This window comes from Mercenaria mercenaria, chromosome 14 (assembly GCF_021730395.1).
Source record: "Mercenaria mercenaria strain notata chromosome 14, MADL_Memer_1, whole genome shotgun sequence".
In the NCBI taxonomy this organism is placed as follows: Eukaryota; Metazoa; Mollusca; class Bivalvia; order Venerida; family Veneridae; genus Mercenaria; species Mercenaria mercenaria.
Window position 1 is genome coordinate 16,411,479 of NC_069374.1, and position 52,626 is coordinate 16,464,104.

At 36.6% G+C, this 52,626-nt stretch overlaps 3 protein-coding genes across 7 annotated transcripts; 1 reads left to right on the top strand and 2 right to left on the bottom strand.

Moving 5' to 3' along the window:
- Window positions 1–8,315: 8,315 nt before the first annotated feature.
- LOC128548111 (uncharacterized) lies at window positions 8,316–18,804 on the bottom strand. Its single transcript, XM_053522506.1, has 3 exons — window positions 18,738–18,804; window positions 17,765–17,946; window positions 8,316–8,564 (listed from the first exon to the last, which is right to left on the bottom strand). The coding sequence occupies exons 1-3, from the start codon at window positions 18,802–18,804 to the stop codon at window positions 8,316–8,318; spliced, it is 498 nt and encodes a 165-aa protein (XP_053378481.1).
- Window positions 18,805–27,565: 8,761 nt separating this feature from the next.
- Window positions 27,566–38,484, bottom strand: LOC128548378 (RB-associated KRAB zinc finger protein-like). Of its 5 annotated transcripts, XR_008366990.1 has the most exons (6): window positions 38,298–38,484; window positions 37,725–38,169; window positions 37,069–37,145; window positions 36,211–36,345; window positions 35,625–35,694; window positions 27,566–28,780 (listed from the first exon to the last, which is right to left on the bottom strand). XR_008366990.1 is itself a non-coding variant. In XM_053522983.1 (5 exons), exons 3-5 carry the CDS (start codon window positions 36,256–36,258, stop codon window positions 27,743–27,745), a joined length of 396 nt encoding a protein of 131 aa, XP_053378958.1. In that variant the 5' UTR covers window positions 36,259–36,345; window positions 37,069–37,145; window positions 37,725–38,411; the 3' UTR covers window positions 27,566–27,742. The 5 variants fall into 5 exon arrangements, 1 of the variants encoding a protein (XP_053378958.1); XR_008366989.1 differs by having other exon boundaries at window positions 37,725–38,484; XR_008366992.1 differs by having other exon boundaries at window positions 36,248–36,345; window positions 37,725–38,411.
- A 90-nt stretch (window positions 38,485–38,574) lies between these two features.
- LOC123543996 (uncharacterized) lies at window positions 38,575–40,101 on the top strand. Its single transcript, XM_053522982.1, has 2 exons — window positions 38,575–38,877; window positions 39,029–40,101. The coding sequence occupies exons 1-2, from the start codon at window positions 38,575–38,577 to the stop codon at window positions 39,512–39,514; spliced, it is 789 nt and encodes a 262-aa protein (XP_053378957.1). The 3' UTR covers window positions 39,515–40,101.
- Window positions 40,102–52,626: the final 12,525 nt, after the last annotated feature.

A 52,626-nucleotide genomic window follows, 5' to 3' on the forward strand; every position in this document is an offset into this window, starting at 1 on the left:
TCCTCTTTTTCCTTTTTTTCTTTCCCCTTTTCCTGTTTTTTTTCCTCCTTTTCCCCCTTTTCTTTTTCTTCCTCCTTTTTCCTTTTCATTTCTTTTTCTATTTTAAAACCTCCTTTTTTTTTTTCCCTCTCCAACCCCTTTTTCAGTTCGTTCCTTCTTTTCTTGATAATTTTTTTTTCCTTTTTATCTTTTTTTTTTTCAAAATTCATCTAACTCGTACATTTTCACTTTTTTTAAAATAACTTTTCCGGGAAACCTCTAAAACCTATCACACTTAACTCTAATTTTTCTCAAACCCCCCATTTTTTTCCCTCACAATTTTTCCCACTGTCAAAAATATCACTGTGCGGCACTATTTTTCACTCAAAGTCCTAGTTCTTTTTTTTTCCCTTCGGTAAAAAGGGTCTTTTCCCTTCCTTGCTTTTTATCTTCTAAACCCAAATTTATACCCCACTTTTTTTCCCCCTTCTAAAAAATTTTCCCCCAAACTCTCTCTTGCTCTTTTCCCCTTTAAAAAAACCAGCTTTTGATTAAACATATAAAAATGATTTTCTTCGTCTGCATTTTGGGGGTTTATCATTTCCCTAAAAAACTTCTTACTTTAATGTGCATTTAAAATTATCCCAAATGCGGCTCTTTCAGAGGGCCATAAAAAAGGGTTTTCTGGGGGGGAAAAAGTACAGATTTTCGCACACGCCCCATTGAAACTAAAAATAGCCCAAAAGGATACTTTTTTAAACTTTTAAAGCAACTTTCATTTTTTTTTTTTTTATTTATTTAAAAATTTTATCTTTTTTCCCCAAAATTCAAGTTTGCATGACCATATCAATACTAAAGCAAAATTACAATATTTCTGTGTACCAATTTTAACATACCAGAGGGAAATTTTTTTTAAAAAACCAACTGGGCCCAATTTTCCCAGTATAATTTTTCCCTTTTTAAACATGTGAAAATTTTTTGGCTTTGAGTTAGTTTTTATTTGAACCCGGGTTATAGACATCATTTACTTTGGAAATTTAAATTTTACAGGACCAACCCGTTTCAAAATTAGGACTTAAACCTCTTTTTTCGTTTTTTGGAAACATAATACCAAACTGCGTCACTTTTTTGAAATTTTTGAAATCAACTTACATCAAAATTTTGATTTCAAGTTTCGGGGAAATTTTTCCATATTTTTCCTCGCAACTAATGTACTTGTTTTTAACCTTTTTTTCTATTTTGAGCCCAAAAAGGGTTTTTGTTTTGATCAATTGCTTTTCACCCTGTTTCAGGGTCCCAAAAAACAAGCCCAAGGTAACCTCATTCTCTCCCAAATTTTAACATGGCTGGTGTAAACCCCTGTTGATGTTCAACCGAAGCCCGGGTTGGCAAGCTAACTAAATAAAAATTTGTTCATCCCAGTCTTCTGTTTTGGGCGCGACATATGGGGTGAGCATTTAAAATTTATAGTGGAGTTTGTTTTCTCCCAAAAACCGTTCCCTTGGGATGAAAACTGGAAGAACGCGTTTTTCTTTTCCCCAAATTTTAATTTACTTTTTTCACAAAATTTTTTGACTCAAATTTTTTCCCCTTGGTCTGAAAGACAAATCAAAGGGGCCGCCCCATTTATTTATGTACTAAACAACTAATACAGGGGGCCACTTTTGTGGGTTCAAAATTTTGAAAAAACGTAACTTTCTGTCCATTTATAAAAAAAACCCCCTACCACCACAGAAATCAATTTCCCTTTTTGTTAGTTTTGTAAAGGGGCCCCAAAAAAATCAAAACCCAATTCTCTCATTTGGGGCTCCTCCATTATAAGTTTTAAAAGGGCGTTTTTGGTTTTTCGGAGTAAAACCCCCAATTTATTACATACACCAAATGAAACGAACCACACTCAACATCTCGTCTAAAAGAAAACCAAAAAAACCTCCTCTTATTTTTGCAGGGGTTTTTTTTTTAACCCCTAAATGTGCCCCATTTTTTCCCGGGCATTTTAAACAACTGCAATCCCAGATCTCGTGAGATTTTCGGGACAACAAATAATAATTTACATGAGTTTCCATCTTTAAATTTTCCCCTTTTTCTGTAAAAAAAACATTGTTTTTAATAACTAAAGAACCCAAACCTTCCCCCAGTAATATTTAAACTCTGTATAAAATTTTAAAAATTCCCCAGTCGGGCTTGACACCTTTTTCAAAAATATTTTTAATTCGCCCAAAAAGATTGAGACATTATTCTAAATTTTCTGCAACGTTAACATCCTCTCCCAGTAAATTGCCCCACTGAACATTTGGGGTTGTGCTATCGTTAAAAACCCGTGCTAGGGGGTTTTCTCAGTATCTTTATCTTTGCTTAGATTTGGGGAAATTTTACAAAACCCTTTTTAAAAACTTTAATCTTTTACCCCAATTTGCAAAATTTTGTCCCTTGTGCTTTCCCAAAAAACCTTAAAAAAATTTTATCTTTAAAAATTTTTTGACAAAACTTTTTTTCTTTTCGGCATAACAAATTTTTTTACCTAAAACCTTTTTTAACCATACCAAGCTTGTATTTTGGGCACAGTCTAAATTAAAACCATAATCCCCGGTTTGATTATCTTAAAACCTTTTTTTCAGTAAAAATCATAATTCCAAAATGTTTGTATGTTTGAAATGTACCCAAATTTGAGAAAAATTTGTTTCAATAAACCGAGTTCCACCATATCACCAAAAATTTCTACTATAATTACCAGTATTTAGGGACCCCAAAAACCAACGGGGGAACGTATAAATTTTAACAAAGAAGAGTAAAAAATGACCTTTACTATATCAGTTTTATGAAGTTGTCCCCTTTAGACGTCCCAGTGCATTAGAACAGAAATGCGGGTTTAACTTTTTTAAACTCAACTTTTGCACATTTAAATTACAATTTTCATTCATAGCAGGGCCTCCTAAAATAAACCCTTGATTTGAATGCAATCTACCAGAACGATGTTAATTGTAAAATCAGGCCTAGAAAACTAAGCCACCTGCTAATTTCCTCCCCTTTTTAAAAAAAGATGAAAACCTTTTCAGACTGGAATGTCAAAACCGAAGACTATTTTTCGACCAAAAATGTAGGGGTTTGGGGGAAAAATGTTTTATTGGGGTTGATTACTGCAAACATTTCTGTCGGGTTAACACAAAAAGGGCCGTTTTTTTTGGTGAAGCATTTGCTAAAATAGCCAATAAACCCTTTTCCCTTTCCATTTACAACTTTTGACCTTCCCACCCCCCCGGGCCCCCAAAGAAGGCCCCGAAATCCCGAAAAAAAGTTTCATTTTCCGAAGGAAATGTTAAAGGGGGGCATTATTTAAATGTTTTTACCTTTTAAAACCCTTCTCGCATTCCCTGTCCAAACAATTTTTAAAACATTTTCTGCAAACCCTCAAAAAGGGTTTTGCAATAGTAGCAAAGGAAAAAAAAATTTTCCGGGTAATTTGGCAAGAAAAATAAAAACTCCTGGCTTCCTTAGCATTCCGGGGGTTTGGCCCAATTTTTTATTGTTTCTTTCTTTTTTGGGCCCATTACCCACCCCAAATTTCCCACTTATTGTGTGACCTAGAAAAGTGAACCCCTTTTGAAACAAAAAAACACTTTTTTGGAAAAAGTTTCAAATTAAATATTTTAACCCCTTTAAATACCAGTTTTTAAAATTTTTCAATTGTTTTGAGAAATTTTTAGAGTGACAAATGAATAAACAAAAAATTTTTCACTATGTCCCCAATAGACCAAAAAGGAAATTTACTGCATAAGGGGGGTAAAAGGGTTTTTTGGGGGGTTACAAAGACCCCAAAAACAAGAGTTTCCCTTTCCATTCTCACCACCTGGAATTGAAAATCTGTTTTTTGGGCCCACTTCTCTTAATATCCAATGGCCCGTTAAAAACCCCAATTCATGCTAACCCAAAACCCCCACTTGGGAAACCCGCCAAAGGGTTCTAAAGCTGTATCTATTTGTGGTAAAAACTTGGAATCGCGGAACCCTGGGGGATTTTTCAAAAAACCGGGAAAAAACCCCAAACAAAATGTAGATTTGTCGGCTTTTGAAATCATTACAATGGGGGCTATTCCATGGGGTTTGGGACAATTTTTTAATAAAAACTTTCATCTCCATTTTTTTTTAAATTTTTTCCTCCGCAGCCTTACGCTTTGCAAAGGAATGCGATTGGGTAAATTTTAAAAAGGTTTTTCATTACCAGTATCAATTGTGGTTTTTACAACTGTGGAATGGGCCAATATCCCCTGGAACCTTTTCAAAACACATTTTTTGATGTTAACAAGAATGATTTTAGCTCCTTTCCCTTTTTAAATTTTTAAACAAGATTTTAGAAAAATTTTTTCAAAAAAATCTGTTAAATTTCAGGCCTTTTTTTATCATTTTTTTGGACATTTTCTGAATGAACAGAACCCAAAAGACTGTGGGTTCAACCCACTTCCCAAAAATTCTAATATACCGGGTTTTGGGGATTTTGTAAAAACTTGATTGGGTTTTTTTTGAAAAATTGGGCCCAAACTTATTGAACTGGCCCACTTTTTGGGGCAACTAACCCCCTTTGAACCAAAAAAACCTGTTTTCCAACAAAACACAAGAACCTTTAACTAAACAAGTTCTAGAACCCTTTTCCCAAGATCAAGAATTTTTTCTTGTACCATAAAACCCCCCCCCCCAAAATTTGGGTTTAATAAAAAAATATTTTCAGAAACAGCCCAAATTTTCAGCCAAAATTTTACCTGATTCATGTTTTTAAATAAAAGGAATTTTGGTTTACCTTTTTCCATCATACAATTTTTTTCTAATTTTCAAATCACCCAATGTGTGCCCCCATAAAATTTTATTCCAAAAAGGGTAGCCTCCCCGGGAAATATATGATATAAAATCTCATTTGAAATATAACACCAAACCCCAAAAAAATTTTCCCTAATTGCTTTTTTCCCAGAAAAAGGTTTTCTTTCTCCAGTTACTGTTTCATAGCTTGCTTTTTAAACAGGAAAAATTTTTGGCTTTGTACCTTTTTTTTTATTCCCTCCAAGATGGTTTTCTACTTTTTTTATAGAAACATTACACCAAAAATACACAAACAAAAAACAAGATTTTTATTTAAATTGCATCACAAAGATATCCATTTTGTTTTCCTAAACTTTTCTAAATTGAAGGGGTTTTGGACCCAAAAATTCTGTTTTTGGGCTGGATGCGGCCCCCAGCCCGACCTTTTTCCGTTTCCCGAAATCTATTACCTTTGGGGTTCTTGTCATTATCATTTAAATTTAAATTTTTGTTCGGGCCCCTTTTTATTGTTAAAACTTTTTTTTGTTTATAAAACCTATTATTATTGAACCATTTTCCCATAAATTTGACCCAATTCCCCGGCCTTTTAAATTGCCCTGGGCTGATATTTTGTAAGGTAAACCCTATTATCTGTTAGTATTAATACCAAAAAATTGACATTCTGTTGTTTTGGGAACCCTTTTTCTGGGAAACTAATTGCTCTACCCCTCGGTTTAAAAAATCTATTTTTCCTGAATTTTTCTAACCCCTGGTTTTTTTGTAGACTATTTTTCCCCCGTTTTAAGGGATTTACCGGTTAAATTTTGGGACCCTCTTTATCCCAACTTTTGTGTCTTTTAACCCGGGCGGCAATTTTCGGCTTCAAAAATAAATTTTTTGGGCAGCATTCTCTAAGGGGGGTTTCCCCTTTTAAACAAAATCTTTCAAAACATCAATGAAACATCTTTGCGCCAAAAATTTTTTTAGTTTAAAAAATTTGGGATCTGGGGGTTTTGCCCGTCGGGTCAGTTTTTTAAAGCGTTGGTAGCTCTGGAAAAGATCAGATTTTTCCCCTTGATAAAATTTTAATTTTGGGCCTAAAATTTTTAGCCTTATTTTTAGTACCAAAACTTGCCCTCAGGACCTCAACTAGACTTCATAATCCCTTTTTCTGAAAATTTTGACATTTTACTTTAAAAGTGACCCAGCATTTCCCTTCCCAATGCCCGCCAAAATAGAGATTTTTCGAATTTTCCAGTTATTTACTCTGAAACTATGTTTAAAATGTGGGCAAATATTTGGAAAAAATTTGGACCCCTCATACAATGGGGGTTTTATTTTAAGATTTTTTACTTATTCCCCCCGAAAACTGGATTGTACATTTTGATTGGTTTTCATTTTGTATGTTGGAGTTTAGGGGATTGAATAATTTTGGGCTTGGGCCTTTTAAAACAGTTTTTCAACCATTTTAATCAATATTTGAAATTAAAAAAAAACTTTTGGGTCTGGGTGTGTCCTTTCAGAAATTTAAACCCTTTACCCTATGCAAAAACGACCAAAATTTATTCCATTTTATCCTGAAATTTTATCATGTAAAATGTTTTTAAAATACTAGTATGGAAACTCATTTTTTTTGTCATAGAAATTAATTTATTCCCCAACAATGAGTTATTTGGAAAATATCTTGATAAAAAGTACTTGTTCCAAACCCCCCTTAGCATACTATCATTTTTCCCGGTTTTTTTTTGAAATTTACAGTGTTTTTTTCCCTTTTTTAAATTTAATAAACACTGCAAAAATACACAATCAAGTAAATTTTTAAACAATTTTGCAATCTGGGTATTTTTTTCTAAATTTTTAGGTTTCCACACAAGGGGGTGAGTTCAACTAAATAATGAAACCCTTTTCAAAAAATTTTTCGAATAAAAAATAAAAATTGCAAAATCTTTTTTTTTTAACCCAAATTTTTATTTTTCCCGTAAATTTTTTTTTTTTTCTTTCCAACAAGACTTTTCCCGAAAATTCACAACAATTTCCCCTTTTTAATCACATTTTTTTTAAATCTTTTTCCCTTTTTTAAACAAAAATAATTAACCCACTTTTGACACCAAAATGGGTTGGGGGGATCGAGGGCCAACCCGTAAAAAAAAAAGCAAAAAAAAGGTTAAAAAAAATTTTTTTTCACAATCAACCTGGTGTAAAAATATGTTTTAAAATTTATTTATAACAACAACCCAAAATTTTTAAATGTAAACCCTTTATTTATTAAAACCTGTTTAAAAATTTTGATATCCATGCTCAAAAATCTTCTTTTTTTTTATTTTTTTCTTTATCTTTTTCTTAATTTCTACTTTACCATTTAGATCAATATCCAGGCTCCCCCAAATGAAAGGCCATTTAAAATTTGGCCATTTTTGAATTTTTTTTTGCATTGTGATGTCCCTTTAGAATCAGGTTTTCCCCAAAAAAAGGGTCGTCCCCCTAGGAAATTTTGGGGAAACCAAAAAAAGCGGCCCTTCAAAACGTTTTGCAGGAAACAAAAAAATAAAAAATTTAAACAGATAATACATTTAAAAGATTAAATATAATTATGGATATTACTCAAAAAGGGACCCTTTCTTTAAAGTTATTATCAATAATGGGGACTATTATTTTTCGAGAAGTATTACTTTTGACTGAAAAAGGGGCATTTTCATAAAAATAGGGGGGGAAAAAGCAAAATCATTTAAAACCCCCACCTTTCAAGAAATTTTCCCAATTCTTCAAAAAAAAAATTTCAGGAAAAAATTTTACTTTTTAAAATAATTTTTTAAAAGAAAAAAAATCTACTTTTCATTTTTAAAAATATTTAAACATGTAATCTTAAAAACAATTATTTACTTTAAAAGAAAAAAGTCTTTTTTTAGATAAACAAACATTTAATACATTTTAAAAATAATGTTTTTTTTTTTTTTCCCTTTCACTACAAGTGCAAAATTTTTTTCCTTCAATATTTGGAAATAATTAAAGTGTCCCTAAAGCGAAGTGTATAAATACACAAAGTACTTTTACCAATTTTAAAATAAATAAATGTTTAAAAAAATCCCATTAAAATGTTAAGGGTTTTGTTAAACCTTTTGGGCCCTCTTGGAATCCAACAAAATGGGTTTTTGTATTAGTTATCACATAGTTTTCCTTTAAAAATTGTTTTCCCATTTTATATTTCTTGATAATTGTTATAATTTCATATTCATATCCTCATTTTCTAGAAATTCTTTGTCAATCTTTTCACATACTAGTTTTCTCTATTGTTCTTTCTGTTTTCTTCATTTCCTGAACTTTCTCAATGTCTGTCATCTCTTATCCTTTGTATTCAATTTCTCTGTACAAGTTCTTAAGTACCTTCACTTTATCAGTTTCTTATGTTCATCTTTCTTTTTTTTGTATCTTCTTCTGTTTTTTCCTCCTTTCCTTACTTTCTTTGTCTTTTCATTCTTATTTTTGGGTTTCCCCCCTTTTTTGTTTTTCCTTCTTTTTCTTGCTTTCTTTCGCATTTTTGTCCTTTTTCTCTCACTTCCTAATTTCTTCCTGATTTTTCTGTCTCTCTTTCTCATCTTTTTCCTTCCTTTCATTTTCCTCATTCTTTGATTTCTGATTTTCTCTTTCCTTTTTATTTTTCTCTTCATTTATTTGTTTCTCCTCTTTTTCCTTCTCTTTCTCTTGTCTCACCTTCTCTTCTTTTTCCTCATGCGCCTTCCTTTCTTTTTCCTTTCTGTCTTTCTCCTCTTTCCTTTTCCTCTTTTTCCTTCTTTTCTTTCTCTAGCTTATCTTTTCTTTCTTTTTCCTCTCTGTCCTTTTCTTTTTCCTTCTTTTCTTTCTCTAGCTTATCTTTTCTTTCTTTTTCCTCTTCTCCTTCTTTTCTTGCTCTTCCTTTCTTTTCCTCTTTTCCTTCTTTTCTTTTTCTTCCTTTCTTCTTCCTCTCTTTCCTTCTTTTCTTTTTCTTCCTTTTTTTCCTCATTTTCCTTTTCTTTCTCTTCTGTTTTTTTCCCTCCTTTTCCTTCTTTTTTTTTCTTCCTTCTGTTTCCTTTCATTATCTTCTCTATCTTTAAAACCTCCTTTGTTTTTCCCTCCCCAAACCCCTTCTTTTCATTCGTTCCTTTCTTTTCTTGATCAATTTTTCTTTTCTGTTCATCTTTCTTCTTTTCATATTCATCAACTCGTACTTTTTCACTTCTTTAATAACTTTCTTCCGGGGAAACTCTCAAACCTATCATCACTTAACTCTAACTTTTTCTCTAACTCCATTTCTTCCTCACTACTTTCTTCACTGTCACTACTATCACTGCTGCTGCTACAAACTTTCACTCAAAGTCCTAGTTCTTTCTTTCTCCTCTCTGGTAGAATTGGTCTTGTTCCCTTCCTTGCTGTTATTCTTCTCATTCAAATTTATACACCACTTCTTTTCTGCCCGTTCTAAAAATTTTCCCAAATCTCTCTCTGCTCTGTTGCCCTTTTTCACCAGTCATTTGATTAAACAATAAAAATCAGTTTTCTTCGCTCTGCATTGATGCGGGTTATCATTTCCCTAAATATCTCTTACATAATGTGCATTTAAAACTTATCCCAGAATGCTGCTCTTTCAGATGGGCCATACAAGGTTTTTCTGGCGGGGAAGTACAGATCTTCGCACACGCCGCATTGAACTGCAAATAGACAAAAGGATACCATTTTTACTGTAAAGCAACATTCATTTTTTTTATTTATTTATTTAATAATTTATCATTTTTTTTACCAAAATTCAAATTTGCAGACCATATCAATACTAAAGCAAAATATAAAAATATTTCTGTGTACCAATTTAACAACCCGACTGGATTTTTCTTAAAACCAACTAGGTCTAATTTTCCCAGTAAATCTTTCAGTTTACATGATGAACAATCTTTGGCTTTGAGTTAGCTTTTATTTGAATCCCGGTATAGTACATCATTTTCTTGGTAATTATCTTACATGGACCCAACCCAAGGTTTCTGAAACTAGGACTTAAACCTCGGTTTTCGTGTTGGACAGTAATACCAAACTGCGTCACCATCTTTGTAAATTTGAACTCAACTTCACTTCATAATTTGATTTTATACTGTTTCGAGCAATTTCCATATTTTTCCTCGCTAACTCATGTACTTGTTGTAACCTGTTTTCTAATTTTGAGACATAACTGGATTTGTTTTGATCAATTGCTTATCATCTGTTTCAGGAGTACCAAAATCAAGTCAATGGAACCTCAGTTCTCTACCAATAGTAACATGGGTGGGGTGAACCCTGTGAGCTTCAACCGAAGACGGTATGCAAGCATAACAAATCAACATGTTCATCCCAGTCTTTCGATTTGCCGCGACATTATGGGGTGAGCATTTGAATTATAGTGGATTATGTTTTCTACAAAACCGTTCCCTTGCGGATGAAAACGGAAGAACGCGTCTTTTTTTAACACCCAATAATTTACACATTTCTACAAACAGTTTTGACTCAAATGTTTTCCCTTGGTCTGTATGAAAAAATCAATGGGCAGCCCCATTTACTTAGTACTGATCAATAATACAGTTGCCACTGTTGTAGCTTCTAAATTTCCAAAAATGTAACATTCTGTCCATCTAGTAAACAAATCCCCTACCACCATCATGTATCTTTTTCCTTTGCTAGTTTTTGTAAATGGACCCATAAAATCTAAAACAATTCTCTCTTTGGGGCTCTAAAATTATAAGTTTTAATGGCGCTTTGGATTTTCTGAGTGAACCTCTACGACTATTTTCAAACATCACATGTACGAATCCACACTTCAGCATCTCGTCTCAAAGCAAACCCAAAAACCCTCCTCTCTTATTTTTTGCTAGGTTTTCCTTAACCCTAAAGTGCACCATTTTACCGCTGTTTAAAACTTGCAATACCAGATCTCTGTGAGACTTCGGGACAAAAATAATACTTACATGGTTTCCATCATCACTTTCCCATTTCTGTACAACACATTGTTTTTGATAACTAAAGAATCTAACCTTGCCCGTAATATTTAAACTCTGTATCAAATTTAGAAAACTCCTGCCAGTCAGGGCTTGACACCGTTTCAAAAACTATATTTTTTATTCGTCCAAGATTTGGAGATAGTATATGAATTTCGCAACGGTAACATCCTCTCCGGAAATGCACATATTAACTACTGAGGGTGTTGCTATCGTTAGAACTCGTGCTAGGTGTATCTCAGTATCAATCAATTGCTTAGATTTGAGGAATTTACAGAAATTTCAAAAATTATCTTTTATCCACCTATTGACAAGAACTTGGACCTTGTGAATTCACGAACTTATCAAAAATATCTTCCAATCTGTTGACAAGAACTCTTTCTGTTCGTGCATAAACTATGTTTTACCTCAACCTTTGTTTAAACCTACAAGATTGTATTTGGTTAACAGTCTAAATTACAGCATCAATACCCCCGGTTTGATTATCTTAAACTCTTTGGTCAGTACCAGTATCATAATTCAGTATGTTTGTAGGTTTGAAATGTAGCCAATTCTGAGAAAAATATGCTAATAACTCAGAGTTTCCCCATATCACCAAAAATATTCTATATCCATACCAGGTATTTACGAACCAAACAACTGTAGTAAGTAAACTGTATCAACATACAAAGAAAGAGTAACAAATGAGCAATTTTAAAACTATCATCAGTTTGATAGAAGTTGTCTCCTTTAGACTGTACCTACAGTGACATTCGATACAGAATTGCTGTTAATCTCTTTTCTTGACTCAATGTGCTACAGTATTTAATTTTCATCATAGATGCCCTAGATTTTAAAAGGCATCTGCATTTGAATGCAATATACCCAGACGATGATTCAATTTTAAAATCAGATGTGCTAGAAAACTAAGCCACCATGCTAATTGTCCTTTACATTTTAAAAAGATAGCAACCTTCAGAATGGAATGTCAGAATGAATGCTATTTTTCCGACCAAAATGTAGTGGAGAAAATGTGTTATTGAGTTGATTACTGCTAACAGTTCTCGTCTGGTAACACTGCGAAAAAAGAGTTAATATACGGGATGTAGGATCCCGTAATTACCGGATAAGGGAAGAAAACTGGAAAACTAAACCGGGCGTGTAGGGGCTTGTATATTTAAAGGTCCGTATACTAATAATAATAGGATTTCCGTATACTAGAAATACGGACAAAATCTTAGTATACCTAACAATTTTTTTTTTTTTTTTCCCCCCCGTTTTAGATTATGCAATACGCGGAAATTCTAAAAAGGGTTATTATGATCTATATCGCCACCGTACATTCCCGTATATGTCTGTGTACGGGGAGAATACATAAATCCGTTATATACGAAAAATACGGGACGTATATTCGTACTATGTTCATATCAACCCAGTATATTTCCAGTATATTCTGGAAACGTGATATATATGTTTGATATTCGAAAATCCAGGGTAATTCCCTTAGTATTCTTGTATACAACTTCGTATATTCCCGTATATGCCGGAATCGGGATTTTAATAATTTGTATATTTCGAAAATCGGGGACGTATATGCCCGTATAGTTTCATAGATAGCCCCGTATATTTTCCCGTATATCTGGATTATACGGGATATGTATAGTTTGTATATTTCGAAAAAAACAGGGATAAATTTCCCGTATATTCTTAGAACACTCCGTCGTGATTTCCCGTATATGCCGAAAATACGGGACTTTAAATAATTTGATATTCGAAAATACGTACGTATATGTCCCGTCGTATATGCTTGGTGTACAAACTCCCGTATATTTCCGTATATGCCGGAAAATCCGGGGATTAAAAATTTGTATATTTTAAAAATCCGGTACTTTATTTCCAGTATATTCTTGTATACAACTCAGTATATTTCCCGATATCTGGATGTACGGGGGTATACGATATTTGTATATTTTGAAAATACAGGGAGTTAAATTCCCGTATATTTTCGTTATACAACTCAGTAATTTCCCGTATATGCCGGAATACGGGGGTTTAAATAATTTTTATTTCGAAAATACGGGACGTATAGGCCGTATATGCTGGATACAAATCCGTATATTTCCCGTATATGCGGAAATACGGGGGTGAAATAATTTATAATTTCAAAATACGGGATGCAATCAATTAGTGTAGTGAAAATTATTACTTTCCGGCCATTTAAAAGGTCAAACGATTTTGATGTTTTCGAACGTGTTACGTGTATGTAGGAAGAATGCCAATCTGAAGACAGAAATGTTAATATAATATGACATTGAAAATGAAAAAAGGAATTCACGGACTCAAAACAGGTTAGAAATTTAAAATCAAACAATAAATGAATCATCATTTCATCTTAGCGCGTTCCCGAATTATTTAACATTTAATTCTAAATAGACACGATGAGAAAAGAAAAGATTAATCCATTCATCAACATATTTATTGTAGTGATAAATACCATCAGTGGATCATCGCCATTGTTAAAAACAAAATCTAATGCAAGCATAAATTAACTCTTTTTCTGCACATTTCCCAACGCTTGTGCATACAATGCAAATATTATAGAAAAAAAGAGGAACTAATCCATTTAGTTTTGACTGAAAAAGTATATAAGACAGTGTATTGTACTTTAATTATGACATCAATTCTAATATTTTTACAGAGAAAAAAATTAATCGATATAAAGTGTCTGCGTCCAAAGCTTCGAACAAACGCTTTCGTTCGATTTAATACAGTATCGTCTGCTACGACCGGTAGGTCGTTTTTTGGGTTTGTGTTGGGATGAACGTTGCGCTGACACTATGGGTCCTTTAGCACTTTCTGTTTTTTGGTGGAGGAATACCCCAGGTGACCTTAAAAGTGATTATTATCGTGACGAAAACGAGCACCTGCTTAATGTCTTCCTCACATCCTTAGAGATTTCACACTATGAGTGAGGATTGAACCCGCATCGGGATGGGCAACTGGTTGAAGTCATCGATCTTAACCCACTCGACCCGGAAAACCCCAATCCAGGTGGGTGAATCTTTAAAATCAACATTGTAGATAAACATAGCATTTTGGTAATAGAAAAGCACTAATCTACCGAAAGTCATTCAGTTTAATATAATTCAAAGTTAGCTATAAAATATGTATTTTATACTTTTGTTCATGTTCACTTTCAACTGGTACCTTAATTATTAAATCATTAAGCGAAAAAAGTATTTTCATATCTTTAACTTTTGTTTCGAAGAATTCTGCCCAGATTTGTTCTATGTATAGTACGGTGCATAGCGGGGACATAGAAAAATTGGATTTTTCTGGCGAATGTAAGCTACCACTGGTATGTGGGGAATTCACACGTGCGCGGGTGATAACTAATCACGTGCGCAAGTGACAGCAAGTTAAACGTACACTGTGCTCAGTGATTAACTAACACGTGCGCACGTGTGAGTGATCAATGAAAAAAAGCGTGAAAAGTCTGCAATTTTTCTAAATGGATTGTTATTTCATAAGAAGGAGGTTATTTATAGAGCTGAATTTACGAAGTAAGGTTTTGTTTGAAAAAGGTGATATATCGATAGTTTCGTTGGCCTAATATCACGTTCGCACGTGCTCAGCAAAACAATGCGAACGTGAGAGCTATCACATTGCGAACGTGTAGCTAAGAATAGTATACGGGCGCACGTGTTAATAAAACACATTCGCACGTGGTTCAACATGTGCGAATGTGTGCACCACGGGTGCAGTGATAAATAAAATGTTTCCTATGCCCATCTGTTCCACTGTAGTTACAGTGTGTTTTTTGGCAAACTTTTTAGTTCTCGTGGATGTAGGGTCTTTAGTATGACCTAGCACATGTGAATATTCGTTTAGTTCATAAATTATGTTCAATGTCCAAACATAAAAATACGAAAACAAATATTACAAAGATGAATTCTAGTGATATTTATACTATCGCACTGTGTGCAGGTAGATGGGCGGCCCAAAAGCGTTAGCTGCCAATATAAGGGTGGTAGTGGGTTCGAGTTTGGGCCATACCTTTCCACTAAATTTATTTGCAAACTTTCCATTATTCCTGTCAAAACGCACCGTGATTATTTTTGGTCATTTATTAAAAGTTACTCATATTCAATCGTTGTAAAAAAAGTGCAATTATTTAAAAATATTATAGGACAAAAAACAAAGAAACATACCATCACAAGCGTTACAAAAATAAATACTTTAAGAGAAAAAAATGAACATTTATAAAGATAAAAACAGTAGCGATAACATAACATTACTTTACTTTCAAACAAGGATAACCGTGGTAACGTGGATGGCGTGGACATGGTTGGACTGTATAAAATAACAAAATATGTTTTAAATAACCGAAAAAACGCTCGGAAAAATATTGGCAAGAGGAATGAGTGGCTTTATTAAATCAAAGATATATACGCATTTACACTGATTTACCATGACTCACGCAAACCCTTCGAATACATAAATGAAGCTTATGTTAAAGCAGGACACGAATAAACACCATTTCTAGGGATTTTTTTTTTTAAAGTTCGTATATTGCATATATACGGGAAATATACATTTATGTATATTCGGCGTATAACGGATCCCGTATATGCATGACAAATATACGGACTTCCCGTATACTAGATGTTCCGAATACGGGATCGTATATTAGGTCCGTATATTTGTTATATACATCCCGTATACCCCCGTATTTTCGAAATATACGGGACCGTACACTTCCGTATATTGACCCTTTTTTCGCAGTGTAACACAATACCGCCGTTCTGTTTTTGTGAAGCATTTGCTAAAATAGCCAATGACCTGTTCCTTACCATTTACAACTTTTGACCTTACACCGCCCTGGCCCACAAAAGAAGCGTCCGCATCCAGAATAAAGTCATCATTTATCCGAAGGAAATGTTAATATGGGGGCATTAGTTAATGTTGTTTTTACCATTTGAAAAGCATTCTCACATTCCTCTGTCCAAACAAACTTTCTACCATTTTCTGCTAACTCATGAATGGGTCTTGCAATAGTAGCAAACTGATAAACATAGTTCCTGTAGTAACTTGCAAGAGAAATGAAACTCCTGGCTTCCTTAGCATTCCTAGGGGTTGGCCAATTCTTTATTGATTCAATCTTTCTTGGGTCAGTACCCACACCATTTTCACTTATTGTGTGACCTAGAAAAGTGACCTCTTTTTGAAACAAAACACACTTTTTAGGATAAAGTTTCAAATTAGCAGTATTTAACCTCTGAAATACCAGTTCTAGATTTTTCAATTGTTGTGAGAAAGTTTTAGAGTGACAAATGATATCATCAAGATAAATTATCACTATGCTCCACAATAGACCAGAGAAGACTGACTGCATAAGGCGGGTAAATGTTGCAGGGGCATTACAAAGACCAAAAGCAAGATGTTTCCATTGCCATTGCTCACCACCTGGAATTGAAAATGCTGTTTTATGCCTATCTTTCTCATCAATATCCAATTGCCAGTAACCCGATTTCATGTCTAGACAAGACCACCACTTGGAATCTTACAAGGCTTCTATACTGTCATCTATTCGGGGTAAAGCTTGCGGATCGCGGACCGTGACATTGTTCAAACCGCGAAAATCACAGCAAAACCTGATAGATTTGTCGGCTTTAGAAATCATTACAATGGGACTATTCCATGGGCTTTGAGGACATTTTTCAATAATACCATCACTCTCCATTTTCTAAATTTCTTCCTCCGCAGCCTTACGCTTTGCTAAAGGAATGCGATATGGGTACTTTTTAACAGGTTTTTCATTACCAGTATCAATTGTATGTGTTACAACTGTGGAATGACCAATATCACTGGAACCTTTACTAAACACATTTTGACGCTTAATCAAGAATGATTTTAGCTCCTCCTTTTGAGTAGAATCAAGATTTTTAGAAGATTTTTCAAATAAATCTGTTATTAATAAATGTTCAGGCAATTTATCATTTTTCTGTACATTTTCTGAATGAACATGACCAACAGACTGTGATTCAACTACTTCAACCGGTTCTAATATACCTGTTGTGGTATCTTTGTAAATCTTGACTGGTTTGTTTGAAAAATTGGCCAATCTTATTGGAACTTGGCCCACTTTTGGGTCAACTAACACCTTTGCAACCAAAATACCTGTTTTCTCAACAAAATCACAAGAACCTTCAACTAAACAAGTTCTAGACTTGCCTACATGATCAAGAATTTTTGCTTGTACCATAACCTCAGAATTTGGTTCAATAACAATATTCTCAGAAACAGCAATTCTGCAGCAATTTGACCTAGATCATGTTTGAGATAACAAGGAATTTTGTCACCTTTACCATCATACAATTTTTGCTAATTATCAAATCACAACTGTGTGCCCGCATAAAATCTATTCCAAGGATAGCCTCCTGTGCTATATCTGATATCAACATCTCATGTTGAAGTATATGACCACCCAAACAAATTTCCATAATTGCTTTTCCTAGAAAAGGTTTACTTTCTCCAGTTACTGTACATAGCATTGTTGTAACAGGCAAAATTTCTGGCTTTGTACCATTTTCCCATTCATCCAAGATGTTGCTACTTATTATAGAAACATTAGCACCAGAATCACACAAACACGAAACAAGATTTTTATTTAGCATTGCATCACAAAGATATCCATTCTGTTTGCCTAAACTATCTACTTGAATGGTTTTCGGACCTTACATTCTTGTTGGTCTGGGTGCGCCCTCCAGCCCGACCTTTGTCCGTTCCCGAAAATCTATTACCTTGGAAGTTCTTGTCATTATCATAATTGAAATTTCTGTTCTGGCCCTCTGTTATTGTTAAATCTATTTTGTGTTTTGATAAGACCTATTATTATTGAACCTTTTCCTATAATTTTGACCCCCTCCTGGCCTAAATTGCCCTGACTGATGATTTTGTACAGGTCAATCCCATTATCTTGTCTAGTATTATATGACCTATAAGATTGATCATTCTGTTGTTTGTAACCCTTGTCTGTGAATCTAATTGCTCTACTCTCTCTGTTAACCTATCTATTTTTCCTAGAATATTTTCTAACTCTGGTTTTTGTGTAGACTGGTTTTTCCCAGTGTAAGCATTTACCGGTTCATTATGTACCCTCTGTTTATCAGCCAACTTATGTGTCTCTAACCTGACGGCAATTGTTTCGGCTTCAGAAATAAATTTTGGACAGCATTCTCTAAGACGTAACCTTATATCAGAATCTTCAAGACTATCAATGAAAGCATCTAGCGCCAAAATTTCTATTAGCTCAGAATTGCATCTGGATATGCCTGTCGGTCAGCTTTTTAACGCGCTGAGCTAGCTCTGGAATAGACTCAGATTTTCCCCTTGATAAAGATTTTAATTGTGACCTAAAAATTTCAGCCTTATTTCTAGTACCAAATCTTGCCTCAGGACCTCAACTAGACTATCATAATCCCTTTTCTGAAATTCTGACATTTCACTCAAAAGTGACCTAGCATTTCCTATCAGACTGCCTGCCAAATATAGAGATTTTGCTGAATAGTTCCAGTTATTTATCTCTGAAACTATGTTGAACGTGTCAAATATTCTGAAATATCTGTGGACCCATCATACACCTGGGTTTCATTTTAAGATTATTACATTATTCACAGAATAACTGGATTGTCATTTTGATTAGTGTTTACATTTCTGTATGTTGGTAGTTCAGGCATAGATAATTTTGTCTTGGCCTTAAATCAGTATTCATACCATTTGAATCAATATCTCTGAAGTTAAAATTAACTTCTGGGTCGGGTGTGTCCTTCAGAAATCTTACCATGTACCCTATGCAAATCTGATCCAATTGATTCCATTCTATCCTGCATTGATCATGTAACTGTTTTAAAGTACTAGTCATGGAGCTCATTCTTTTGTCATAGCACTTAATTTATCCTCAAGCAATGAGTTATTCTGAGAAATATCTCTGATAGAGTACTTGTTCTATCCCCACTTAGCATACTATCATTTTCCATGTTTGTTTCTGAATTGACAGTGTTTTCCATTTTTAAATCAATAATACACTGCAAAAATACACAATCAAGTATTTGTAATCAATTCTGCTAATCTGTGTATTCTTTTTCTATTTTCAGGTTTCCACACAAGGCTGAGTGCAACTAGATCAATGTACCTTTGCAATAATTTGTTCGAATATTAAATAAAATATTGCAAAATCTTTTTTTATATCAATTTTCTATTATTCCTGTGAAAATTTTTTTTATTCTTGCTCAACAAGACTTTCCTGAAAATTTCACAACAATTTCCCTTTTTAATCACATTTTCTTATAAATCTTTTCTTATTTAAACAAAAATAATTTATCCCACTTCTGACACCAAAATGTTAGGATGGATCGAGGGCCAACCGCTAAATAAGAAAAGCAATAAAAGTTTACTATATTTATTTTCACACTCAACCTGGTGTAAAAATATGTCAATATTTATTTATACAACAACAATATTTAACTGTAACCATTCATTGAATAATACCTGTATTTTATGAGTATTCATGCTCAATATATCTTCTTTATCTTTATTTTTATCTTTATCTTTATCTTATTCTATCTTTACCATTTAGATCAATATCCAGTCTCCAACTGATGGCCATTTAAAATTCGGCCTATTTATATGAATGTTTTTGTTTACATTGTGATGTCATTTAGAATCAGGTTTTCCCGTAAAAACTGGGTCGCCCTCTAGAATTCTGGGAAACAAAATGGCGGACATTCACAACGTTGTTGCAGGAGCAACTTTATAAAATTAATACAAGATAATACATAAATGATTGAAATATTAATTATGGATATTACTTAAAAAGGTACATTTCTTAATGGTATTATCAATAATGGTTACTATATATTTTTCGAGAAGTATTACTTTTTGACTGAAAAGACATTGCATAAAGTAGGTGGGGAACAGCACATCAATATGATAGCATAGGCGCTGAGCATCCAGGAGTAAGGGCAATCATTATAGAGTTGAGAGGACAGAGGCCGAGCATCTATGCGATAGGACTCGTATGTTGTTGATTCAAAGACATTGTCTGACGGGAACTTCAACAAAAAGACCAGTCAAGTATAGTCTCCAGCCTGTAGGAGTTTGAGCTAATTGAAAATTGTTAGTTCGAAACATTTAGTGATTTGCCTGATCCCTGAAATTGTCTAGCTCATAATTAAAATCATTTACGAATCATTGGTACACGAATCATTTAGGCAAGGTAGCCAGAGGAAAGGAAAATTCTATATATGAGATATTTGATCTCACCAGCTCTACGTTTTAACAAAGGACATTCTACATCGTTTGTCAGCTAATCTAAGACATAGTCACCTTAGCGATTGGACCCAAACCATTGTTCAAGATACTAAAGGCGTAGGCATTTCTCTGGGTCATATAACTCGTATCCTGACAAGTAATTTAAAACATCTCTAAAACATCCATGTAAAAATGCAAAGCATATCTAAAAACAGTTATGTAAAAATGTATATACGAGGGATGTTCGAAATGAATTGCTTATTTCTATCTGGAGACTTCAAATTTCAAGTTAGCCCAAAAGGGCTCATTTCATGCCCTCGAAGTACTCCCCGTGGCTAGAAATGGAAAGTTTCAGCCGATGTATCCACTTCTTGAAGGCGTCACGGTACGCTGATTTGGGCACAGTAATAAGGTACTGATGAATGCCAGATCCAAGTGCCTGTCGGGACTGGTATTTCCGCCCAGTAAGGAATGATTTCAATTTCGGAAACAAAAAGAAATCACATGGGGCAAGGTCTGGGGAATACGGGGGGTGAGGCAAAACAGTTACTTTTTCTTTCTGCAAACACGCCGTAACTATTGCGGGGGTATTGTCATGTAGAAGACGGACATGTTTAAAACCAGTGGCAGGGCGTCGTTTCTGATAATACTTTTTCAGTTTCTTCAGTACTACGTCTTTGTAGTACTTTCCGGTGATGCTTTTGCCCTTTTTCACCGGCACTTTTATTGCGACTCCTTTACCAGAGAAGAAGATTGCATACAAAGAACGTTTGGCAATTATTGGGCGTTTGCTGTGTTTAGTGCCCAGATCTTATTGCTAACCTTTCTGACGGGCTCAAAATAATGGACCCAGGTTTCATCACCTGTGACGACATTGGCAAACTGCTTTTTGTCATATTTTGGAAACATTTGAAGCAGCTTTTGGCCCACTTTAACCCTTTGCCTTTTTGCTCATCAGTCAACAGATGTGGCACCATCTAGCAGAAATCTTTCTGACTTCAAATGCTTCTTCAAAATAAGGTGAACGTTGATAGTGATATGCCTACCGTTCGTGCAATATCACGAACTGTAAATCTGGCATCTCCTTCAATGATTTCCTTTATTTTGGAAACGATTTCTTTACGAGATGCAAATTTTGGCCTACCTGATTTCGGTGCATTTTTGATGGACTCTACACCAGACTCAAATTTCTTTTTCCACCGCCGAACTGTGTCATAAGACACACAAGAAGGTCCATAAGCAGTAGAAAGTTCAGTCATCAGCTGCTTCAAAGAACAACCAAGTTCTGAGCGAGCTTTGATGTAAGCCCGTATTTCATCTTTCTTGTCGACGCTTCTACCAACCATTTTTACTACAGTGGTCAATGATTGCGTGTATATAAATGGCAAATTTTAAGTCTTACACTTAGTCTAACATGTACATTTATACACCGTTGTGTAGGTATTGAATAACCCTATACAGGTAGGTATTGGTTTTTATCGTGCCCCACGTGGATATCGAGCTAGAGGACAATAAGCAATTCATATCGAACACTCCTCGTACGTGTGTTAAAATATCAGCTGCAAACATAATAATATTGCAAGATGTAAACAATGCAGATCATGATCAGACTGCACAGGTGATCTTGATCTGCACTGGTCGCAAAGGCAGATACAATTGCGCTTAGCAAGGGAAGGGTTAAAACAGCTCAACACATCTCAACAAAATGATTTTGCATACAGAGCCAAAAGATATACTTGCATTTGAATCACTTAAGATCTGTTCCTGAGAGAAACTTGTTGCAATGGTGTGTTTTGTCCTCTTTCATTTTAATTTGAAATTATGAAAATTAATGTACAAATGAAACATGGTCATAAAACTAACCAATTTCTACTTTTAGCTTCCACATCAGTTGAAGACGGGCCAGAGTCAAAGAAACCCAGGTGTGAAAGTAAGTATCCTCTATTCAGTTAATTATGTAAAAGAATGTGCAATTTTAATGAAGCACGATCTCTCGAAAATGTAAAGAAATAATAAAATAAATTCAATTTTAAATATTTATTATCACATGGAATGTTGTAGAGAACATAATTTACAGAATCATAAGCCGCGTTGTGCAAAAACCAGCCTTATGACGAATGCAACCAGTATGGATCCAGATCAGCCTGCACATCTGTGCAGCTTGATCATCATTCTGTTCTCTGTCCAGTCAGTATAGGTATCATGAAATGTTCATCATCAGTATAGATCCTGATCAGACGGATCAGTGCAGTCAGATCAGGATCCATACTGTGTTCTATTACGTCAGTATAGGTGTCATGTCATGAGATGTTCAGTGACGAGTATTGATCATGATCAAACTGCATGGATGTGCAGGCTGATCTGGATCTATACTGGTTGCAAACACCCTAAGGCAGGTTTTTGCATGACGCAGCTCAATTACATATTTAAGAAATAAAATGCATGTTTTCTTTTTTCATTGGGTTATAAACAACATTTGTGCTCAAAGTGAATGAAGTCTGAAGGACTTTAAGATAACGTTGAACAGTTCAGATGTTTTTAATCCCAAGCCGTGGCGGAGGGATTATAGGAATGGTCTGCGTCCGTCCTTCCGTCCTTCCATCCTTCCGTCCGTAACAAATTCGTGTCCGGTCCATATCTCCTAAACCCCGTCAAGGATTTTCATGAAACTTGGGTCAAATGATCACCTCATCAAGACGATGTGCAGAACCCATGAGTCAGCCTTGTCGGTTCAAGGTCAAGGTCACAACTCAAGGTCAAAGGTTTGAGCCTGCCATTTTGTGTCCGCTCTATATCTCCTAAACCCCTTGAAGGAATTTTATAAAACTTGGGTCAAATGATCACCTCATCAAGACAATGTGCAGAACCCATGAGTCAGCCATGCCGGCTCAAGGTCAAGGTCACAACTCAAGGTCAAAGGTTTGAGCCTTCCATTTTGTGTCCGCTCTATATCTCTTAAACCCCTTGAAGGAATTTTATAAAACTTGGTTCAAATGATTACCTCATCAAGGCGATGTGCAGAACCCATGAGTCAGTCATGCCGGCTCAAGGTCAAACTTAGGGTCAAAGGTTTGAACCTTCCATTTTGTGTCCGCTCTATATCTCCTAAACCCCTTGAAGGATTTTCATCAAACCTGGGTCAAACGATCACCTCATCAAGGCGATGTGCAGAATTTATGAGTCAGCCATGTCAGCTCAAGGTCAAGGTCACAACTGAAGGTCAAAGGTTTGAGCCTTCCATTTCGTGTCCACTCTATATCTCCTTAACCCCTTGAAGGAATTTTATAAAACCTGGGTCAAATGATTACCTCATCAAGACAATGTGCAGAAATTATGAGTCAACCATGCCAGCTCAAGGTCAAGGTCACAACTAAGGGTCGAAGGTTTGAGCCTTCAATTTGGTGTCCACTCTGTATCTCCTTAACCCCTTGAAGGATTTTCATCAAACTTTGGTCAAATGATCACCTCATCAAGAACTCATGAGACAGCCATGTCAACTCAAGGTCAAGGTCACAACTGAAGGTCAAAGGTTTCAGCTCTGTATCTCCTAAACCCCTTGAAGGATTTTCATGAAACTTTGGTCTAATGATCACCTCATCAAGACGTTGTGCAGAATTCATGAGTCAGCCGTGTCAGTTCAAGGTCAAGGTCACAGCTAAAATCAAAGGTTTTACCCTTTCACTATCCATAGCAGTGGCGGGGGATTTAGCTGTCTTTCAGACTACCTTGTTCATAAACAAATGGAAGATGAAAATATGCATTTTATTCATATATATTTATAGTCAATATTTCCTTCTAAAATGGATGATGGAAAATATTTTATCAAATATAAGAAAATTGCACATCTAAATATAAGAAAATGGTATGATGTTAAAATCAACTGAACCAGTGTTTAATTAATGTCCAATCAAATGCGTGCACTGATGTGTCAAAGGCAAAATAATGTAATTCATAAAGTTAGGAATTCTATCTGCTATAATAGAAATAAGGAAGCTTTTTCATTTGGACTGTAAATATGAGATAATTTAACAGAGTAAAACGTTTCTGGAAATATCACTCACGAAAAAACCTTTCTGTAAATACCACTCGTGGGAACAGTGAAACATTGTATTTGTTGACGGGTGATTTCTATAAACTGGTTGAAAATTCACTGATAATGGTCCGACGGGAGTTAAAAATAGTGGTTTGTGAAGACAGGTTTTGTAATTTGGGTCTTTATTCATAGGTGGTCTATAACATAGGTTTGAATGTACAAACATATATTACTATACACTATATACCATAGTAGAATTAACTTATACAGAAAACATGTACTAGTATGCCATATGTATATATACAAAAATGCATATTAGTTAAGGATCATTGACACAAATCAATAACATTTTATCCTGTGTTAAATAGCCAGAGACATATTTTTAGCTCACCAGAGCCAAAGGCTCAGGGTGAGCCATTCTGATCACTCACCGTCCGGCATCCGTCGTCCGTCCGTAAACTTTTACCTTAAACGACATCTCCTCATAAACCGCTAGGCCAATTTCATCCAAACTTCACAGGAATGTTCCTTGGGTGAAGCTCTACAAAAATTGAATTCCATGCAGAACTCTTGTTGCCATGGCAACCGAAAGGAAAAACTTTTAAAATCTTCTCAAAAACCAGAAGCCCTAGAGCTTAGATATTTGGTGTGAAACATTGCCTAGTGGACCTCTACCAATTTTGTTCAAATCATGAACCCGGGGTCAAAACTGACCCCGCCCAAATTTGTTACATAGGAAAATCTTAAAAAAAATCTTCTCAAAAACCAGAAGCCCTAGAACTTAGATATTTGACATGTAGCATTGCCTAGTGGACCTCTACTAAAATTGTTCAAATCGTGACCCCGGGATCAAAATTGACCCCGCCCCAGGGTTCACTTGATTTTACATAGGAAAATCTTCAAAAATTATCTAAAAATAAACCAGAAGGCATAGAGCTTAGATATTTCACGTGTAGCATTGCCTAGTGGACCTGTACAAATAATTTTCAAATCATGATCCCCGGGGTCAAAATTGACCCTGCCTCAAGGGGTCACTTGATTTTACATAGGAAAATCTTCAAAACCTTTCTAAAAATAAACCTGAAGGCCTAGATCTTAAGATATTTGACATGTAGCATTGCCTAGTAGACTTCTACAAAATGTGTTCAAATCATGACCCCGGGGTCAAACAGACCCCACCCCACGGGGTTACTTGATTGTACATAGAAAAATCTTCAAAATTTTCTAAAAATAAACTAGAAGGCCTAGAGCTTACTAATAGATATTTCACATGTAGCATTGCCTAGTGGACCTCAAATCTTGACCCCCGGGGTCAAAATTGACCCCCGCCCGAGGGTTCACTTGATTTTACATAAGAAAATCTCCAAAACATTTCTAAAAATAAACCAGAAGGCCTAGAACTTAGATATTTGACTTGAAGCATTGCCTAGTAGACTTCTACAAATAAATTTCAAATCATGACCCCCGGGGTCAAATTGACCCCGCCTCATGGGGTTACTTGATTGTACATAGAAAAATCTTCAAATTTTTCTAAAAATAAACAAGAAGGCCTAGAGCTTAGATATTTGACATATAGCATTGCCTAGTGGACCTCTACAAAATTTGTTCAAATCTTGACCCCATCCCAGGGGTTACTTGATTGTACAAAGGGAAATCTTCATAAATTTGCTAAAAATAAACCAGAAGGCTTAAATGTTAGATATTTGATATGTAACATTGCCTAGTAGACTTCTACAAACTTTGTTCAAATCATGACCCCCGAGATAAAATTGGCCCCGCCCCAGGGGTTACTTGATTGTACATCGAAAAAATTCTAAAAATCATCAGTTTGACATTTGAGACATGTAGCTCATATTATTCAGGTGAGCGGTCCAGGGTCATCATGACCCTCTTGTTTATTTTTGCCATCAAAAGAGCTACATTTTGCAGCTTCAGTTACTCATATTGTCATGTATTACATGAACTATGTTGATTAACAGATAAACTTGAAACTTGGACTTGAGTTAGATGATAGTTTAAAGAGATTTTTGCAGTTTGTCTACTTACAGTTATTAACAGTCTCTATCAAATCTTTTATATAGTGTGTGTAAGGAAGAGGTGACAGTCATGGAGCAAAATAATGTCATTAATCCCGAAAACAATAAGCTTTAACTATATAACATATGATTGATAATCCGCTTACAGTTCACTCTGTCCCTCTTTAGATTGACTATAAGAATAAATTCACTAAACAAATACAATATAGTATAATTAAAAAATGGTTTATAGACAACTGTTTATAAACATAAAATTGGAATTGCTTACAGTAATCAGGGTGCATGTACCACGTGAATTTTTCGCTAATCTTGGGTGCCAAAAAGATGGCGGATTCCTCGATAAAGGTAACATTTTCTTTAATATCTTTTCACCAACCTCTTCAAATAAAAGGAAACATAGACGATTGCCGTCTCATATGAAAATTCAACACCCGGCTACAAGTTTTCTGTTTCAAAGTCCGCTCGTTTGCACTAAAACTGCATGCGCACATCTGAAGTGAACAAATTTGATGATAATACGACGGGGGACCCTTTCCCAAATTCAATAGATTATCCCTTTAAAAGGCCGTAAAAGACTATTTTGCGACAAGGATATTTGTACGAGTATTGTCTTGACATATACACTTTAAGAAATTACAAATTAAGAAAATTACAAATTAAGAGCTTTCAATAGCTTCTGAGGCCAGATTTATCAAATTGCTAAGCAGGGGTTCGTTTTGCTTGATGCTAAGACGGGGTCGTGATTTCAATATATTCAGCTAAGTCGAAGCATTCCTTGTCCTAAATTCTCCACCTTTCTGCGCAACTATATTGCCTTTTGTCTCTTTTGAAATAGTAACTACCATGGTCTTGTTTACACATCGTAAACATGCTTTATGTGTGTTATTTTAAACTAGCAAAGCGCTGTAAAAATGAAAATTAATTTCAGAATATAAAAAAGATAGCAACAAGGAGTAAAAATATCATGTCTAGATCGATCTTGTAACAAATACTGTAAGTTGTTGAAAAAGCAACTGTACCGGTATTAATTCTGAGCGCCGTTAACATCAGTAACAGTTGTCAAAAGAAATCAGAAATGGTACTCTTTATGTTGGTCATGAAATTTACTGGTATATGTATTTCCAGATATCTTATTTTAACATTTCGGAATGTGCTTTTTGTTTCAAAATCAATATGAAATATTATAATTGTAAACCGCATATACATTTCAGACATTTGTGTGCCAGGAATGTGGAAGAGAATATTCATGAAGAAAAAGTCTTCTGCGACACTAAAAAGGACACAGACATATCGAAAGCAAAGACAATATTTCTCCGCCATTTTATGGAGGAATTAATTATGCGTCATGTCTAACCCTTCAAGATCAAAATATTCATATTTTTTCAAATTGCATTCTAATTACAGTTACTTAGCGCGACTAAAAAGAAACACACATACATGTCGTTTTTTTTTTATTTTTTGCTTGCCTAACCTCAAATAATGATTTGAAATAATAGCATGTATTTATAACATATTGATAACTTTTATAGTCTTTCTTATGACGATTTAGAAAATAAAGATAAGTGATTCAGATAAAAAGCATTGTGTTTTTCTTTCATCTTTATAGAGTAATCCGAATAGAAGACTTTATTTATCAGTTCTTTGTACACATGAGATTTTCCGTGTCGGGAGAGGCTGGCTGTATTTATGCTTGTATGTCTTCCCACAATTACACGTGTACTTATTTTCACTTGAGTGTGTTGCCATATGTTTCTGCAACTGAAACTGTCGCGGAAAGAACATGTTACAAGTGTCACACATATGCATGGCTGGATTTTCCTCTCGTCTTTCATAAGCTTTCACCTCATGTTGTGTTGCAAAAGATTTGCCACAATAAGTACAAGCGTAGCTTTTCGGCCCTTGGTGTTTGCTTGCTCTATGTCGTCGGAAGTGATCGACATCCTGAAAACATTATGAACATAATATCAATGTGGTTATACTAAAGGTAACAGAAAGGAACGATACTAAATAAGCTGTGAGTAAAGTACACACATTTACTATTGTTTAAGAATGTTTGGAAAAAAAACGATGACCTTACTAAGTTTCTCAGTCAGTTATTGCAATGCAAATGACACAAAAAATGAATCAAATTTCTTTTCGATCGACATAAGAGATGAATATTGGTAATCGCAAACAGATTCATCTCATTGCTCACTTAAAATTAAGGAAGAAAAATGATTAACAATAGAACTAAAGGGAAAAAGCGCTAACTTCGGTAAATCATAATTTATAATTTGTAAATATTCCGAATTATTTAAATTTATTTTGATTGACAAGTTGGAAACCAAAGCATACTGTATGTGCATGATCAAGGGTCATTGAACACAGGACCAAAATATCCACCCTTTACGATCTCCTGCAAATCATGGCACATTAGCTTTGAAAGATTGAAACTAATCCACCTTATGGAAAATACAATTTCTAAAATTAAGGACATATAGAAAAAATATGCAATGCTTAATATAGGCAATATAGGATCGTAAAAAAATAATGTTTTTTTAATCTTATCAGAAAAGACTGTCCACAGCATTTGTATGGGCCGATATTTCTATGTCCTTTTTGTGTCGCAGAAGGCTTAATTTTTCTTGATGAATATTCTCTTCCACATTCCTGGCACACAAATATCTGAAATGTATATGCGGTTTACAAAAATAATGATATTTCATATTGATTTTTAAAACAAAAACCACATTCCGAACAAAATGGCTTAAAATAAGATATCTGGAAATACATATACTAGTAAATTTCATGACCAACATAAACCGTACCATTTCTGATTTCTTTTGACAACTGTTACTGATGCTCACGGTGCTCAGAATTAATACCGGTACAGTTGTTTTTTTCAACAACTTGCAGTATTTGTTACAAGATTGATCTAGACATCATACTTTACTCTTTGTTGCTATGTTTTTATATTCTGAAATTAATTTTCATTTTTACAGCGCTTTGCTAGTTTAAATAACCACATAAAGTATGTTTACGATGTGTAAACAAGACCATGGGTAGCTACCTTTTCAAAAGACAAAAGGCAATATAGTTGCGCAGAAAGGCGGAAGAATTTAGGACAAGGAAATGCTTCGACTTAGCTGAATATATAGAAATCACGACCCCGTCTTAGCATCAAGCAAAACGGACCCCTGCTTAGCAATTTGATAAATCTGGCCTCAGAAGCTATTGAAGGCTCTTAATTTGTAATTTCTTAAAGTGTGTATGTCAAGACATATATAGTCTTTTACGGCCTTTTAAAGTGTTAATCTATTGAATTTACGAAAGGGTATCCCGTCTTAACATCAGATTTGTTCACTTCAGTTGCGCGGTTGCACTTTTAGAGAAAACGAGCGGACTTTGAAACAGAAAACTTGTAGCCGGGTGTTGGATTTTCAGATGAGATGGCACTCGTCTATGTTTCTTTTTATTTGAACAGGTTGGTGAAGAGATATTAAAGAAAATGTTATCTTTATCAAGGAATCCGCCATTTTTTTGGCACCCAGATTAGCGAAAAAGTCACGGGGTACACCCTGAGTAATGTATGGGTGTTAAAGCCAACCTTGGTCCAGCGAATCCTGGCTCATTTGAATTTGGAGATTTATTCAAGGAAACACGACTGAATCTATCATACATGAATTTTATTTCTGTATTTTAGAGAAAGACACAAATGCGGGAGCTTTGCAGTTGATCAGGGCCCAAAACGAAATCATGAAAGAGCTCACTACATCCATTAAAATTCTAACTAATTCTGTAAATTCTCTTAAAAATAGCATTGACACTTTAGACACTCGGAATCAGAACAGCTTATTTAATTTTTAGATTATTAGCCTTCATTGCCATTCCTTTTTGTTAAAAATACAGTGTATGTTAGTTTTAAACTGTTGAATAAACACAATATGTATCTATTTATTTTCATACAAGTACAGTTATCTGTGTCAGGCAATGATATTTAGTTATCTGTGACAGGCAGTGATGTTAAGCTACAGTAATCTGTGACAGGCAGTGATGTGTAGTTATCTGTGACAGGCAGTGATGTTAAGTTATCTGTGATGTTTAGTTACCTGTGACAGGTAGTGATGTTTAGTTATCTTTGATAGGTAGTGATGTTTAGTTATCTGTGACAGGTAGTGATGTTTAGTTGTCTGTGATAGGTAGTGATGTTTAGTTATATGTGACAGGTAGTGATGTTTAGCTGTCTGTGATAGGTAGTGATATTTAGTTATATGTGACAGGTAGTGATGTTGAGTTATCTTTGATAGGAAGTAATGTTTAGTTATCTGTGACAGGTAGTGATGTTTAGTTGTCTGTGATAGGTAGTGATGTTTAGTTGTCAGTGACAGGTAGTGATGTTTAGTTGTCTGTGATAGGTAGTGATGGTTAGTTATCTGTGATAGGTAGTGATGGTTAGTTATCTGTGACAGGTAGTGATGTTTAGTTATATGTGACTGGTAGTGATGTTGAGTTATCTTTGATAGGAAGTCATATTTTGTTATTTGTGACTGGTAGTGATGTTGAGTTATCTTTGATAGGAAGTGATATTTAGTTATCTGTGATAGGTAGTGATGTTTAGTTATCTTTGATAGGAAGCGATGTTTAGTTATCTGTGATAGGAAGTGATGTTTAGTTATCTGTGACAGGTAGTGATGTTTAGTTATCTGTGACAGATAGTGATGTTTAGTTATCTGTGACAGGTAGTGATGTTTAGTTATCTGTGACAGGTAGTGATGTTAAGTTATCTTTGATAGGAAGTGATGTTTAGTGATATGTGACGAGTTATCTGTGACAGGTAGTGATGTGTAGTTATCTGTGACAGGTAGTAATGTTTAGTTATCTGTGACAGGTAGTGATGTTTAGTTATCTGTGATAGGAAGTGATGTTTAGTTATCTTTGATATGAAGTAATGTTTAGTTATCTGTGACAGGAAGTGATGTTTAGTTATCTGTGATAGGAAGTAATGTTTAGTTATCTGTGATAGGTAGTAATGTTTAGTTATCTGTGATAGGAAGTGATGTTTAGTTATCTGTGATAGGAAGTGATGTTTAGTTATATGTGACATGTAGTGATGTTTAGTTATATGTGACAGGTAGTGATGTTTAGTTATCTGTGACAGGAAAATAATGTTTAGTTAATTTTGATAGGAAGTAATGTTTAGTTATCTGTGATAGGTAGTGATGTTTAGTTATCTGTGATAGGAAGTGATGTTTAGTTATCTGTGATTGGAAGTGATGTTTAGTTATCTGTGATAGGAAGTGATGTTTAGTTATATGTGACAGGTAGTCATGTTTAGTTATCTGTGATAGGTAGTGATGTTTAGTTATCTTTGATATGAAGTAATGTTTAGTTATCTGTGACAGGAAGTGATGTTTAGTTATCTGTGATAGGAAGTAATGTTTAGTTATCTGTGATAGGTAGTAATGTTTAGTTATCTGTGATAGGAAGTGATGTTTAGTTATCTGTGATAGGAAGTGATGTTTAGTTATATGTGACATGTAGTGATGTTTAGTTATATGTGACAGGTAGTGATGTTTAGTTATCTGTGGCAGGAAGTAATGTTTAGTTATCTGTGATAGGAAGTAATGTTTAGTTATCTGTGATAGGTAGTGATGTTTAGTTATCTGTGATAGGAAGTGATGTTTAGTTATCTGTGATTGGAAGTGATGTTTAGTTATCTGTGATAGGAAGTGATGTTTAGTTATATGTGACAGGTAGTGATGTTTAGTTATCTGTGATAGGTAGTGATGTTTAGTTGTCTTTGATATGAAGTAATGTTTAGTTATCTTTGATAGGAAGTAATGTTTAGTTATCTGTGATAGGTAGTGATGTTTAGTTATCTTTGATAGGTAGTAATGTTTAGTTATATGTGACAGGTAGTGATGTTTAGTTATCTGTGATAGGTAGTGATGTTTAGTTATCTGTGATAGGTAGTGATGTTTAGTTATCTTTGATATGAAGTAATGTTTAGTTATCTTTGACAGTTAGTGATGTTTAATGTTAATAAAAATGCATATTTTTTAACTTAACTTGTACTTTGTTGTAGATAATATACTGATTAAGAATGGTATACTACTATGTCAGTAATTTGTATGCCCCCAGTAGTTAGGCATATAGTAATTGCACAGTGCATCCCTTAGTCCAAGTGCATGATTGGACACTAGTGGTTAAGTGGTGTGTAAGGATTAAGATTAGCTCATTAAGTTCCCTTTATGAAAAATGGTGGTTATCACTTAAGAATACAAATGTGTGGGTGTCCGTCTGTTATAATTTATTTCTGGTATACATGCATAAATATATATATATATATATATATATATATATATATAACCATAAAGTACAGGTCAGGGTAATTTTTTCTAGTCTAATAATTTTTGACAGAGTTATAGCCCCTTTTTGACTGAAAATTCTGATATAAAAACTTGTCAGCTTAATAACTTTTGACTTGATTATCATTTTTAGCACACATGTGTATATTCATAAAGTGCAGGTCAGGTTCCATTTTTTTACAGACCAATTAATATTTGACAGAGTTTTGGCCCTTTCTTGATACAAAATTCTGTTACAAAAACTTCTCGGCTTATTAACTTTTGAATGGATTTATAGATTGAATTTATTTTTGGTACACAGGTGTAAATCCCTAAAGTGCAGGTCAAGTTTAAGTTTCTGGTCTAATAATTTTTGACAGAGTTATGACCCCCTTTTCCACTGAAAATTTTACAAAAATGCCTTGTCCACTCAAGATTCATGAATTTGGTACACATGTATATAACCATAAAATGCAGAGCTTTGGTCCAATAATTTTGATGGAGTTATGGCCCTTTTTCCACTAAAATTATAAAGTTTGACAAAAATGTCTTTTCCACACAATTACTTATTCGGAGGTATTTGCCATCTACGGGGACATTTCTTTTTGTTATAATATCTTACTGAATGTTTTGTAATGAAATTGCACGGTATAAATTAATTTGAATACATGACATAAAGCAATACAAATTAAATTGTCATCATTGTTATTCTTGGACAACAGTATTCTTCTTCATGTGAAAGCCCGCCCGCTTAGCTCAGTAGGTAAGAGCGTTGGTCTACGGATCTCGGGGTCGCGAGTTCGATCCTCGGGGCGGGGCGTATGTTCTCCGTGACTATTTGATAAACGACATTGTGTCTGAAATCATTAGTCCTCCACCTCTGATTCATGTGGGGAAGATGGCAGTTACTTGCGGAGAACAGGTTTGTACTGGTACAGAATCCAGGAAGACTGGATAGGTTAACTGCCCGTCGTTACACGACTGAAATACTGTTGAAGAACGGAGTTAAACCCAAAACAAACAAGTCTGTGAGTTAAAAATTGGACAGAATTTTACACAAGTTGAAGAGCTTTCTATGCTATAACTTGTAATATCACGTTATAAACACAATTGGGCTAATAAAAGTTTGTTTAAACCAAAACGAGGAGTAAATATGTCATATTTAAATGCAGAAAAATTGAGGAAAATTACTTAAATCTGTCAAGCAAATACATCCTCCATTGCATAAACAAAGATTTATTAAGATTTGACCTGGTGACGTAGTTTTTGATCCAAGATGACCCATATTCAACTCCGATTTTCTCAATGCAAACACTCAGACCAAATATTACAAAAATCTGAGGAAAATAGCCTCTATAGCATAGTGACCTAGTTTTTGTGTCCAGATGACCCGTTTAAGAACTTGACCTAGACTTCATCAAGACAAAACTTCTGATGTAGTTTCATAAAGATCCAGTAAAAATGTGACATCTTTTGGATTAACAAGGTTTTTCTAAGATTTGACCTAGTATTTGACCCCAGATGATCCTTATACAATCCAAACGTAGATTTCGTCAAGGCAAACATTCTGACCAAATTTAAACAAGATCTGTCACTAATAGTGACAAATGCCCCCGCAGCACCTTGACCTTTGACCTGGTGACCCCAAAGTCAGTAGGGGTGGTGTACTCAATAAGTACTATCAGCATGTGAAGTTTGAAGGTCCTGGGTGCAGTGGTTCGCTAGTAAAGTGCTCCATGCAAAAAGTTAACGTTGGCCCCTGTGACCTTGACCTTTGACCTGGTGACCCCAAAGTCAGTAGGGGTGGTGTACTCAATAAGTACTATCAGCATGTGAAGATTGAAGGTCCTGGGTGCAGTGGTTCGCGAGTAAAGTGCCTTCATGCAAAAAGTTAACGTTGGCCCCTGTGACCTTGACCTTTGACCTGGTGACCCCAAAGTCAGTAGGGTTGGTGTACTCAATAAGTACTATCAGCATGTGAAGTTTGAAGGTCCTGGGTGAAGTGGTTCGCGAGTAAAATGCCTTCATGCAAAAAGTTAATGTTGGCCCCTGTGACCTTGACCTTTGACCTGGTGACCCCAAATTCAGTAGGGGTGGTGTACTCAGTAAGTACTATCAGCACGTGAAAATTGAAGGTCCTGGGTTAAGTGGTTCGCTAGTAAATTGCCTTCATGCAAAAAGTTAACGTTGGCTCCCGTGACCTTGACCTTTGACCTGGTGACCCCAAAGTCAGTAGGGATGGTGTACTCAATAAGTACTATCAGCCTGTGAAGTTTGAATGACCTGGTTGAAGTGGTTCGCGAGTAAAATGCCTTCATGCAAAAAATTAACGTTGGCCCCTGTGACCTTGACCTTTGACCTGGTGACCCCAAAGTCAGTAGGGGTGATGTACTCAATAAGTGCTATCAGCATGTGAAGTCTGGAGGTCCTGGGTGCAGTGGTTCACGAGTAAAGTGCCTTCATGCAAAAAGTTAACGTTATGACTAACTAACGAACGGACGGACAGACAGTTGAAAACTAATATGCCTCCCTTCGGGGACATAAAAAGATATAATGAAGAATGTTCATGTTAGCGGGTTAACAACCAAAATGTGAACAGGAAGACAGACGGACGGACGACGGACAAAACAACATACTAACAGCTCACCCTGAGCAGAAGTGTGCTAAAAACAAGAGGTTCTTGTAAAACATATATGCCCCCATTCAGCCAATGAGTTGATTCACCAGTCAGCCGTCTTGAATTTGGGCGGGGCATAATTTTCATGAAAAAATGAAGAAAATAATTGGGGATGGGAGTTATAGGTCCCACACCTATAAATAATGTGCACATTATTAGAAGTATCCCCAAGTTTCATTAAGATTGGAGGTGTAGTTGCAAAGATATAACAAGAAAACAAAGCTTGCCATAAAACTTTAACCTTACAATTGCCTAAGTATAGCATCCTGATGACATTGACAATTGGATATGTTTGACCTTGTAAAAGGTCACATTGAAGATCAAGATTATAATATTATGTCTATTTATCAATGTGAAGGTCTTTTGACAAGGAGTAATTTGTGTGAGTTTAAAAGACATTCATCAAGACAGATGGAGGACAGACAAACTGACCAGAAGCATTATGCCCCCGATCCAATGGATACATTTTGTATTTTTTAATTGTTAAAACAGCTGTTAAAAGTACCTTCAAACCACAGTTGAAAATTGTTGCATCATGCTGGGACCCTGGCCACATGGCAACAACATCTGTAAATCTACAAAGAGGGACAAAATTCATCTTTTAAGTAAAATATTACAGCTTAAGGACCGTAAACAGCAAGAGGTCATATATTGCTTGCCTGAATTTTAACAAGCAAACAAAAGTGAAATGATAGCCTCTTTATAAACTTGCATGGCTTTATTTCATTTTATTGATCTTTTGTACCACGTTTCACTGATAACTTCTCATCATCTTTTGACATACAGTTCCCGGACGCAGAAAAATCACTGGAATTTTTATAAACCAAGGGAAATAAATATGGTGTTCCTAAGTCAATCCTGCTAAAACTTGCAGGGCTACATTGCGTTATCTAAATATACATTTCCGCCCAGTTTCATTTAAACAAGAAGCCATGAGGTGATAGAAATTTCATGTATATCACCACACTATGGTAATAAATTCCATCCACCTATTCAGAACAGTGCTTCACCCTAGATGCACTTATGTTTTACTTTCCTTTACAAGAAAGATGTTAGGCTCCGTTCACATGACAAAGATTACAATTATGTACTTGTCAAAAAATTATGCCTTGCATCTGGATCACATACGGCTTGAACATTTAGAGCATGGTAGTTCTTTCGACAAACATATGCTGCCTTATCTTCTGTGGGTGCTTGAATCGGTATCAACGTACCATCTACTGCTCCTAGAAAAATATGTGAAATTATTACACAATGTAATGGAATGTGAATATACATGAAAAAGAACTGCATACATGTAAAATTGCAATAGGACTTATTTATATTATTCTTGTAAGAAAACAAGAGTAGTAAACACACGTTTCAATGATTCTAGTCATGAATGTACCCTTAACATGTTTCATGACTTTTTGGATAAACATTGTGACATCTTTTTTGTCTGTTTCACTTCCATTTAATCTGATGACTTAGTTTTAAATTTGAATTGACCACAATTTAAAACAAGACATAGTAATCATCAGCTCTAAAATTCCAGGCTGATTGGATGCAAAATGTATAAATCAAATTAATTCACCATTACGTATTTGACTGATACAATGAAGCTGCTAATACATAAATTGTAATTTTAAGGATCTGTTTGTTTGTTTGTTTTGGGTTTAACGCCGTTTTTCAACAGTATTTCAGTCATGTAACGGCGGGCAGTTAACCTAACCAGTGTTCCTGGGTTCTGTACCAGTACAAACCTGTTCTCCGCAAGTAACTGCCAGCTTCCCCACATGAATTATCAGAGGTGGAGGACTAATGATTTCAGACACAATGTCGTTTATCAAATAGTCACGGAGAACATACGCCCCGCCCGAGGATCGAACTCGCGATCCGTAGACCAACGCTCTTACCTACTGAGCTAAGCGGGCGGGCTTAATTTTAAGGATATTTCATAATATATATACCTATGATGTTAGGTATTCTACACTTTTGGTAGAATTTCCTTTTTATTTCATTCAACTCAGTTCTGTCTGTTGGAAACCTGAAAAGAAACAACACTATATTCTTCTGTATTTAATTTAATCATCAAGAATAAAAATAAATGTACCGGTTTATACAAAATTTGACATAATGTGTAAGTCTTTGTAGAACAGACTACAGAACAGTGAAATGCAGTGTAAGCTTTTTTCATTCTGCAAGAGGTCAAGAGTTCAAATCCATGGCAAGGCACACATTAATTTACACTACAAGTAGCTATTGATGACATTTATCGATTAAATCTCGATATGAAGAAAAGCATACATCAAGAACATGCCAGTTTTCAATAAGTCAGAATAATTCAGTTCATTGTCTACAGTAAATGACTTAAATACTGTTTTTCCATCTTGGAAAACTATAATTGTAACTGAAGTAAAAGTTGCAATACTAAGATTACTTCTTTCCTGAAAAGACTAAATATGATACAATCATTGATCAACTAGCAAAAGTCACTAGTTTTTTTTAAAAACATTGTCATAAATTTCATTCCTATTCCCTGAATTTGGACTGATATAAGTTATGGGACTTTATCTAGTATGCAAGTAACTGTCTTTTGTGATAATGTAACAATATTACTGTGTACCTGATGTTCCTTAACCTTAGATTTACACTGTTAACAAACTCGTCCGCTACAGTGGCTGCTGTGGCCTTAGAAATCCCGTGTAAATCTGCGACCTCTGACAAAAAGTCGCCCTTAGCCAGAAATCTCAGCCCAAAGAGAACCTAAAAATATAACGTTATAATAACTTAGTAACATGAGTGTCTTATTCACTGTGTGTTCCATATTGTATCAACAGTTCAAAATACAATTTTTCCGGATCTTAGCTGTTTAAAGTTGCTAGATCTCAATAGTCTTTTCACTCCTTGGTCATAACGTTTCCTTTGCCTTTTCTGAGGTGGTTGTAGTCTCACTTCCTCATACACGTTTTCTGCAAGTTTGATCACGGACGGATCTTCGCGTCTAATACAATTTACCACATAGCCCAGATACTTCATTGTGTCAATGTCTCCTCGAGAACATCTTCCTTCTGAAAAGATAAAGAAATACAATCATAAGTAAATGAACGGCAACTAATGACATGTAATGCAAACATTTCAATTATTCAACTCGAACGTGTATGAATTACATTCCAAAGAGCAAAGTGATTTTTCTTACCTTTGAAACATCTAATGGTATCATTCTTGAATCTGTTCTCTTCCATAAACATTCTTTCTTGGTCACACATTTTGAAGTTGTCCGGTAAAGTAATTTCTTACGTGTTCTTAGCTAAGCTTAGTGATCAGAGCGCTTTTTGGCCGCTCTCCTTCTGTTCGGTGCTTTTATATGGCAGTTTTCGCGCCAAAATACCATCGACCAATCAGAAAACAGATATCGAATATTGAAGCTCCGCCCACACACGGACGATTCTATTTTATACATATGAACTCGTCCGATGCAACTATTGACCAATCAGGTGTTGGCACATTTTTGGCGGCAAAGTGAGACCAGATGGACTCTTTTCCTCATTATTGCTTCAGCTATTGAACCAACAACATCTAAATTCACAATGGCTTACAACATGATCGATGAATACGTTCCATTTGACCAGAATAGCAACAGTGGTGATAATGTGAGTTGGTTACAGCAGACCGACTTGTATAGTATGCCAACGATTGCAACGGTTCAGACAACGGCAGAAAACAATGGCAATGGCAAAAGGAAAAGGGCAGCTGGAAATTCCGAAACAAGGAAGAAGGTATGTTAACGTTAATATTATTTGTGCTGTAACATGGAAAGTCGTCGCGAACTTGCAACTTTTGTATTGTGTGTGAATGTCATAATGATTCGTTTGAGTTTGCGTTTGTTATCGAGATCCAACTTCAATATTTTTTCTTCTCTCATTTCAGGCAGCTAAGAAACCAACTGCTCCGAGCTCTCAGCCACTGGTGGCAAGTACCACAACGTATACACAGGAGTCGACTTCATTGAATCATGATCAAATGAAGAGGCAAGCTCAGGTGGAGGAGAGTAAGATGCCTTACGATAATTTAGTGTTGGCGCTCAACGATTTTAGAGATATACACCAGCAACTGGGTGCATTGAAAAATAAGTACAGCGCCGATACGGATATTAGGCAAGAAGTAAGCTCTTGTGAAGAGCAATTGAAAGCTTTGGTGGACAATACTGAGAAACGGATCAACCAAATTCCTTATTGTAGAATTTGCACACAGTCGCCATCAACGAACCCACCTAAGGTTGTGGGTTCGTGCGGACATGAATTTTGTTGCATTTCTTGCGTTGTCAGCTATTTGACACGGATGTGTGATGCTCAGACAGGCAAACGGCATTGTCTCGTCTGTAAGGAAGAAACCAATATTACTATTTACAATTGACGATCTTGATATGGACTCAATGGTTAGATTATTGTAGAAGTGCATTTCTTTTTATTGTTTTATTTGATAACTTGTAATTTGAAATAAATTGTTGTCAATATATAACTGTCGTTAGTTTTCATTGTCATTTGTACTATAACAGCCATACAGACAAGGTGAATTAGCTCATATCATCATGTCCCTTTTCCGTCGAAGAGTTTCGCCTATTTGGTTACTACATACAGATCAGTCCGAACATAGAGTTCTTGACATGTGGGAAGAATTTTCGCATTCATTTCCAGAACATGGTCAAAATGCCAGATTCTGGAATATCTCTGTGGCGAAACCACCTTCAGAACTTCCAGGAATGATTCTCCTTGGGTTCGAAGATAACGAAATCTTGTCGTCCGAAACCAAACATAGACTGAATGAACTGATACACGAAATGGATTGGAAACTTCCACAATGCGATGCCAGAATGGCACTAAATGCAACGATGCCTTTGCGCTTATGGACAAGTGATTGGAAAATAAGGCTTGGTGTCTTTCTGAGTTAACTTTATTTCAAAAACATTTGTTTTTCAAGAGATAATCAATCGACAGTATCAACATCGAATTTTGAATACTTTTCTTCAAGTTCTGCGAGGATATCCTCGGAAACTACATTTCTCATCAGCATGTCATTCTCATATATAGTGCGCCTGTCTTCGACTTTAGGAATAAATTTCTCATACAAAGCTCTTTGTACTGTCTCTTTGTAAGCCCAGCCTAACAGCATTTCGGGTGTCACTGAAGTAGACAATTTGCAGTGCTTTCTTGCAACAGGATACCACTCCGATACTACTGTCCTCAATACTTCATCGATATCACTGGTTTTGTGCAATAGTTTTATCAAAGCCTTTATAGGGAACCTAAGATAGTATCTGCACATTTCGTCGAGTTTCTCTGGATCTGTATTGCTGACGAAGAAGTCGATGGTATCTTTCGAGTGATCAACCAGTCGTTTTCTTTCCAGTACTTCATTCAGGCATTTGGTTTCGAATAAAGCGAAGGTCAGATATGCACCTCTAGGTTTTGGTACTGCGTAGTGAACATCAATCTTTCTTTCTCCGTACAACAACTTTTGATCCTCTTCAAATCGCTTGTCTGGATTCAATGTAATGTTGTGATTTGCCAAACGTGTCCTCACGGTTAACTCTTTCACCGCGCTGTTGAGAGTGTATCGAAAAGGTATCTTCGGCTGATGCATTGGAGAATAACGGACGCTAGCGTACCCGAAAAGGCTCTTACTAATCGGTTTCCTCAGAATCACCTTTTGCTTTTGATCTTCAGTCACGTCTGATTTCTTCGTCTTCGTTGTTATAACAAGAATCTCGTAGTCGGAAGTATCGTCACATTTGATCATATCTTCCACGGGCAACCAAGTATCACTGTAAAGATTATACGCTTGCTTACTCTCCTTGTCGACGAGAAGCGGTTGACCGTGGTCGCTGTTGACCAAATGTACCGACGTAAGCTTCTTCCTTGGCTTTGGCAGTTTGCGATAGTTTAGGTGCTGATGATACTGAAACACGTTCTTGATTACGCCTATAGAGTACTCGCCTTTGTCACTCATGGTACAGAAATAGATCGTGGACTTGCTAAACAACACGTTGTCGGGATGATATATCTGATCAAGGGCTTCCATCAGTCTTCGGTTCAGATCTAAATAAATCCATCCTTGACCATTTGGTTTTGGACCAGGATAGTACATTACTTGTTTTGTCTCGCTGTCCATACAGATTACGGTGAACGGAAACAAGTCTTTATATGCCAGCTCACCGTCAGCCGTATTCACGCTTACAGACTCGGTACTACAAATGTATGTCATCTTTTGTTGAATCACTTGGTCGACAACATTCTTGAGAAAGTCCGTCTTCGGATTTAAAGCAAACAAGCGATCGTCCGAGATGTTGAAACACATGTCTCGAAAGTGCTCAGTCAACTCAGCCTTGTACATTTTCGACGCGTCCTCTAATCCTTCGATGAAGTCAATGCAGGTCTGCTCTTCGCCGATGTCCGTAAGAGATTTGAAATGTTTTATCGTGGCTTCTATCAGTGGAAAACACTGATGTCGACAGCAGAAATTGAAAAGGTCCACGCTTATATTCCACTTGTGGAACTGCAACTTTGTGAATTTTTCAATTGCCTGTAGAGATAATTCTTCCAATCTAGTGTTAAACGGATTTCTCGTAATCGCCTTTTCGCAGAGAGAAGTTGAGATGGCATTCAGCTCATTGATGCCAATATGTAACGTGTATCCGTTTTTGGCTTGAAGTGCAACGACGTTCTCGTTACGCGACAGTTCTCTGTGATCGCGGTTTTCTCCATCGAATGTGAGCACGGGTCTGAAGTAACCGTAGAAGTTGAATAGCACGAATCCTCTCTCGTCGTCGAACTTCTTGGTTAGATGGAACACGGTCGGCTTCACATCAATGGGTCTCGTATAGAGAAAGATGGGAACATTGAAATATAAAGCTGCTGCTTCGATCTCAAGAAGACCGCTAGGTAAACGTCCAAACTGATCGGCCCTCGTTTCTCTGATGTAGCTTTCGACTGTCTGATATAATCCAGTTGTGAGATCGCGACATACTTTATTCAGAAGTTCTCTGTGTTCGTACATGGAAGCAAATATGGCTTGTCTTACGTGGCTGTGATACGACTCGTCATTGAACAGCAGATAACTCAAACTTCTATACAAGCTATTGCCGTCGTTTTTCACAGTCACGTATGTGAAATTGGGACTACGATCGTCGGAAGGAAGAGGTTGGAGGTTTTCAAGTATCTGACGTCTGTAGTTTTTCGATCGCTCCTTGCAGTCTAATAGCAGTTTCTTGACAAGTATCGTCCTTCTGTCGAGATCGAACAATCTTGTCACTTGAGGATGTTTGAGCTCAGTAGCTTCAGCCTGTTTTGGCATTTTGATAGGCACCGGTTTGTCCTTCTCCATAGAGTCATCTGTTTTTTCCTTATCTTCTGTGCTAGGTCGTTTTAGTCGAGTTTGTTTGGTTCTAGCCATACTTGAATGTGCAATGATTGTAATCGAAAATCACCTTAATAGTATTTTTTCGACTCGAGTATCACCTCGAAGTTGTACAGCGATCGAAGTCGGCCGAAAAAAAACTATAAAAGGCCATGTTTTTTGTTTTGGCCATTATTCTTGCTCAGACTTTTCTAGTGACAAGACGTGTTTTTTTGGTATACTATGGCAGACCGAGACAGCAGAATTGTCAATGATGTTAACGGACGTACTGTACCTGGGAAGCTCTCATCAGAAACAAGAAGAAGATCGTGTGAACGAATTGATGCTGACAATACCAACTCGCCACCTTTGAAACGGAGATGTGTTCATCATCACTTTGAACCAGAGACTTCATTGACTTCACAAGGCGAATGCTCGATATCTACTGACGGACATGTATCTCCGTCTAGAAAAATCAGAGATAATTTCCATTGTGAAACGTTTGAAGAATTCGAAGAGCGGATGGATCTACAACGTACGTTTCTAAATACGACAAGCTACTTGAAGATATCAATTACAAATATCCAGGAAACCCGATGTGTGTCATGCAAGTCATGTTTGACACTTGGTACCCCTACGCCAAGCGACTCGCCGAACAGGACAATTTGACTCCAAGAGCAATCATGGGCTTCGCTACTCGACAAACAAAGTTCGGTCAATTCCATGCGTTGGTTCCAGATGTCAACATGCGACAGTTTATCCTGGACAAGTCTAATTCGAGATTGTTTCTCATGCTGGCACATCAGATCGAACGACAGATCAAGAACCGCGTTTCTATTATTAACGTGTCGAAAGACACCTGTTGATTCATGTTAAATGTTTATCTCGGATGTAAAAAATGCAAAATAAACTTTGCTTACTGTTGACTACTCTTGCTTGCTTACTTCCACCTCTGGTCCTATCGCAAGACCTAGAAGATTGCGTCTGTAAATGGTGCAATGAGAAATCCAGTGTAGGAAAAACGTTCAATGGTTCTTGTTATTATATTAGCGTCGACGATATGATTTATTTTAGCAACGACCTCGTCGGTCAACTGAATTCGACTACATTTACTGACAACAAAATTACCGATAGTATGATCGCTCGACTGACCGAGGAGTTCTACAATCGCTTCAAGATCGAACGTATAAATTTGAATTACACAAGTGAGACGTATTTCAAGTACCTCAACGTAAATAACTACGAATGCTTGATGTTAGACATTCCAAATGATGCGATTGACGCCAGAAAAGATCCCTTTTGTGTTCCATTGTCATCAATATTAAAAAGTGATGAGTACTTGGTTGTAAAAAGGCGCAGCGTTTACGGAGATTTTTATGAACAATGCATTGGACGTCCGGACAGTATATCCATTACTTACGACAAGTGTCTATATTTTGTCGATGATACCGAACAGTGTACCATTGCCAGTATAATAGATTCAGTAACATACGTTCATTTCGAACAGCTCGTTCTAAATGTATCGAAAAAGAAGACGGCAGAAGTGTGCAAATTTTCCGGCAAGTACGCGAAGTGTATGTTGTCTTCTTTTGAAATGGCATACAACTCTTTCGTAGTGTATCTTGATCCAAGTGCGTTGGACCATCTCACAGCTATACCACGACCTTCGTTTTTGGTTATTGGAAACAAAAAGGGTTATTACTATGTAGACGTAGTAAGACGAAGATTGAAATATGTGTCGTCTTATGATGAGGGTGTAGAAAAACTAAACAAGAATTACATGTTGAAACACCTTTGTGAAGGACCTCCAATTCCACCGACCACAACAGAGGTTTCATTGACTCCAATGAGTCGGAGAACAGTTGTAGCGACGACGCAAATTTCGACTACAACCGTTAAAGCCACAACAGAGAAACAGAGGAGTGTTCAACAACGAAATAATGCAACGTCTGTCATATTCATTTTGACTAGTGTCGTGACCGTTTTGGCTATGATTGGATTGTTAACGTACCGATTTCGTCACAAAGTACTTGATACATTGTCAAAATGGCTTGAGAGTTGTGAAAACAATGCAGTTGATTGATTTGATAATCATTTATTCATTTTTGGCATAAATAGTCGGATGTAGTAACTCTCTTTTGCTTTCCTCACATACCTGTCATGTTCAGTTTCAAGTAAAAAGATCTGGTATCTGTCGTTTACATAGGACAAATGCGTACCGCACTCTATCAAGTGATCCGATGCACGACACAACCGACGATTAGTTCTTATATGAGAATTATGTACGTTGATTCGACGTCTTAAATTTTCGGTCTCGCCAATGTACTCCGCTTGACAAGTTTTGCATCTCAGAACGTAGATAACGTCTAAAGAGTTGCACGTCAGACTCGTTTCTTGAACTTTGAATATGAATCCGCAGTTGAAATGGAACTCATCACCCGAGAGAATATGTGAACATATTCTACAATGCGAACCGTTACAAGGTTTTGTCATGATTGATTGCATTACTCGTGTTGATAACTTGCTACAGTACAAATACATGAAATATGTCAAAAAAATTTGTATTTGTAATTTTTTCACAATAAATTAGCCATCTGGAAAAGTTTATCTCATTTTAGGTCTGGATATCATCCGGAAAGGCCACGAATGACTGTTTCGGATGCTATTCTTGACGTATTGTCGAGATGTTTGTACGGCCACATTCGCGTGTGCTTCCATAACTTCGATCAAATTCGAAAGCTATTTCCTCGCTTGCCGTCGTGCAACTTCGATGCGTTTGTTAACAATCGATATAGTCAAGAAGGTTATCTGCGACTTTACAATGCATTCATGTATCTATTTTGTGCCGAAATCAGAGAAAACAGGCTATATGATAAGATCGAGAATTGTTGGATGTCTGGTATACGCGTTCCAGACAGTAGCAGGCCGGCCCTAATACTGGAAACGTATTACTACTTCAAACTTGTATTTCCAGCCGCATTGTTCTTCTTCTCAAATCCGGTGTATGATTCACGTACCGTCGATGCAAAGAGACTCATTTTGAAGAAGTATAGCTCGTTGCTGAGAACCAACATATCGGACAAGTATGTGAATAACCACGATCAATATAACTTATGCGACGGCTGGAAGAAACACATACCATTGTATTTTCTATTCGACAAAGTCAGAGATTTAATTGCACTTATTCAAGTACATAACGCGTACGTTCGGCAAGGGAAATGCTTAGGCTGTACGGAAGTGTCGATTCCTACTATGAAATGCACCGCACTGATTCCTATTCAATCGATGGACGAGTACGTTCAGCATTTATCATCAACAAAATGTGTTAGACTACAGCGCAAACATTGCAGTCATGCTCTATCAATAAGAAATCTTCGAGATTACGTTGAGAAAACCGGTTTCGTGTCTGTCTATGACTTGAAAGATTATAACACCCTGGCTTACGTGAAGAACAGAGTGATTCATTTGACGACGATGTTTAAGCGACCGCTATACTGCAGACCCTTTTACGAGAAGAAAGGTAAGAAACTTGTCAAGATCGAGAAAGTGGTTCGAACCATGACCATGACACGTTACAAGACGGAGAACAACGTTTCATTCAACGTCAACTATCAAGGACCTTTGAGTACCATACAGCTAGCCATGTGCAGATTCCTGAACGAGAACATCGAACTCGATTGTAGGATCGTGAAACCTTTATGGGTGAGTAACGTATGCACGACCCTTGACACGGTACACTCCGGTATCTTGAACACACACGTCTACAGAAAGAAATGCTTGAGGAATACATTCAACTGCTCTTTTCCAATGATGAACTTCCCAGCCGTGGTCACTCTACTGGGCGACACAGATAACACAAAGACTCAGTCAGTTATCAATAACAGAACGTCGCTCAACACCTGTCGTATGTACGGTGATGAACTGAAAACGTCAGTCGTTAAATGCATTAACCTGATCAAAGAATGCAGCGAATTAGACGAGGACTTCACACATATACTTTACCAGATCGAATTTCAAGCCAAAGAGTTGCTGCCGAGAAATGTTATCTTGTTTGCATATCTCTTGTATTTGCATAAAGAAGATCACGGATATGGAAACGATGACATCGTCGAGTTCTTCCATAAGAAGATGCTCTGTTCTCGAATGCTGACAACAAGTAACAGAGCGTTCACGACATACAACTTGTACTGTAAGAAATACAAGTCGGATGCTATTGACAACTGTAGCGTCAAGTCTGTAAAGCGTTTCGACGTTCAACCACCAACAATCGACAGACAGGAGCTCTATGACGAGTTTCAGAAACGCTTTCGTGATGTTGGAACACTAAATGATAAGATGTTTCGTCAACGCGGAAGAAATGCAAATCTGATTGATTTAATACTGAATTCCAAGGACGAATTCTTCTTGTCGACACGATGCTCAAAACTGTTAACGTTGTTACAGAACAAGTTCAGCTGTCATCCATACACAAGAGTTTCTTTGAAATTGATTCAGGCCTATCGACGGTATAAATTAAGTTTTTGTAAAGAAATTTCTCATTCTGATTCCAACCTTCGAGATGACAACATCGTGTGAAAACTGTGCTCAAGAATTTGATTCCTTGTCAAAGGACGTACAGAAGGAGGTCGTAAAGGGTTGTGCTAAATACATGAAGTTGTCCGATGATGGTCAAGACTACGTTCAGTACATGATACAGCAAACATTGACCAATTTCTACACTCTGCTGGACGCTTCCAGTGTGTCGGTCTGCTTTTTCTGGTAACAACGAAGTGCAGGTTTGCTACATCAACTATGAGCCGACGAGTGATCATCTGTTTCTCGACGAGGCATCCATAGAAGATTCGAGAGATACGTTGACATTATGTTCAACGAAAGTGACAAATTAACAGACTGGTCATACTTCAAAATACTGAGTAAACTTATGCCAGATGACTTCAAGGAATTCGATACTGTTATCAAACAAGGTCGTTACAAGAGGAGTTATGCAAATGAGGACTATTGTGTACCCATCAGCTTGATTCCCATTGCAGAGTTCATGCTTCTAGAAGAGTGTAGTCGGATATACACAGTGAAAAGCATCAATCAGTGTTTCGACAAAGCACGACTGCGTATCAAACTGAACACTTACTTTCGTTCACTCCTGTCATTATTGAACTGTTCAGAGGAAGACATACTGGAAGTGTTATATCGAAAAGGCATTTTGCCAAGCAAGAACTTTCAGTTAATTAGCACGCAGAAAGAAGTCATGATTGCCATGAAACGTTATCGTTCGTCGAGCCTAAACAAAACACTAGAGACAAGTTTCAAGTTGTTTGAGTCGACGCTTGGAATACTCAAACCAAAGTATGGCTTTCAAAACACCAACTTGAGTCAAGCTTTAGGTGTGCTGTTCACGCTACATCCGCTCTATTGTCAATATTGGAGGAGTCTGTCAGTACGAACGAGATTCATTGATAATGGTTATGGCTGTCTGGAAAATGCTGTTCAAAACAGGAAACGTAAGCAAACCACTGCGACAACCCAGACTCAAGAAGGTGACATCCTTGCACAAGCAATGGTGTCGTGTGTGCCAGAGGGGTACTTGCCGCCGGGAAAGAAATTCCTGACTGTGAATATCGATGAAGAACTCATTCCTTCGGGCGTTGTTATGTGCCTTGGTGAAACGACAGACAAAATTGTGGTAGACAAACAAGTCGTTTCCGTATGATGAAACAACAGACAAAGTTGTGATGGACAAAAAATGTCGTTTAAGATTAGTGTATGTATAAAAATAAAGTTGATTGTTGCCATAACAAGTGTTTGTTTATTTCTCCTTTTCAATCACCTTGTTACAATGAAAAAAAGCAAATCATGAGTTATGTTCGAACTCTTTTTATTAAAAACAAATTAACGACAGCGAATGACAAGAACAATTGTCACAATGAAACAAATTAACAATAAAGCAACACCAGCCACAAAAATGATCACCTTCTTCTTAGTATTCTTATCGAGTCCTTTTTTACTGTTTGGTTTAGGTTTCGATGTTGTATTTGGTCTGCGACGGACTGTCATAGTTCCATTCGATGGATTCACTGATTGTGTCCACAAAAAGTGCTTAATGACTGTTCTTATACTTGTCACTTCACGTCTCGGTTCAGACGTTGATGCAGTTTCGGTTCCACTCCTGGTTGATATTGTTGTCACTTGATCGTCTGTCTCATTACTATCATCGGCTTTCAATGCCGAGCCTTCCAACAGTGCATCATCATCGTCCTCTTGGTCTTGCAATGTACTTACATTTGAACTGACAACCGAAGTCGATAATTCATCGGTTACTGTCCTTATACTTGTCACTTCGCGTCTCGGTTCAGACGTTGATGAAGTTTCAGTCCCACTCGCTGTTGATATTGTTGTCACTTGATCGTCTGTCCCATTACTATCATCGGCTTTCAATGCCGAGCCTTCCAACAGTGCATTATCATTGTCCTCCTCATCTTGCAATGTACTTGGATTTGAACTGACAGCCGATGTCGGTAATTCATCAATTAGTATAGTTTCGTTACTACTTGATGTTGCTGGCACAGCTCTTTGCTTTAATGTACTTGTTAGAGTTTTCGAAGTAGGGACATTGCCGACCGTGGTTTGTAGATTTGTCACAACAACGTTAGCAAAAGTTGTTCTCGGTTGCTGACTTTCTTGGTTTGTGGTACTCGTAGTTGTTGTCACAGGAGTTTTTGATTCTGATACTGACTCTTGCAGTTGCACTGTGACAATTGCGGTTGAAGAAGTGCTTGATTGCTGTACACTTTGGCTGGGTTGTACAACCAACGACGTTTGGTTGTCCATATCATTTGTCGACGAAGATAAACTAGTTGTACGTGTCGGTTCAATCGCGGCCGTAGTGCTGAGTTGTTGAATAGTTTGGTGAACTAAGTTCAATGTCACCGTGTCATTCACTGTATGATCAAGATTTGATTGCATCACTGAAACAGGTTGCTGTGGTAAATCCGGAGTAGTGGAACCGACAGTTGCTGGCGGTGTGTCTTCACTCGGCAGAGTTTCTCTTACTGTAACAGGTTGCCGACGTACGGTTGTTGAAATGCTTTTGCTTGCGTTCGTTGGTAGTGGTTCAGTTTGTACAGACCCTGTCATGTTTTCAGTAATGTTTGTGACTAACGCATAAGCGTTCATGAAAGTTGTCAATAAATAAGACACGGTCACAGTCGGACTCGCCGCTGATGTTGTTACAGGTTTCTCTATCACACACAGTTTTTTAACATTCAAATTACAATGATCGAACACGATTCGTTTTCCCTGAAAGTCTACGTATGTACAATTGTAGAGGATATTCCCTAACGCCGAGGTAACTTTTCGATGCAGAAGCAATTGACGGTATTCTTCAATGCGTTTAAACGTTGGATTTTCTATTTGAAAATACTGTTTGTACGGTCCAATATCATCAGCGTTGTCTCTCGTCCTGTTCAACAGGTAATAAAATACGTTTAAGTAGTCCATGCTATTGCGAATCGTTGCTAGAGTTGAACAAGTGTCCTTGATTTTGAAACAGCGATGATCGCTCTCGATCGAAATAACCGCGTCGTCGTCAAAGGAACACTCATTGTAGCCGCCAGCATATCTTGGATTTTGTCTGATGAAATGTCCTTCCGAAGCTGTTAGCAATACGAGACTCTGAGCGTTGCAGACTTCAAAGCCTCCGTAAATGTTATTGAAGCGCATGTTAAGGTGAAAACATGAATGACACGCGCCAATGGGCATTGGTTTGAAGAGCGCAAACGCATCGCCTTCTACAAAGAACGCCACACTGTCTTCTCCTAGTGTCAAATTCACTTCAGATGCAACCTGCTGAAAAACTCTCGCTCTGATTTCACTGTTGATTACAGCCGGGTAGTAATAGTCTGCAACAGGCAAGCTCTTGTACCTCTCGAGTAGACTTGTCGAAAATTGACTATCTGTCGTAACGAAGTAACAAACGCCGTTGTAAACTTTTCCTACAGTTTGGTCAGAAACACAATCGGCGCAGTAACAGCTTTGTAACCCGTATGTGGATGGTGCGGCAAAATTGTGCATTACGTTTGTCGTTGTTGTTGGTGTTGTCGTCGTTGTAGTTGTCGTCGTTGTTGTTGGTGTTGTCGTCGTTGTAGTTGTCGTCGTTGTAGTTGTCGTCTTCGTTTTAGGAGCTCTGACCGTCGTTTTTGTAGCAGTTACAAGCTTTTCGATCATGCACAACGTCGTCTCTGTCAAGTTGCAAAAGTCCTCGTAGATTTGTCTTCCCTGAACATCGATGAAAATACAGTGTTCGGCTCTCACGCGATTGAACACGTTGTAATAAGTGCTCCTGCTCAGGTTCGTATATTGGCGTATCTTGAAGATTTGATTGGTGAGACCTAAATCGCTCGCATGGGGCTGAGTTAAAGAAACCAAATAGTGATGAATGTTATCAACGTCTGCGTCGTACCAAAGAATAGCTGGTCTACGACACGAGTCACCACTTTGAGTCACTTTGAAACACCTGTCATCTCGCACGGACTGAACAGCTTGGTCGTCAAATGTGCAAACTGTGTAGTTCCGTGGCTCGTAAATGCGATAACGAACGTAGTCTTGTCTGTTTGCAATCAGTAGAGTAAAGTACAAATTCACCACGTTGTAATTCACTTCTCTGTTCATCACATTTAACACAAAACCATCGGTCGCGTTATTGTTTCGTAGGTTCACTCTCGGTTTAATAAGATCTAGTATACTGACATCGTTCACAAATAAAGGTAACATCAATGACGATCCCGGACCGAGATTTATTGACACATAGTTGCTCACTTGTTCCAATATTCGAACGTGAAATTCGTTCGAGATGACCAAGGGTAGATATTTCTCATTTAAGGATTGATTCTTGTTGTTTTCAGTCGCGACGGTCATGTATTGTCTATCTATTGATACGAAGTAGCACTTATCTTGATACTCTACTCCAAACGTTCTCGTCTCGATACAGTCTATGCAACGACAATTTCGTAAACCGTACGTTGAATCGACATCTTCTACTATCTGATGCTTTGGTAAGCCATATGTGGATGTTGTCGTTAAATCTTGCATTACGGTTGTCGCTGTAGTTGCCGTAGTTGCTGTTGCTGCCGTTGTCGCCGTTGTCGTTGTCACCGTTGTAGTTGTCCCCGTTGTCGTTGTCGCCATTGTCGTTGTTGTCTCCGTTTCATTAGCTATGGTCGTCGTATTTGGAGCAGTTACAGGCTTTTCGATCAAACACAACGTCGTCTCTGTCAAGTTACAGAAGTCCTCGTAGATCTGTCTTCCCTGAACGTCGATGAAAACACAGTTTTCGACACTCGCACGATTGAATACGTTGTAGTAAGAGCTCTTGTCGAGGTTCGTATATCGACCTATCTTGAACACTTGATTGATGAGACCTAAATCGCTCGCATGAGGCTGAGTTAAAGACACCAAATAGTGATGAATGTTCTCAACGTCCGAGTTGTCGAAAACAGTAGCCGGTCTATCACACGAGTCACCATTTCGAGTCACATTGAAACACTTGTTATCCTGTACAGACTGAACAGCTCGGTCGTCAAATGTGCAAACTGTGTAGTTCTGTTGCTCATAAATGCGATAACGAACGTAGTCCGGTCTGTTTGCAATCAGTAGAGTAAAGTACGAGTCCATTGCATTGTAATCCACATTTCTGTTCATCACATCAAACACAAGACCATCTGTCGCGTTATCATTTCGCAGGTCCACTCTCGGTTTAATAAGATCTAATATACTAACATCGTTCACAAACAAAGCTAACAGCAGTGACTGTCCCGGAATGAGATACATTGACACCTGGTTGCTCACTTGTTCCAACAGTCTAACGTCAAGTTCGTTCGAGATGACCAGTGGTAGATATTTCTCATGCAGGGATTGATTCTTGTTGTTCTCTGTCGCAACAGTCACGTATTGCATATCCATTGTTATGAAATAGCACTTATCGTGATATTCCACACCAAACGTTCTGTCCTTGAGACAGTCCATACAATGACAATTTCGTAAACCGTACGTCGAATCGGCATCTTCCACTATCTGATGCTTTAGTAGAGAAAGCACGGCATCTGTACGCATTGCATACAGCAAAATGAAGTGCAATGCTA

Coding starts and splice junctions, on each gene's coding strand:
- LOC128548111 (XM_053522506.1), bottom strand. CDS start 18,804: ATGGAAAACACTGTCAATTCAGAAACAAACATGGAAAATGATAGTATG. Junction 17,947..18,737: donor GCTAAGTGGGGATAGAACAA/GTACTCTATCAG, acceptor TTATTTCTGAAG/CCGAAACAATTGCCGTCAGG. Junction 8,565..17,764: donor AATTAGATTCACAGACAAGG/GTTACAAACAAC, acceptor AAGATAAGCTAG/AGAAAGAAAAGAAGGAAAAA.
- LOC128548378 (XM_053522983.1), bottom strand. Junction 28,058..35,624: donor TTTTCAACTGTGGTTTGAAG/GTACTTTTAACA, acceptor TAATGTTTTCAG/GATGTCGATCACTTCCGACG.
- LOC123543996 (XM_053522982.1), top strand. CDS start 38,575: ATGCAACTATTGACCAATCAGGTGTTGGCACATTTTTGGCGGCAAAGT. Junction 38,878..39,028: donor ATTCCGAAACAAGGAAGAAG/GTATGTTAACGT, acceptor CTCTCATTTCAG/GCAGCTAAGAAACCAACTGC.